This window comes from Pinus tabuliformis, chromosome 2_2 (genome assembly GCF_031772625.1).
Source record: "Pinus tabuliformis cultivar Carrire ecotype Pingquan chromosome 2_2, CPIR1, whole genome shotgun sequence".
NCBI lineage: Eukaryota > Viridiplantae > Streptophyta > Pinopsida > Pinales > Pinaceae > Pinus > Pinus tabuliformis.
Window position 1 is genome coordinate 476865187 of NC_142300.1, and position 72089 is coordinate 476937275.

General features: G+C 37.8%; 1 pseudogene; it reads left to right on the plus strand.

Annotated features, from left to right (window-relative positions):
- The first annotated feature begins 1780 nt into the window (after positions 1–1780).
- On the plus strand, positions 1781–56219 carry LOC149193409 (uncharacterized; annotated as a pseudogene).
- Positions 56220–72089: the final 15870 nt, after the last annotated feature.

Genomic DNA, 72089 nt, shown 5'->3' on the forward strand with positions numbered 1-72089 from the left:
AAACATTATTAACCCCGTTCTAGAATTAACCATTTGGAATATTTTATTATATTTGGTTAGAGGGAAAAATTATTTAAACTTTTATTTAGAAATAATAAATAAATAAATAAATTATTTATCATCTCGAGAAATGTGGTTAAGGAATAATAAACAAATAATGATTTATTTAATTATTACTAAGGGATTAGTGATTAATTAATTATTCCTAGATAAAAATAAGATAATTAATGATTTATCTATTTATTTCTCATAATTGGGTCAAATGTGACAAGGAATATTAATTAAACAATGGGTTAATTAATTATTCCTAGAAGATAATTAAATAAATAGTGATTTATTTAATTATTCTTCATCGGCTTAATAATAAATGACTTAACAAATGTGGTTTATAAAGTAATTTCTCACGGTGAAAGAAAATTTACTATGGTAAAATTGGCCTTACATGGTGTACTTCGATCCATCTAGTAAATTATGGCTAGATGATCAATTTTTTTTATAACACTCCTACTATTGCAAATTTTATCGGCTAACTATCCCTTTAACAACTTACTGCTACAGAGTAACTAGCGGGAAAATGGGTGGCCAAGCCATTAGACATGAACCGAAAAGCATAGAGAAGGTTAGGCATCAACTAGAAGTATGGAAGACCTTCCAGAATGCAGGGTGGAAGATTTACTTCAAAAGGTTACAAGGGTTTGATGAATGGGTGACAATTGAGTTTGCGTTGAATCTGGAAGGGAATCGCTCCAGAGTCCGTGGACTGGAAATTTAGGTAACCGAGGAGGTTATTTCAACTATTAGTGGATTGTTGTAAGATGGACAGAAATGGTTTACTAGAAGAGCGCCCATACCAAAATTTCGAGAGTTATTCCTATAGGCAGGGAAGAATGTGATACAGAAAGGGAAGGGTTATGACTAGAAATTGCTACCACAACCTTAGGTAGAGGTTGCATACTTCTTAATGAGGTATATCACCTGTGAAGGCTAGTTCTCTACCCTCTTTAAATATCACTTGAAACTCTTAGTCTGTCTCCGATTTCATCAGGTACATTCCATAAATGTTATGTTCTTCCTTTTGAATAACCTGCAATTGATGGCTTGGTATGTGTGCCGCTCACATTAGGCATTGGTCAACCTTACAAATCATGGGCTCGTCAGGTTATTGGTAATTCAAACCTTGTTACAGACTCCTATGACTTGGCAGAAATTGGTTGAGTGATCATAAGAAGAAGTTGCAACCATAATGCCTATAAGGCTGTAAGAAGAATTGCGCTAAGAGGAAGTAATGGAGCAAATTCTAAAGGAAGTAGAGGAAAAAGGAGATGAATAAATGGTGGACCAACATGATGATCTAGGGGATAATGGAGGAAGTGAGGAAATTGAAATAGAGGATGTTAGTAGCATGGAAACTGAAGTTGTTACTCCTCATTCTCCACTTATGGCCTCCCTGCTTAGAGGAGAAAGGAAATTTCGTTCTCATACCAGCGTGGTGATAGAAAGAATATTTGCTCGAAAATTGAAATTTTTAGTAGTGATTGTAGAAGGAGAGGGAGATGTTATTAACACTGAATCACAGGAACCTGTATCAATGTGATAACAAGTGGAAGAAGGGGTTGTTATCGATGTTGTTCCAAAAGGACCAGTATCGACGCTAGAACAATTGGAGAAAGAAGTCGTGGCTGACACTGCCCCACAAGAACTAATGTCAACCCTTAAACAAAGGGAAGAAGAAATTGTTGTTGATGTTGTTCCATAAGTACCAATATCAATGCCAGAGACAATGGAGGAAGGATTTGCGATTGATAATGCCCCACATGAACCAGTGTCAGCCTCTAAACAAATGGAAGAAAGGGTTATTGCTAATACTGCTCTACGAGGACCAGTATCAACTTTGGAACAAATGGAAGAAGTTTCCATTGATACTTCTCCACAAGAACTAGTATCAACTCCTGATCAGATGGAAGAGGAGGTCGCCATTGATACTGCTCAACAAGAACCAGTATCAACTCCTGATCAGATGGAAGAGGAATTTTCCATTGATACTTCTCCACAAGAACCAGTATCAACTACTGATCAGATGGAAGAGGAGGTCACCATTGATATTGCTCCAAAAAAACCAATATCAACTCCTAATGAGATGGAAGAGGAATTTTCCATTGCTACTGATCCAAAAGAACTAGTATCAGCCTCAGAGAAGATGGAAGGAGAGGTGGCCATTGATACTGGTCCTTGTATACTGGTCCACAAGGACCAGTATCAATTCCTGAGCAAATAGGAGAAGAGGTTGTGGTTGACATGCTTCACAAGAAATAATGTCAAATTCAAAACAAGTGGAGGAGGAAATTACTACTGATGCTACTCCACAAGAACTGGTATCAGCCTCAGAATGATTTGAGAAAGAAAGTATTGTCAGTAGTGCTCCACAAGAACCATTACCAGCTTATGAGAAAATAGAAGGAAATTTGGAAACACCAGAGTCTGTAGAAGGATGTGTCGATGTTGCTCTGTGAGTACCGACATCCAAAAAAATGGAGGAATTCATGGTAAAATAGGAATCGTTTGATGATTTTGTTGATGCTACTCCACAAGGACGAATGCCAGCCTTGAGATAGATGGAGGAATTTGTTGTGAAACAGGAATTTGCCAAGGAACTCGTAAAAATGAAAGCCCCTATTCAGAGCTGGTATCGAATGTTGTTCAAATAAAACATTCAATTAAATATGGAAATTACTAAACTAAGGAAATGGGTGATGCAATTACAAAAACGAGAAAGGAAAAGGCGAAAAATTAATCATGACCGAGAACCCGCAACCCCTAGACCCGACAGGGCAGTTTTGGTGGAAGTTTAGACAAAGGATAAGGAGATGACCTCAACATCTACACAAATCGAGATGATCCTCCATCTTGAAGAAGTTAGGGAGCTTCTTTTGGAAGAAGATATGCCAGAATTGGAAGGCCACCACTTTCAGTTTCCATCGTGGATCAATTCCCACGAAGGCCCATTAAAAGGAAATAAAGGAGATTCGAGAGAATTCAGCAAGGGTGGTTGCCGATTATACTACTCAAATTGAAAAGGCTAAATGGAAATAGGAAAAGCTGCAGAAAGAGGTCAAATAGTTGCAGGGAGAAGTCCAGTTACCGAAAACTGATAAGGACAAGATGTTCACCTTAACACAACACATAATGGCATGTAGGCCCCCTATTAACTATTATGCCCTTTTCCTTCTTGAAAAATATTTATTTTTCTATTTGGAAAGTACTCACCAAGGGATAAGTCACAACATAGAAGATCCCATACAGTTGTTGAGGATTTTGAGAATTCACAATCATATTAACTAGCGTTTGCTATGTGAATTGTACTTCCATGATTATATCCAGGGAACAAATCAGTCATTCAATCCAATACCATTTGCAGGAGATATTCAATTGAGAGATTTTACATCTTTTGTGATTAATAAAGTCAAATGGAAAAAGGCCCTCAATACATTTAAAGAAAACTAGGAAAATTGTCCCTATGATGGTCAGAATGGAGCATTTCCAATCTGGGGATATTTTTACTAAACATCATCGGTTTCTTAAACTAGAGGGATGAAAAGACCGGATGCTCAGGACACAACGATGGTGTGTTGACATGTGCACAAGGCAGATCTGCACTTTTCAAGAATACGCTAAGGACGCTTTTCAAAAGCATTGGAATCTTTCATCATCAATAGTACGGGTAAAATAACCCTTTGGGTCACCTAACTTTGTCAGAGCATTAGGGAGAATTCCACGCTACATTTCTTGTATACAACATTGTGGAGTTCGTTGGTTGGGGTTAAGGTTCCAATTTCCTATTATCTGGATGCCTTCTAATAAGTATGGACCAAATTATGCTGTGGATGAATAATGGTGGAAGGATATCGTTCACTTAGATGGGTTTAAGCTCCCTGGGATTGATATGGAAAAACAATACGATCTCACTCAGCTTCATGTCAGTCACAACGGATATAATCCTGATCTATGCAGGAAACGGTTTTCATGAGGACATGTAAACAAGTGAGTTGGGGGGAGATGTTGGTCGATAAAATTGCCCATTTTCACTCACCCTTACCTATCCATTTTTACCCATTTCATAGCTTTTACGAGGTTGATTTATGTCTCAAAACAATGAAGGTATATTATATGGTCATGTATTCTTGAAATGTTGATTAATGATGCGTATTCATAGGGGAAAGTTATTTAGATGGCATGTTGACTAAGTTTTCCTACAGAATCACAACGAATGATGCTCAGCGAGATACGGGTCAGTGTGATGTTGTTAACGAGCGAGCAACGCTATTCAATGGTATGATTGTTAAAATTGTTCAATTGCCGAAAAGCTGATGATCGAACTTGATTGATATCTTTACTTTTTGTTTCTTCCTGAACAATTATTGTATATTTTTGGACATGCACGATTTCCACCAGGTCAGAGTTTGTTAAATCCTATTCATGAATGATGAATTGTATAAGTAAGGCTCAGCACAACAGAATGATAGACTTTTTGATGGGAGATGTGTAACAACAAAATTCAATTGTAATTCCTTTTTTATTAGCAAATTCCATTATTCTGTAGTCTTGTATGATCTTTACTCTTTGCCACAACCCTGATCGTAGAGTTAAGTCCACTCTCTTGATCAGGCATTGTTAGAGTTAGTCGTGTGAATTGGTATGTGTTGATTATGCTATTAATGTTTTGTTGCTTTTGCTTTACTATTTTATAATCTTGTTATAATTTCGAATTGTTGTTACTTTAGGTTGTCATTAATGTTCTTTTCTTTGTTGTTACTCTAGATTTTTGTTACTATCCTTTACTTTGTTGTTATTCGAGTTAAGCATTTGTTGGGCCTTATATTTTGTGAATGCTCAATCTTGGGTAGGGAACCTGTGGCCTGCATAGAATTTGCACGATACCTTGAAATAATTAATGACCTTGGATTGACAATTAAATGTGGTAAGGATTGGATATATAACTCATATATTAACACCAACAATAGAAACCATGCATTTATTGATATATTCATGCAAACTGCTCATGAAACCATGTATTTGTATTGTACTTATCATTGGGTCATTTAGTCATGAGTCATGACATCATGTTATGGTCATATGATTTATGTATGAGGTATTATGTCATTGCTACAACCATGTATTTATCATGTGTATTTCATTAAGTCATGGTCATGTGGGGTCTATGTCCATATGATGCTTCTATTTGTGGAAAAGAAGCATCATTTGCAGTGGAAGGAATTCATTGTAGGTTGGAGTTGATTTTGGAGATGGAATGTGTTCAGGGGAGCATATTATTTTCTCTTGTTTACTTCAACCATCCGTTGTTGGCATTATGGTCCACTTGGAGGTGTTCATGATGTGCCTCATGTTATACTTTGACTATTGGGGTTCTTGACCTCATTATATGAGCAAAGAGGTTGATTATGGCCATTGAATTTGTCGCTATGTGGTTTCTATATGGACCTAGAGTGTTGGTTGGTGCCTCATGTGCATATTGTTGCATATACTTGATGTCACCCATAGTTGTTATTATGATGATGTTCATAGATTCTTGTGTGTTTCCTCATGTGCATATTGTTGCATACTCCTATAGGTTGTTTGTTGGGTATGTTGCTCTGAATGATGATTAGTTATTTGTGTTGATGGATGATTTTTGATGTGCATTATTTTTCAGCCATGTAGAGATTAGTTTCTCTAGTGTTTGTGTTTCAGTTCTTGTTATCTTATCACATGGAGTTGATCCTTTCCCATTGATACCAAAGGAGGAGTGATAGGGGATGATGGTCTAGGGTTCATATGGTTTCCATCAATGCGAAAGGGGGAGATTGTTGGCATTATGGTGTGCATGGTTCTAGCTAGCTGATGTTGGCATTGGTTCATGATGGAAGATAGCTCATGTTGGCATTGATGTCAACCCTATGTAATCTAGCTGATGTTTGGATGTCATTCTTATAGCATGGTTGCAGCTGATTGAGTTGACATTGAGCTGATTGTATTGGCATTGATGTCAACCTTATTATGTCAACCTATGATGGAAGTGATGTGGTATGATGGCTTGATGCTTTCTCTTGTGCTCGATGTTCATGACCTAGTGCAAGAATTGGAGGTGAGTTGTTGGCCTCATGATGATTCTACTGAGGTGCTACAGTGTTGCAGAGGTGTTACAGGTTCGTTTAATGGTGTTGAAGCTTGTGTACATGTTAGAGGAGAGTAGAGGACTTGTTGGCGCTCATGCCAACCCTTTTTTGTTGGCATTTTAGGTCAACTTGGCACTGGAACTTGGGAGATGTTTTTGATCCACTTAGAGATGTGTTATTGAGCTTAATAGTGGTTTGGAGGCATGTTCATATCTAATGAAGGTGATCGAACAAGTGGCATAGGTTTTGGGATGAGTTTTCATGATTTTCCATATGTTTTTCCCCAAATACACTCACACAGGCTTGTGCATGTGGTTGAAAGGATCCAAATGCATGGAGACAAGCCTGTGCATATGGTTGCAACCAGGATCAGCTAGATTTTTCCATGTGGTTGAGGTTTTTCATGAAAAATCCTCCATATTCCTTGCGCATATCAAGTGTAATTTGACTTGGAAATTACTAAAGGCTTCCAAATTAATTGGTAAATGTTGGGAAAGGTTTGAAAAAGTCCTCCAATGATGTGAACACCTTTAGTGCACAAGTAGCGGTGATAGTGGTTTGATTTTGTCAAATTTGTACACCTTTGATCCCAGTCCAAAAGTGCAATTTTCCCCACATGTTTTATATTCTTCATTTTGGGGTTGGTTGATGGTTGATGGAGTGATATTGTGAGTGAGAGAAGGTTGCATAGAGTGAGTATGATTAATACCTATTGGTGAGCATGATTGCTTTAGTGTATGAGTTCTAATGGGAACAAAATGAGAAAATCTATTTACTGAAGCATAGTATTGATTCCGAGTTTTAGATTGTAGATAAGAGATGCATAGAGTTGTAGCAGAGTGTGTTGGTAGAGTTGGAGAGATTGCTATAAGTCCATATTTGTGACTCTCACTATTGTTTTGTAGGTGATGCTAGTGAATTTGGAACATAGGAATTATGTTGTGTTTTGCTAATTATATTAAGCATAAATTACAGTTTGGAGTGAGGGTTTAATGGATGGATAAGTGTGAGTTTGTTTTAGTTTCTAGTGATTATGCTATTCAGATTTGATGAGTACATTATGGCGACTCTTTTTCTTGAGTGGAGAGCATATGATTGTGGTAATTTTCCATGATTTGTTGATGGCGTCTTATTGTTGGAGATTGTATTGCAGAGTTGAATCGAGTTGAGTAGAAAGTCTTAGGATCCACTACTAAAATAGATGAAATGAGGTATGCATAGAGTAGAGAATAAAGGACTTCATGGTGTGGAGCAGTGATTACGAAGTTTTAGTGAAAGGAACAATTTCTCCATCAAATGGTAGTTGGATAGTTCAATCAGAGTTGGGTGAGGATCATTGATCATGGTGGATTTCAACAATTGGTAGTCCGTAGATCCATGTGAGAATAAAGTTTTCCTAAGATGATTAGTAAAATTGAGTCTCTTGGCTGATTGGTGTTGGCCTATTGTATATGAGTTCGAGTCTTAGTTGATGGGAGTAAAAAAATCTATGTAAAATACATATTTTGCTTAATAGAAGATCCAGAGAAGTGCAATAGAAGCAAGGGTGGTTTTTTCCCCAGTGAAGGGTTTTCCACCATATATCTTGTGTCTCTTGTGTGGATGTGTTTTTCATGTGTTGTTTATTGTTTCTCTCATGTTTATTTTGATTTAGCTGCTTACATTGATCCATACCTATGCATGAACACAATATAATACAAATATAAACATAAACACAAAGATGTAGCAGAAATAAATATTCATTTCATTAATATCAAAGAACTAAAATATGTTTGCATACAAAATGGAAATATACTAGCTCGAGTGATAGTAGCTTATCTCATTGGAAGAGATGTGATGACTACATGCCTCTAAACTATGTTACAATGAGGTTTGAGGGCCATTTTATTATTGAACAACAAAGGTAAATCCTAAACAACCAAAACCCTAACCCTAAGAGATGGAACGCCAAGAGTTTGTGGGCCTCGTTGAGGTTAGTTAGGCAGCTAACTTTTTGGGGTCGTAACTTTGTCATATGATATATATTTGGCGCATACAATACCTGATTAGAAAGGTATATTTAAGTACTACAAGATTTTCGATATACCATGCCTATGACCATGGGTATATTGCGGGCCTCAAAAAAATGTCGTTTAGGGGTCAAAATGGCTCTAAAAGTTCAAGATCTGAAAAACTGCTAAAAATAGTAAATGCTGCTATAATCAAGGAAACTAATAAAACTGACTGAAGGTCTAGGTGGAATAGGAAGGTGGCCACCAATATCCACCTGGATCATTCCTCCCCCCTCAAGAAGAAATGTTTCCCATTGCATGCAGAGTATTCATGAGGTGAGGAAATTTTTATTGACCTTGGTCCCTAGTGAGCCACTTTCCCTCGTGAAGGAGTTGGCATGTTTTGACAACTCAATATAGATTGATCCTTTGTTGGTGAGTGTTCTTGATATTTGTTTCCATGATCCTATCTGTTGTGGCATGTTCGATACAACTTGGGTTGAGCTCTGTTGGTGTAAGCTACTCAGCATTGTCAAATGTGTCCAACAATGGGGGAAAGTATGGTCGTAGCCAATCCACATTGAATACTCAGTGCAGGCCAAGGAACGGTGGAACGTTGAGCTTGAAATCATTTTCCCCTACATCTTTAGTGATGGTTTAAGGCCCATATCAGAGCAGGTGAATCTTGTGGTGGGCCCCAGCAAGGCACTCCTTATACAAATGTAAAAAAACCTTATCGCCCACCCAGTACTTGTGTGGCACCCAATGTTGATCATGACAATTTTTGTACTTAACATTTTATCTATCCAATATGTAATGGACCTATTGGAGGATGTGCTATATGCACTCAATGAAGTTATTAACCTGGTCATATTTGGACTAAACATGAGCTAAATCTACCTAAGTAACTGCAAATGGTATGGCAACATCGATGAGACATAGTGGCTGGAATCCCAATCCCACATGGAAGGGGTCATGGCAATTTAAGCTGTGGAGAGCCCTATTGTAGCTGTGTTCGAGATAAGGAAGGCTCTCATACCATGTGCATGGGTGCTTCGAGTTGTACATGTGCAAGATGTGCATGATCATCCTATTGATGACCTATATGTGGCCGTAAGTTTGTTGGTGGAAGGTTGTGGACTTAGTGAGCTTCGTATCCAACAACGACTAGAAGCTTGACCAGAATGCACTTAGGAATCGACTATCCTGATCTGAGATAATAGACTATGGGATACCAAAGTGTACCGATATTCATTCAAAGAACATTTTGGTATTGGATTCTGCTGTGATACTCTTCTTGCAGGTCGCCATAATGACCATCTTAGAGAATTTGTCAATGAACACAGTCATTGCCATGCTTGGTAGAAGGAAGGACTGACATGTAATCCATGGAGATGGATTCCTAGGCCTAGCTAGGAATTAGCAAAGGAGTATACATGCCTTTCTTCTTTATTGTAGGTTTGAAAATGGCACAATGAGTGAAGGATCTGATGTACTTCCCAACATCCTGTCCAAGGTTTGGCCATTAAAAATACTTTTTCTGCATTGCCACTGTATTTTCTACCCCAAAATGTCCAGCGACCCGACTATAGTGCGCATCCCAAATCATCTTGGCATGCTCGCTTGAAGGGAAAAAAAGGTGTCCCAGGTGGCATAATAATGTGTCTTAGAGGTGAAAATATGGGACTTTTTTATCTTCCAGGAGCATTTGGTATGTAGTACCAAATTCTAGATCACTGTTGTAAAGATGTAGCCATCCTAAAGTCTTGTGTCCACAAGAGTCGAGCACAGTGGTCAGTTGAGGCAATCTGCAACATTACTGGTGTTGCCCTTCTGTTATTTAATGTTCAAATGGAACTTCTGTAGATATGTGGACCATTATGATGGCAATCATTTTGCAACTTTCCTTGTGTTTGTATGAACTGTAAGGGTCGGTGATCTCTTTGGATGACGTTTCCTTCCCTACAATGTAATTCTTCCACTATCAGCATGCCTGCACAATGGAATATATCTCCTTGTCATAGGTGGGATGCTTTTGGATGATATCTGAAGGTGTCTCACTGTGATATGCTACCAAATGCCCCTGCTAGGTAAGAACTGCACCAACAACATAGTTAGAGGCAATTGTCTCAATTTCAAATGGTTGTTGCAGGTCTGGTAATGTGATCATTGGTGTAGAGAAAAGGCGATGCTTCAAATCGGAAAACAAATTCTATCCAAAAGAACTTTTCTTTCACTCCACCCTTGGTGACTTGACTCAAAGACCAAGTGATATGAGAATCCCAACATGAACCTACGATAGAAATTGGCAAGACCTAGAAAGATGTGAAGCTCTGTTAGAGTGGTTGGGGATGGAAAATCCTGAATAACTTGTATCTTGGATGGGTCCACATGCACAACCCACTCATCAATGATGTACCCTATATATTAAACCTGGGTCATATCGAAAGTGAATTTCTCCAAATTAGCACACAATTTTTGTTGTCACAGGGTTTGGAGGACCTATTAGATATGGTGTATGTTCTCTTTCCAACTTTGGTTGAAGATCAAGATGTCGTCCAGGTACACTACCACAAACAAGTTGGTGAAGGGCTGCAAGATGTTGTCTATCAACCACATGAAGGTTGTGGGGGCATTCATCAACCCGAAAGGCATGACCAATCATTTGAAAATGCCCACCTTGGATTTGAAGGTAGTATTCCACACATCGGATGGTTCAATCAGTACTTAGTGATAACTGGAATTCAAGTCAATCTTGCTGAAATATTACCCCCCCTTGAGCTAGTCCAGAAGGTCATCAATCCATGGGATTGGATACCTATTCCAAACAGTGATTTAATTCAGCGCCCAATAGTCAATACAGAGCCTCCAAGTTCCATCCTTCTTTCATACCAACATGATTGGGCTCCCACAAGGTGATGAAATTGGCCTGATGTTCCCTTTCTAAAATAAATCCTGAATCTTCCTCTTAATATCATCTTTCTCTAGAATAAAGTGTCGGTATTTTGGTCCATTGGGTAGCGGTGAACCCATGGTCAGATCGATGGAGTTATTGACTTAACAGTGTAGGGGTAACCATGTGGGTGAGGTGAAGATGTCCCTGTACTCCTCCATGACCTTGTCCATCTGTTGTTGATGTGTGGAGAAGCCCTGTCCGGAGGTTGTGGATGTGGCCACAATATTCCTCTTGTTCTGAGGGTGAATAAAAAATTCCTGGTCTGGGTAATGATCTTACTTCATTTTTTAGTAGAGATGAAAGAAAGGGCAGTATGCGATGTTACCTCTGGTATATTGTAAAATTTATGACCCAAAGTAATAATTATAGAACAAGGTCTAGATTCATAGATGACATAACGCTTTCATAGGTATAGCTGACCTAATAAAACATCACAGAATTCTAGAGGGGAAACATCGAGCAATACCTCATCTTCAAAGGGCTTGATGCTATAAGTCAGGTGACACTGCTGGCTGACATGGAGATCTTGCCCTTGGTGGAGCCACCCAATGGAGTACGACTATGGGTGTGGTGTTGTTGGAAGCTTCTATCTCTTAATGACCTCAGCTGATATCAAGTTCTTCTGGCTCTTGCTGCCAATGATGAACTACAACGACAAACCCTTTACCCACATCTATGAGTGGAAGAGGCACCCCCCCCCTAGATCCCTAGGTTATGCCTTTTGGAGCTTAGTGGTGGCTACAGTCATAGTGGTTTCAACATCAATGATTTGATCTCCCTTGTTAATTCCCTTATTAGGTTTCAGCTTAGAGTTAGAGCATGCATCAATCTCTGAGTCTTTCAGCTCAGCGACCAACACCTACTTCATGTGACATTTGTTCATGTTGGAGTGGGAGTTTTATGTAACTCACTCCACTTGCCGATGTCTTTCTTCGCCTTCCCATTATTCTTGGCTTACCACTTCAAGGAGTTTTCCTGGTGGGTTGTGGCCTGACTCTGCCTTTTTCTCTGTGGCTTGGGGCACCTTTGTTATTCTTTGGGTTCACAAATTCAAAGTTTCACTTCTTTGGCTTGAATTTATACTCAATCCTGGCAGCATATCGGTATGTTGCACGAAGCAAGAAGATGTCCAAGAACTCCATTTCCTCTTGAATGTATTTGTGAAAAAAACTATGGTACTTGAGCACCAGATGTTTCTCAGAACCTTTGATATCCAACTTTGTGCATAGGGTATTGAAAATATTTGTCATATCATGCACATATTGATCCCTTTGTTTCTGCAATGTAGTCCACTATACATACTTTTCCTCATATCTTCCTATGCGTTAATATTGTTCCTTGCTTATGTCTCGAAAGTAATCCCAAGTGGGTGCAGAGGAAAATAGTGAGGGTTCTCTCTCATCCCTCTGTTCACAATAGGTTTGTCACTAGTCTCTTACATGGGGGGTGATTTTGGGAGTGCAAAAGTAATCTTTTCCCTATTGGAAAAATCGTGCATAAAAAATTATCCTTACAACAGATTTAACCATCTATCTACGACGTATGCATCTATCTAGTATTCAAATATGGGAATGTCAAAATTGACTTGTACCTTGAAGGGAATGGCACCTCAAGAGTGGTTGTTGGATGACGATGTGTTGCCTGTAGGCATCTGTCGAAGGATCTGGGAAAAATTATCCATTAATGCGTTCCTTTTTCACTTGAGGGCTTCTTTGAGAAATATTTTGAAGGGATCTCCTATTCCCTTGCCTTTCTTTTCTTCCACCATGGGAGGTCATCAGAGTTTGCGAGGTTGGTCTTGCAAACATTCAACTAGTTCGAGCCTAACTCCTTATACCTCGACCTTGTTGGGGACATGCAAAGAAACACAGAGAAAGAGAAAATCACTATGATACCACTGATTCGGACTTATGCAAGAACGCAACATAATACAAATATAAACATAAACACAGAGATGCAGTACAAATAAATCTTCATTTCATTAATATCAAAGTCTAAATGAAATATGCTTACATATAGAATGGAAATAAACTAGCTCGGGTGATGGCAGATTATCTCTGAGAAGAGATGTGATGGATACATGTATTTGAATTGTATTACAATGAGGCTCAAGGGCGTTTTTATTATTGAATGACAAAGGGAAACACTAAAAAACCAAAACCCTAACCTTAGAGATGGAACTCCAAAAGTTTGTGGACCCCATTGGGGTTAGTTGGGCAGCCAACTTCCCCACATCATAACTTGGTCATATGATCTTCATTTGGCGCATATGATACCTTACTAGAAAGGTATATCCAAGTACTACATGATTTACATGGGCACACATATGTTGTGGACCTAAAAAACACCATTTAGGGGGTCAAAATGGCTCTAGAAGTTCAGGACTTGAAAAACTGCTAAAAATAGTAAATGTTACTATAATCAAGGAAACTAATAAAACCGACTGGAGGTCTAGGTGGAATAGGCTGGTGGCCACCAATATCAACTTGGATCATACATGGTTTATGTTCATGTTATGGTTTATATGATATGTTGTTGGTTAATGGTGTGTGATTCAATTGAGAAGTTTAAAGTGGTAAAAAAATTTAAGAAGTCACACAGTTGATTCAACCCCCCTCTCAATAGTGATCAAAGGTTTCCAACGGATAGATAGAATAAGATACATAGATTTAGGTATTGTATTCAACGTTTTGGAACCTCCATCGGGGTCCATATTTGAGACTTGATGAAGTGTGAAGAGCATGAAGAGTAATAAATATAGAGTTATTTTTGAGTTTATGATTAATTCTATTATATTTTGGAATAATGTGTTTATCCAGTAGGTTTTCAATAAATCAAGATCAACTAATATTAATTTTATATTAATGTGCAAATATTCAAGAAACCAAACTTCCTCACGAATGTCCCTTCCATACCGGACAATGATTATTGTGTTAAGATTTTGTGGTTGGGATTGTTGATAGATAGAGGAAGATCCACAAATTTAGGTATTGTAGTCGACGTTTTAGAACCTCCAGTCGGGTCAATTAGAGTCAGTATTTGCATACTACCATTAGTGATAAAAAAGGCCTCTTTTATATCATATTAGGGTCCCATTCTGAAATTTTTGTCATTCCACCTAGGGCCTCATTTAAAAATTTACTCACTGATGGTAGCCCTATGTCAAAATCCCTACTCTCTCTCAAAAAAATAATATTTTCTGGCCAACCTTCATGTGTCTTACTGAGCATACATTGACCATAAAGGCTCATTTCACGATGTTTTGTTTCAGTCAAGTCCACTTGGAGTCTGCTCATTCAAGGTCCCATTAGGTCACTAGGTTTCATTCTTTCAAGGTCCAATAATAATCCATTTCATTGCAAAAAGCCAACAAAAAAGCATGAGAGTGAGAAAAATAATATCCTTTTTTCATTTAAAAAGGATTGGTAAACATGTGACTATGTTTTCCCAAGTTCTAACTTTTATTCCAAGTATCAGTTCTATTTCAGAGTGTAATTTTATTTCAAAAAACAGACGTAATATTTTTTTCTAATTCATGTCATTTTATGTAATAATTTACTATTCCTAAAGCTGTCAACTCAAATAGCTATGTGCCAACTTCATTCAAGCCAATTCAAATGTGAATAATGCCAAAACTCCATGCATCATCAACCTGCAAAAAGAAAATCAGAGAGTAAAGGGAAATTAGCAGGCATTTCAAAAAAGGAGAAATGAAACATTAGAAAGTGGGTTTTAAAGCTAAAATATCAAATTAATTTGAGTATAAAGGCTTTCCTAGCATCTAACTCAACTCTATTTACCTCTCATTTCTTGAGAAAACACCAAGAGACCATTTTTCACAATTCTGGGCAAAAATCAGAAAAACAGAGCAAGCGCTGCACGTTCGCTTCTAGTGCTGCGTGTTCTCTTTAGGCGCTGCACACTTACCCAGTGCTGCTCACTTGCTACGGGCACTGTGTGTTCCCTTTAGGAATTGCACGCTCGCCAGAGGCACTATGCACTTTCCACAGGCACTCTGTGTTTGTCCAGGAGAACTAAAATCGCCTCCTCAGCTCCACTAAAGTTGCATTCAACCTCCCACAAGTAATTAAACACTGAAGACTACATGTTTCTTCCTCCTAAAATCATTCTCATGGTGTTTTGAAAGTTTGTTGAAGACTTGGTGTTATTTTCACATCTAAACCCTAGTATCTCCCTAAAAACTATCCTTGCACTCTCAAATCCTAAATTTTAACTCCCCTACACTTTCATACACCCCTTACACCTTCATTCGCTTTCCCTAAACCCTTTTATCCCAATACTCTATAAACCTTTGTACCTAAACCCTAAGTCCTAGGTGCTACAACTACCTAGGTTCCCAAACCCCCTACATTGCAAACAATTTCCCCATCCCTAAATTCTATCATATTAATACCCCATATCCTCCTCCATTACATACATCCCTTCACCCATCTCCTTCATATTTCCCTTCCCCATTCCCTATTCCCAAAAAACCACATTCCGACAACCTTATACCTCCCTAGGGTTTGATATTAAAACACTATGGCATAAGAGGAATATAAACCATATAGTGAGGAAGAAGAAACAGAGGTCAAGAAAACACACAAAGGAGGCAGGATACTTAGATTTGAGCCAATAGATCTCAGGGAACTCTTGGCATCTCCTATGGCTGTGAGATCCTTCAAAAATCTAGGCTGTTATTATTTCTGTGAGTGAGTTCAGGCAGTCCAACACCATCCTATGTTGACTAGACTCTTCATATCCAAACTCCAAGACAACCAAGTCACTTTAGCAGGTGTCACTTTTACTTTATCCACTGCCATTATATTAGCTGCCACCAGAATCCTAGATGTTGGGGAGAAATGGTTTAAACAAGGTGAGTTAGAGAGACATTATTATGAGCCTTTCATAAAACCAAGGTATCAAAATGAAATAAAGGGCTATTTTCCTTTTTCTCACCTACTAGACAGATATGATCCCATGATGAAAATTATCATGAAATACTTTTCATGTGAAGGTAGATTTTCTAGGATTTATTCCTATCACATCCGGCTTTTAATGCATTTCACTAGGGTAAAAATGCTTAATATACCCTACTATCTATTCCAGAGCATTGATAAGATGGCCTACATTGTCCAGAAAATGGAGTATGAACATCAAATGAATAGTCTCTTTCATCATTCCCTCATTAAAATCATAGTCCTTTATCATCTCAAAGAGATCAACATTGCATGGAGTACCTTCATAGCCAACTCCATATTCACTGATTCATCTACTCAGAATGATCAAACTACCCTTCATCATCTCACCCTTAGACCTCCATTCCTCCATCTCAGCCCATAGATCATTCATCCTCATCTGATCAGTCGCCCTCACCATCACCTCCATCATCACCATTTCATGAGCATATCCATTCACCTAAAAGAGATGAAATCAGAGAGCAGGAGTAGATTGGACAGGTTGAGGTCAGCAAGCCTAAAGGGGCTGATTTGGGCACTTTGACACACATTTATCATAGAGGCCATAGGCAAGTGTATACCCCACAAATTGTGGGAGGGGCCTTGCCTTCGTCATCAGCAAAGTAGGTACAAAAGGGAAAGGAAAATATTACAGAGACAGAGATTCAACATGAGGAGGTGGAACTCCATGAGACAGAGAAGGATTTTGACTTGGTTGACCTAGGTGAGCATGATGACAGTGAGAGCACAAGCATTGTCAACAAAGAAAAAGATGCACTCATCAGGGAGCTCCAGATCAACCTAGAGAGAGAAAAATACATTATATCATATTATGAACAGGAGAATCAACAGCTTTAAGCCAAACATGATGTCATGGAGATTAAGCTCATCAAGGCAAAGAGGGAAGAAATGAAATCCAAGGCATTGCTAGATGAGGCCTATGACAGGTATGGTGAACTTGAAGAAGAGAAAGAACCTAGAAAAAGACCTAGAACTAGAGGGCTGAAAAGAGCTCTAGAATTAGAGAAACAAAAGGAGGCTGAGCTTGCTAATGAGCTCACATGGAATGAGAAATTTTCCATCTTGATCAATGAAAACTGGGAGCATTGGCTTGATAAATTCAATCAAAATTTAGAGAAGCTCCTAGAAAAACTAACCAGCAAAATGAAATTCACAAGAAGATGGCAAAACACTATGCCAACAGAGAAAGGATTGTCAGGGCAAATCAAAGCGGCAAAGGAAAAAATTGAAGCCCTAACTCACCAAAAGGAGAAGGAGAAGGTTGAAATACTTGCAAAGGCTTCACTCCAAGCCTAGCTACACTAAACATCAACTCCTTGACCAATTTTGAAGTCTCTTAGCATATTTTGGCAAAGATATGTTTTCTGTGTTTTTTAGGCAAATTAAATATCGGTTTCATGGTCAGGGACACTTTTTGGAGGAATGGAAGACACCAATGGATGTAAAAGGACCAATACATCTAAGAAAACCATGTTTCCAGCCATGGATTGGAAAATTGGCAGGTGAAAAGGGCAATAAACTATCAAAAAATCATGTTTCTACCCTCTTTTTCAGCTAGGCATTGTGCACTTGACCAGTCTTGGGAGAATGAAGTTTTGGAGGGTCAAATCAAGCCCATTTTGAAAAATAAAGGAATATTTGGAAACTATATAGGATAAGATTTCCAATGAGATATCCTGAGCTCAATTTTGACACCAGGAAGGAAGGAAAAAGTGAGTTTGAAGATGGCGCTGTGCGCTTGCCACAGGCGCTGCACACTTGACAGTTGGCCTAGTTTTTCACTGTTCTTCTCCAGATTTGATTTTTACCTATGGGAAATTAACATTTTACTAATTTAATTGAGATGATATATGTAATTATGGTCTTTTAATATTACTGATGAGTGCTAGTATTACAACAAGGATGTTGCAACTCCTGGGCTACCAACTTTACTTATCAACTCGGGGTTCGTACAATCTTGGAGGTGACAGTGTTGTATGCACAAGTAAAAGTCATGGTTCTACCTGTTGTCACTTTTTAGCTGGCGAGAAACCACTGGGGTTCTAATCCAAACTTCTATAGAGTTATAAGAAGCTTGATTCTTAGATGGAAGAAAAGAAAATCTACTCTAAAAGAGTTACTCTACTATAGTAATGGAAAAAAAAAGCCAACATGTAATGCTAAACCACACCATACCCTAATTAACCATTTAATTAGCTATGCTAATTAGAGATGCTAAATCAACAATAAAAAATGTTACTATCTAAGCTGCAGAAGTAAAAAGCATCAAACAATATTAATGTGCAAGTAACGAAACTAAACTAACTATGTTTTCACTTTTTTGGTCTGTTTAGGCAAAATCAAGCATGCAAACTAATTGTTATTGTGGATGTGACAAGTGGATTGAAGGTGTTTGAGGATGGCTAGAAGGTTTATTGAGTGGCTGGATGGTGTGGAGGGGTCCTAGGAGGTTTTTTTTGACTTCCTAGAGGTTTCCCATCAATTTGGCCTCAAAACAGGTCATTTCAGGAAAACCTACAGGATGTATTAGAAAGCTATAGAATGATCCTGTAGGAATTACAGGATACCTACAGGATATAGCCGAGAGCTAGTGTTGGAGGTGTTGGGAAGCTTAGGAAAGGTGTGTGATGGGTGGAATGGAGTGTTAGAAGGTCTAAGAGCACTCAGGAGTCAATATCCAAGATAAGAGATGGCTAGATTCGCTCAATGTGTTTAGGAGGATTTCAATGAAAAATGATGAAAAACTAGTGAGGGTGATGGTGAAACAAGGGATGGCTATGGTGGATGAAGTGGAAGGTGGTTGCTAGTTATGAAGTCTTGGTCTCCTCCTGAAGCAACTGCTCTACTTAAAACATGTGTGTCTTCCAAAAACTATGCAACAAGATACATTTTCATAAACTAGAAAAGCATGAATCAATTGCCTATATTATCCATGAAGAAATTTACTGAAGGGAATGAAAGCATGAGTGAGACCTTATTACAGAAATGAAGATGGAAATAGATGACAATGAAATCTACCTTGCAACATTAACCAAATACTGAATTAAAGACAACAAACTCCAAAGCTCATAAAAGAACTAGAAATCTGTGTTTTTGGGGCTGCTGAAGGGTCCCTTCCTCAAGTCATGGTCCTAGAGGGAGAAAGTGAGGCTGAGACACCTGCTAAAAACCTTGTGGTGATCCTTTTTCTCCTTACTAACCTGCTACTAAAAGAAGGCACAAATGGAAGCAAACTATCACACAACCAATCTAATCTACACTACTTGTAATGGAGAAGCATCTAATAAGCAAAATAACAACTAAGCTATGAATCTACACTAAGCATACATGTACAATAAATAGGAGCCTTGGATGCTAGGGTTGGGCCCTAACCCAAGAGCTTCAACCCTCTGAGTTAACTCAGTGCTAGCTCAAAACAAAACTCATTCTTATTACCAAAACAATAGATTACATCAAAAGAACTATCACAAGTCTTGCAACTCGAAAATAGAGTATATTTTTACAATAAAAATCCGAATCCTACTGAGGTCCTAGGCCTCTCTACTTATACATCTGAAGTCTCCAACAACTTCCTTAAAATTAGGGAGGCTCGGCTCCCAAACTCGAGATAAACTGGTGCTTTGTCTTTCACTTGCTCGGCTGCCTTCTAGTCCTCATGATTTGGTTGTTTGCACTCCAAGATGATGGAGGAATATTTGAATGGAGGGGTAGTAAATGAGGAGGATTTACCTCCTATAATCCCTCTCCCTTGTCCCATTCGATTTTTGACCTTGGTCTTTGTCAAAATTCCTTGCTTTTCTCCTTTAATCCTACATTAAATGCACATTAGACCACAAAGCAAAATATCCAACTCTAACTCATCTCATAAACAAAATATAATCAAAAGTATGCAATAAGTTATGAGAGTAGTTGGTTTAACTAACCTACGAGGTGAATTAAGTCCCATATAATTACCCAATGATGAGGCTCATCATCACCCCCTACTGAAAGTGTTGCTCGTCCTCTGAGCAACTTAGTCAATATCCATATCCTTCATGGCTCTGGTAGCCTCTTTGACATCCCATGCCTTTGTTGTGGTTTCCTCTTCTTATTCATAGAATCCTGCTTTCTTTTCTACCTCTTCCCATTACCTCTTTTCTTCTTCTTTTCTCCCTTCTAGCATCCCTAAGAGCAGCGGTGGACTGAGTTTTAGGCCTATCCAATTGACCTTCAACCTTTGCATAGATTTCTTATATATAGGTGTCATGTTAAGTGCCTCTCTCAACCTTTTAGGGGAGTGATATTCTGTTATCTTGAAGTTGTATGGTAGTGTGTTCCATCGGCTCAGGCAAGCATGTATACTCTCATCTCCTAGCAGCCTGAACATGTCCTCAAAATGTGAAATTGCTTTCTCTTGGGCAGTAAGATATCTAGGTTCCAGCTGAGGATCATTTGCAATCAAATTATGGGTACTGATGAGGGCCATGGGATTTGATTGTTCAACTTTGATCAAAAGAGGTTCAGTTTGCTCTCTTGCCAATATCCTTTTCATCTCTACAGCCCTTGACTCCTCATGGTTCATCCATGATGCTAGATACATTAATTGTAGATCTGCTAGCTTGGCATTAGGGTCCCATACATTCATGTCTGTGAGGGCCATGTTGTGCAAATAAAACTCAACCATTTTGGCCCTATCCTCTAGTGTACTTTGATCACAAAGATCAATAAACTTCCTGTAGTCCTGAAATGGCATGGTTCCCCTCTGTGCTAGTGTCTTAATCTGAAAATGCAACCATTTTTCTTTGAGGTAGAGAGCATAGGATTTAGCTAGCATCCTACACTGGATTTCCTCCAAGGAGAGGTTGGCTATACATGCTAATTGGTTCTCTCTTTCCTGCAACTGTCCCCTCAGCCATGCATTTTCTGTCTCTAGTTGATTTCTCATTATAGCTTCTCTGTCCCTTAAGCCACTTAGCTCTCTGCCCATTTCTTTGAGTTTCTCCTCCATGTACCCAATGTCTTCCACCCCCTTTGATTTGGTGATCTGCATCCATCGGTGAGTTCTAGCTCTCTCCTTCTCAAGCTCGAAGAACAATGGGATGGCAAATTTTTGAGGTATTGTTACGCAGTAATTTGTCACCGTTGGTCACCATCCCTATCGCCCTGTTTCCATACATTGGAGGACGCATTCCGGGACCTGTGAGCAGTGACATAACCCAAAAACACTTGCATTATGTTCCCCTGAGTATGTACTTCATGTTCCTTGAAGACACCTTATGCAAATTATCCCTGGAAAGTACTCTTTTTCCATTGGCGCAGGTCCATAGTATCTTACCCGCGCCAATCACTGAGATCCTCAAAATATGGCGCGACCATTGGCGCTCTGTCACAGAACAACACCCGCGCCAGCCCAGTTTGGTAATGATTTTTGCCAAAAGCACGCCCTTCTGCTTTTTCCCTTCAGATCACGAAGCCTTTTGAGGGAAAAATCCAGTTGATAGAGGTCGAGAGTCATCATTTATCCTTGACATCTATCCACAGTGGCTTTTTCAGAGATAATGCCAATCCACAATGGGTGTCCTGGTTCATCGAATCTTTCTACCTTCTCCATCTATAAATATTTGTCCTCATGCATTAGACAAGCTAGTGCTAGTTGTTGAGTTGTTGAGTTCTTGGAGGAATGCTAGTTGTGGTTATGCTGCCGGAGAGGAGGTACATTGCAAGACACATATAGTTGCTCGCCCAGCCGGAGGAGAGGTTCAACGTCAGAACCTTGGTTGTAACTTTTCCTGTCTATTATTAATTAATGAACGACTGTTATTATAGTTCCAATCTCATCGTCTATTATAATGATGTTTGATTTATTTCCTTTCTGACTGAAATATAGTTGTGCCTTGGTGGATTTTATGCTTGTATCTGTTTCTTCCTTTGCGTGTGCAGGTGTCCGTTTATGATCTGCTGGAGCGAGGGAGCGGGAATATCAACTCTGCTTCGACTATAGCGTTGGATTCCAGGTTGGTCTCCTTAATTCACCTTTGATGTACAACTAGGAACTTGCGTGACAGCGTGGTTTGATTGTGGCTAGTTCTGTTTTAGGCTAGTGGGATCGCCTCTGTCTGCAGAGGGGATTTACCTATCCAACAATTTGGCGACTCCACTGGGGATAAGCTATTTGGAGTTTGTCTTGCATGTTAATTTTCTCTTGCTTGCTTGAGTGAATGAGCTTTCTGGGTCAGTTTTGAGATTATTCTTTACTGTTTGATCCATCTGAGCACTGTCAGCCCGACCTAGGGTCGTGTTATTTATTTTTTAGCTGGCGAGCTTAGTTGGCGTGGTTTTTACTCTGACAGTCGCGCCAGTTGGCGCATGTTGCTCAACAGCAACTCGCGCCAATCCTCTGGTAGCGCGAGTTGCAGGCTGACAGTCGTGCCAGCCCTGTCAATTTTGCCTGTGTGTTGGTTTGAAGCTCTTTCAACTCAGATTTTTATCTTTTTATACCTCTTATAGCCTCTGGAAGCGTGTTGAACCCTTTATCCTTCAGTTGTTTGCTTATTTCTATTGATTTTCGTCTCAGCCCTAGAACATCTAGTGGCTTTGCATGTCTAGCCTTCTGTGGGAAGTTTTGGTCTTTTGATTTTCCAGTCAACTTGTTGGTTGTGCTCCGCACCTATCCAGTGGTTTGTTAAAGCTTGGTCTTCTATGCTCTGGGTGATTCACTTCTAGCCTCTTTGGATTTTACTCGACTTCATTTGAACTTAGATTACATGGTTCATTGAAAGTCTTTGTGTTTTTCCTTGCTTGCATAGTTCATTTTGGTGTTTCAGAATTGGTTCTATTTCATTGAGTGAACTTGGATTGTGTATACTTCTGCATATCTCTTAAGATTTGTTTAAGTGCATCATGCCATCTTAAAGGAAAGAAAAACAAAATATCTTTTGCATCATATTAGTTAGCGTTTATTGTTATTTGTTGCTATTAAAAAGAAAAAGACAAAATTTCATTTCTTGTTATTAGCTGCATTAGGATCTTTGTTGTTTGCTGAGTGATCATTTCGTTTGTGTAAAGATCTCAACCCTCCTGTAGATAGAATTCATCGAATGAAATGGTATAGTTTTGGCATATAGTTTGCATTTAAGAAGTTTTTGAGATATCACATACGGTAGGACCAAAAAACTGAAACATAATTGAAGATAAACTTTAAAATAAACTCAATGAACATAACAACGCATTGGAACATAACGCAAATACTCTAGAGGTCTAGGTTAGAGACGTGTTCCGGCGTCTTTAAACCTGGTAGCTTACCGTTGAGTGGTTGGGTGATTCCTCCACTGTGAAACGATAGGTGCCAATACGGACTGAGCTCCCACGTACCGTCGCGTATATACGGGAGACCCCACTAGGCTATTATCCTTTATCCATAGGAAGCCGAGTCTGCCGCCTTACAAGCCGTAATTCACTGAACATAGCATTCGGGAAGATTGACTGCAGTACGGGAAGTCCTTGGTTTTCATCTGATTGCCGAGGTGTATAAGCAGTTTTACGGATTGTTTGGTAAACCTTTTACCTAGAGTCTCCAGAGTAGTCACTTTTGATCCTTTTCGGACTCCCTAAAAGAAAAGGTGCCTGTGAGCGTCTTGTCACTTCGTGCTCATTAAATATTCGAAGGAGACTAGAGTCATCTTTTATCCTTTTCTCGACTCTTAAAATATGAAAAGGTCAAGTTCAGTGTCTTAAAATTTATTGGCCACGATAACATCTACCCAATTAGATTTTGTTTGCGTTAGCTTGAGTAAGATTATTTCTCGTTCAATGGCAGCCTTCCCGGCGCCCACCGGCCAAGGTGTTCCTCCTGATGGAAACCCTCACCCATTTCCTTCTGTTGGAAATGTCGGTGTTCAGTATGTCGCAACATTGTCTTTGCTTGGGTTGACCATTGGTTTACCCGTATGGTTGTTTTCAAACTCGGTGGTCTCGAGTGTGATAACTCCTGTTCCGCCACCACCTCCTCCACCCGAACAACACCATGTTGATTCTAAGGTGGACCCCTCCCCTTCTTCGCCTATTGTTGCGTCCTTATCTTCTACTTCGCCTGGTGAAACTCTGGATTTCAGTAACCAGGTGGCTAAGAAGAAGAAGAAGAAGACCAAAAAGAAGAAGTCTCCTAAGGGAAAGGTCGCATCTACCACAAAAATATCTGAAGTAGAACCACCTTCTGCTCCTCCGCGGAAGGCTAAGTCTCCTTGTCGATTATGCAAGGAGGACCATTTTCTTTCTGATTGTCTTGGTATTCCCAGGATCCTAGATATATGGTCCCGTGACCCAACTCGCCCCTTGTCGTCGCAGATTGACGATACCTTATTAGTTGGTAAGAGAAAAGGGAAGGTTCGTTTCCCTTGTCGACTTTGTGAAGGTAATCATCTCCTTCGCCTTTGTCCACTTATGGATGAAGCCTCCCATCTTTTGGAAAGTCTGTCAGCTCCCTTACCCCAACTACCCGCTGGATATCAGCGTCTTTTTGCAACCGCAAATCATCTCTCCGCTAACCAAGTGATCAAGCATGATTCCTCTTTGATCCAGCCTTCTCTTCCCGAACCTAGCTGTGCTCAGCCTGTTCCAGACCAGTCCCTGGTCGGAACGAGTGTTGATTTACATTCATCATCTATGCACCACTTTATCATCAAGGATGAACCATCTGAATCCAAACCAAACGAAAGTCCAAAGGTCCAGATTACAGTTGACCCGGTCTTTCAAAAGGTCCAGATGACAGTTGACCCAGTTTTCCTTTCGGAAGTTCCATCCTCAGATGATATTACATCTGAATCCAAACCAGACGAAAGTCCAAAGGTCCAGATGACAGTTGACCCGGTCTTTCAAAAGGTCCAGATTACAAGTGACCCGGTTTTGCCTTCAGAAGTTCCATCCTCAGATGCTATTATCACTGCAAAGAATGAAGACCCCACCGTCCAAATTCTATTTATCAACATAGACTCTAATGATCAAGTGAGCATCCCTCTCATTCCTTCGCAACAGGAAGAAAGTCCATCAGAATCATATCCGGCCGTTTATCCGGTCCCACCTCCAAGCAACCTAGTTGTTTCCTTCAATTGGGATCAACTAGGCAATCCTCGGTTACCAGCCTCCATACCATTTCGAATTATAGTCCAAGTCTACCGAATGGTTATGGCCGGTACAATTATTGATGAGGGATCTCCTGTGAGTATCGTTTCTTCAATAGCTTGGGAAGCACTTGGTTCGCCACTGCTTCTGCCTGAGATGAGAAACCTTACAGGTTTCCATCGAGAAACCACTCGACCTTTAGGAGTTCTTCCCAATGTACCCATCACATTAGAAGGGAAGACTGTTCAAATGGGCGTCATGGTAGTCCAAGGTCCGTTAGATTACAATTTACTCCTTGGACGAGACTATATTTATCGAATACGTGCAATTGTGTCCTCACTCTTCAGAGTGATGTGTTTTCCGCACGAAGGAAGGACGATCAAGATCGTAGACCAACTTTCGTTCCCCGGTTCACACTTCACATATAGTCATCTACCATTCCTAAATGGTCTTATTTCCATAGGAAATGCCTCAACATCCACTCCGTCATTCTGATGACGGCACCTGACCCGGGCGCGTGACTGAAGCCCGGGGGGCATGCATCCTCCTTCAAAATCGAGTCTTTCCAAGTGAACCTTCATTCCATCCACTCCGTGAATGCCATGAAGCTTGGGGGGCATGTACCTCGATTTGCATTATCATGCTGGGGGCATGCAAATTTATAGCAAGCATAGTTTTTCGTTTCAAGCTTGTGTAAACATGAAACCGAATCCAAGCAAAGTTCTCCATGGTTCAAGCTTGTGTAAAAATGAACCCATACCTGATTTACATCCCGTGATTGCCTTTTATCTGCTAAATTCTGCTAGATGAGCCTTGGTTGTTTTATTCCATCGCCACCATCTCTTCGGCCGACCATATGCTTTCACCTGGTTGTTTATCCTTTCCTGAGGAACCGCAGCGATGAGTGGTCTTATTAGCCAGCCTCTTGACCATTACATGTTTCGAGCAAGTTCCACCATTACCGGAACCAGTTGCTACCCTTTATACCACTCGTTCCTTCAGGACGAGTCGCCTTTACGCTCTTTTCTGACTCGTAAAATATGAAAAGATTGCCGAGTATTTTTCTTTTTTGACTCGTTAAAGAGAATAAAATGGAGGTCTGCTTTCAGCTCCTTTTCTGACCATTTAAAAACGAAAAGATTGCCGAGTTTTCCCTCTTGACTTGTTAAACGTTAATAAAGGGCGGTCGTTTTAAGTTCTTTTTGTCGACCGTTAAAACATAAAAAGATTACCGGGTTTTTGTCGTTTCAAACTCGTTAATGGTTACGAAACGACGTGGTTTTGACCGCTTTTTTACTTTTTCAGGTCGAAATCACTATTTATGAAAAGTACTCCTTGATCGTAATGGTCGGGTGGTTCTTTTGGGCATTATTTTATACTTTTTCGGGCCCGAGAGACACAACTTTACGAAAAAGGACACCCCTGGAGTTTCCTTTTCTGCTATCTTTTCAAACTCTCTAAACATGAAAAGACGCCGAGTTCTTCCTTTGTCAGACTCGTTAAAACCTGATGACATCGGATTTTGTCGAAATGACACACCACAAGCATATGCTATCCCCATCAAGCTTGTTAAAAATAACTGGGGTACTCGCCAGAAATGGTGGGGGAAAAGAAAATTTTGGAACCATAATTATTATCGTGTCGGCAGTATGTCGCTCTTGAACATGGCACTTTTCTGCTTTTGTGTCCAGGGTGGGGATATCTCATCTCGTATTTTTTCACTTGCTTCCATAGACTTGGGTACCTTGTTTGACCTCTCATCCGCTCATAGCCTCGTCATCATGACCTTTGATACATTGACGTCAAATACTGCCAATTCCATTAATGTGCCGCCGATATGTTCAAGAGAAGTTGACCTCTGCAAAGAAACAACCTCCCTCTGATAGTTCGTACAATCTTGATTCACAACATTATCTCTCTGTCTCGTGTCGATGATGTGGGAAACATTATGGCCCACCTTCGATCAAGGTCACTTCCTGTCGACTTCAGCTCATTATCCAGGAAGCTGATCTAGAGACTCCTTTCCGGTGCCCTGGAGCCTGCATGCCTCAATGGCAGGTTCTTCGTGTTCGACGTAAGGTTTTCATCATTGGCCTCCGATCGAATGATTCTACGGGTGTTCGACTTCAGATCATTAATTCGCACGCCGTAGATTGTACCTATGGTACCTTGAGGGCCATTGTCATTATTGGTGGTACCTCTCGCGTCTGTTAACAGTTTTCACTATTGACTGGTAATCAGACGATGTTCATGCATGTTCGACTTCAGCTCATATATTCACATGCTTGAACTTGTACTCTTGTTCGGGTTGAGATGGAGCGCAAGACCCTGGATTGTGTCTGTTGTAATCCAAGCGTGATTCTTGATACATGACTCATTCACTGGATGGCTGCGACCATACCTGAGTCAATTCATTAATCCTAACCAGATGGTTGCATCCATACTATGGATCTAGATTATTTATGTACTCTCTTATGGATGGCTGCGACCATACCACGTACATCATGTAATTGAACTATCAGTCGTGTCTCTTAATGCAGATCCTCGGCGACAGCTATATATGTGTTCTTGTGTGTTCTTGTAAAGCATTTCACCCCTCTCTCTACCTCTCGGACTTCATGCTTTAGGGGGCATCTGTTACGCAGTAATTTGTCACCGTTGGTCACCATCCCTATCGCCCTGCTTCCATACATTGGAGGACGCATTCCGGGACCTGTGAGCAGTGACATAACCCAAAAACACTTGCATTATGTTCCCCTGAGTATGTACTTCATGTTCCCTGAAGACACCTTCTGCAAATTATCCCTGGAAAGTACTCTTTTTCCATTGGCGCAGGTCCATAGTATCTTACCCGCGCCAATCACTGAGATCCTCAAAATATGGCGCGACCATTGGCGCTCTGTCATAGAACAACACCCGCGCCAGCCCAGTTTGGTAATGATTTTTGCCAAAAGCACGCCCTTCTGCTTTTTCCCTTCAGATCACGAAGCCTTTTGAGGGAAAAATCCAGTTGATAGAGGTCGAGAGTCATCATTTATCCTTGACATCCATCCACAGTGGCTTTTTCAGAGATAATGCCAATCCACAATGGGTGTCCTGGTTCATCGAATCTTTCTACCTTCTCCATCTATAAATATTTGTCCTCATGCATTAGACAAGCTAGTGCTAGTTGTTGAGTTGTTGAGTTCTTGGAGGAATGCTAGTTGTGGTTATGCTGCCGGAGAGGAGGTACATTGCAAGACACATATAGTTGCTCGCCCAGCCGGAGGAGAGATTCAACGTCAGAACCTTGGTTGTAACTTTTCCTGTCTATTATTAATTAATGAACAACTGTTATTATAGTTCCAATCTCATCATCTATTATAATGATGTTTGATTTATTTCCTTTCTGACTGAAATATAGTTGTGCCTTGGTGGATTTTATGCTTGTATCTGTTTCTTCCTTTGCGTGTGCAGGTGTCCGTTTATGATCTGCTGGAGCGAGGGAGCGGGAATGTCAACTCTGCTTCGACTATAGCGTTGGATTCCAGGTTGGTCTCCTTAATTCACCTTTGATGTACAACTAGGAACTTGCGTGACAGCATGGTTTGATTGTGGCTAGTTCTGTTTTAGGCTAGTGGGATTGCCTCTGTCCGCAGAGGGGATTTACCTATCCAACAGGTATGACCCTGCCTCCTTCAAAAAACCGATAATAGGAGTCCAGGTTAGGTTGGGACCTGGGTTCTTTTGTCTCTGGGTCCTCCTCTTTAGCTTCTTGCTTCTCTCCTACATTTCTTTCCAATTTTTGTGCCTCCTGTAGATTCAGTAGAGTATCCTGTAGGATTGTTTTTGCTTCATGTAGATTTTGTTGTGGATCCTGTAGCATTGCCTTAGCCTTTGAGGAAGTTGATCCATGAGTAAGCCTCCTTACATAGGTGATAGGGGACTTAGGGGAAGGAATTTTGTCCTTTTTTGTAGGGGAATCTTCAATCTCAATAGGAATTTTGGTTGATGTTTGTGGCTTCCCTTGTCTTATTCTTGTGCTCTTTCTTGTCCTGAAATATAGTGGGGTCTACATCTACCTTTTTCTTTTTTGTTTGATTGGGGTGCTGAGAGAAGTGAGGGCAACTGCTGCCTGTCTCTTAGTGGCCTCTGGAGACACCCTAGGTGACTCCTCCTTGCATTCTGTCCCCTCTGTTCTATTTCCTTCTTCCTCTCTGTCTTTCCTGTCCCCTTTGTCTTGTAGATCTTCATCATCTCTATCAGTTTCCTCCTCTGTTTCTTCATCATCCTCCTTCTCTTCTCCCTCTTCTTCTTCATCTTCATCATGTTCCTCTGTGTTAGATCCTTCTTCATCCATCTCATCCTCATCTCCTTCTGTATCTTCCTCTTCCTATTTTACTTCCTCTTGACTGACAGTAGGACTAACATCATAAGTGCGAGCTTTGATGTCATCCTCTGCTAGCATGTCTCTGAAAACTAACCATGTTATAGGGGTTCTGAGGTTTTGGAGGGCATCTTCAATGAGGATCCTAATCAACCCATGGTGAGATAATTGTTTGGAATTCTCCTCCTTCACTTGGATGCTTGAGTCTATGAGTGATTGAAGCAAGAAATATGATATGTTGAGCCTTTGGTGAGGGGGTGTTTCTGTTCCAAATCCTAATTCTTCAAGGATCCTAAAATTATAGCCATAGAAAACACTATATCTACCCTCACATGAGATGTATTTGATTAGTTGGTAGCCTACCTCACTCCATGGATATGGAATACTTTCCCTCCTTACTCCATTTTTGTCCTTAGTGGGTTCCTCACCTTCTAAAAAGAATTTTCTTTTGGCAACTTGGCTATCTCCTTTGTCTTCTTTTCTCCATGGTATTCCTAGGGGAAGTGTGGTGACTCTGCTGATGAGCTCAGGGGTGAGATATATAGTGAGGCCCCTTATTACAATAGTGGCATGGATTCTGGTGTGTGGAGTGAGGGAGAGAGAAAATTCTTAAGCCGCCTCATCATCATACCCTCTGAATTTTTCGAAAAATCCCATCCAATTATGTCTTGTGAATATTTCAAGCACTTGGGGGTGTTGTTGGATTCTCACGGTGTTTGTGGGCTCTCTCCTATTAAAACCTCCTATCATCTTGCTGGTGAATCTTGAGGAGAAAATGAGAAGGTTGAAACAATTTTTCAAATGCAGGAGAAAAATAGAGTTGACTGTGTATTTAATTCCTTTCACACAGTTGCTAAATTCACTCAAATTTATAGTATCCTTGGTTCATTTACTTGCAAAGGGGAATGTAGTTTTAGAGCCTACCTCTTTATACTGGTTGCAATGGTTGATCTCTTTATACTGGTTGCAATGGCCACCTCCTGTGATATCCCTTCTGAACTCTTCTCTTCCAATCCTGTAGACAGTCTCTGTGTATCCTATAGACAGTTCTTTGTATCCTGTAGGAATTCCTGTGCAGTGAACGATGGATCTTTGCTTCCGGTGGGTTTCCTGGGTTATGAGAGCGACTTGAGTGCGGAAGTTTCAAGGAGGTGAAATGCATGAATGCATGGGAATGATGTTTTATTTCCTCCTATGGTGATTCGGGGTGAGGTGGTGTGCTGGAAACAATGGTATGTTGCCATTTTTGGACCGTTTGTCCCCACTACCACCTCATTATTTTCCACTCCTCGTAATCATCTCCCACCTTGTAGATCTGTAGTTTAACCACTTTTTGTCCTACTCCTTCTCTGTCTTTGAGTTGACTGCAACCACGTGTGAGAGGACACCCGGTTGTGCATGTGCTGACTGAACGAAGGTGGCCAAGTTAATTGGCCACCTTTCCACTTATAAACCAACTATCTCGTAACCCTTACAATTTTTGACTACATGATGCAGATGAGAGAGCGAGTGGGATACTTACCTGTGGTTTCAATGCTATGCTGCAGTTGTCAAAGACCAAAGGTGTTGCTGTGTATATTTGTTGCATGCCATTCTTCTTCCTCCTCTTACTATTTACTAATGGCTTCTCTGTTTTTGCAGGTATCTGTGGTTGAAGATCTGATGTTGCTGCTTTGGATCTCCTGGATCATCATGGTGAAGACTTGTTGCTGGTGTGATTGGTATTCTGTGGGATAGGTTGCTACAGGATTTCCTACAGGATGTCTTGTAGCTACTTCTCCCTCAAAATTATTTAATCATTTTGCTTTCTGGGGCTGTGAGGATGGTGACATGGATGGAAAGAAGGAGTGGGAGTGTGGAGAGAAAAGGATACTCAGATGATGCTCTTTACTCCTCTCTGTTTCCTTTTTTTATTTCTTTGAAGAATAGAAAAAAACTGTTGAAACTGATCTTTTTTGAATGGTGAGTGCAGGGATGATGATGGTGGATGAGGTGAGGTGCTAGATCATGAAGAGGGTGAATTTTAGGGACCTAACAAGTCCATCATTTGCCTTCGGATTGCTTCCTGTAGGATTTCTGGGTCACTATAATTCCTACAGGATCATCCTGTAGGTTTTCAGGGGATACTATAGGAATATAGGGGCTCCTGTATAAAACACAGTCTTTGTATAAATCGAAGCAATGGAGTGTAAAAATGACAAAATGATGGAGGGATGCATGGTAAGGAGTGAAAAAATGAATATGTGAGTGGCAAGGGTGTCCTTGGGATCCTCTTTCGCTCCTTAACTATCCTTCTCACCCACTTGTAAATGGAAATTTCATGAAAAAACTTTTTTTTTTTTTTTTTTTAAACAACTAGGCTTCCTCAGAGAGGTTTTCACCCTAGCTATTTTCCCTGGGCCCCTAATGAAAGGTTTTCACTCAAGGATCTTCTTATTATATTTTTCTTTTTTATTTTTTTGTCATCACTGGGCCACCTCAAGAGGTTTTCAACCCAAATATGGGACTCAGGCGCCTCATGGAGGTTTTCACCTGAGTCCTTATTCTTTTTTCTTTTTCCTCAGTGATTTGATGAGGGAGGAGCTGGAACTTGCTCCACTAACATTACTGTTTTATTAATATCATCAACAGACTCTTGTTTTGATAAAGGTCTCTTGCACATTTTCAATCGGTGTCCATTAACAAGAAAAGGAATGGCTTCTTCATCTATGGTTTTGATTTGCATTGAACCATTATCATGGCATCTTTCCACAACATAAGGTCTGAGCCATCTTGTCCTTAACTTTCCCTTGAAGTCTTTATACCTAGAATCATATAACAATGCCCAATCGCCTTCTTGAAATTGCTTCTCCTTGATATTTTTATCATGCCAGATATTCCTCTGAAGTTGAACTACCTCTGTATGTAGGAGGGCCTGCATTCTGAATTCATCCAAACCATTCAATTGGAACAATCTCTCTTTCTGTGCACTACTGAGATCCAAATATAGTTGGGATGCCATCCTTAATGTGTTATATTCACATTCAATGGACAACAAGGCCTTTTTCCCATAGACCATCTCATAGGGTGTGAATCCATTGGTGGTCTTCCATGTGGTATTATAGGCCCAGGTGGCCTCAACTAGCCTTTTTGCCCAATCCTTCCTGCTGTTGCTCACTACCTTGGTTAAGTTGCCCTCCAATGCTCTGTTGGTCACCTCCACTTGTCCATTAGCTTGTGGATGATAGGGAGTGGAGGTCCTATGCTTGATCTTGTGATGGCTGAGCAAGTCTTCGATCATGTTGGAGGTAAAATGGCTACCTTGGTCTGTGACCATCTCTCTAGGGTACCCAAATTTGTAGAATACATTCTCCCTTAGGAACTCAACCACCTTCTCTTCTGTTGCTACCTTAATTGCCTTGGTTTCGACCCACTTAGTCAAATAATCAGTGCACACAATAATGTACTATTTTTTCTTTGAAGGAGGGTCAATAGTCCCAATGAAGTCCATGCCCCACTTTTCAAATGGGTTGAAAGTCACTTCAGGCTACAAAGGCATTTCATCTCTTGGAGTAGGCCTTCCCATCCTCTGGCACTGATCACATTGACTAGTGTATTTTTTCACATCCTCATGAAGAGTGGGCCAATAATAACCTGTTTGTAACACTTTGAATGTTTTCCTCTTTGCTATAAAGTGACCTCCACAAGGCCCATCATGACAGGTCAAAAGGAAGTCAAAGACTTCTTCTTCCCTGACACACCTTATCAAGATTTGATCTGGGCCAAGTTTGAAAAGATTTCCCCCAATCCAAGTGAAGGGGGTGCTTTTCCTGACTATCTTGCTCTTTTCTTTGGAGGACAAGTTTGGTGGGAACTGTGCTAATACCAAATAGTTTTCTATATTACCAAACCATGGAGAGAGAACTGAAATAGAAAATAAGAGCTCGTTCGGTAACTGGTCATCCACCATTCCTTCTTCACCTGCAGGAAAATTTATCCTAGATAAAAAGTCAGCAACAAAATTTTCCTTACCAGGATTATCAACAATGGTTAGATCAAACTGCTGTAATAAAAGTAACCATATTATAATTTGAGCATTCACATCTGGTTTGTTCATTAAATATTTGATTGCAGCATGGTCAGTATGCACAAATGTTTGATAGCCTGTAATGTAATGCCTGAATTTGTTTAATGAATGCACAACAGCTAGGAGTTCCTTTTCGGTCACTGTATAATTTAGTTTAGCTTTTGATAATTTCTTACTGATAAAATAGATAGCATAAGGCATATTTTCATCTATCTGACCTAGGGATGCTCCTATGGCTTTGTGTGAGGCATCAACATGAATATGAAAGGGGAGGGCCCAGTTTGGGCCTCAGAGAATTGGTGCAGTGGTTAACTTATCCTTTAGAATGTCTAAGGCCTCTTGACAACTTTTTGACCATATAAACTCAGAATCTTTGGCCAACAAACCAAATAAAGGAGAGGCCAACTTGCTGAAGTCCTTTATGAACCTTCGGTAGTATCCAGCTAACCCTAGGAAACTTCTGACATCTCTCTGCTTTTGAGGAGGTGGGACCCTTTGGATGATGACTATTTTGTTTGGGTCCACCTGTAGTCCTTGCTGAGATATTGAATGACCTAGCACAGTCCCTGCAGTCATTAAGAATTCACATTTTTCAGGACTGAGAGACAGGTTCATTTCAATGCACTTGTGCAGTACTTTGCCTAGGTTAGATAGGGCTTCTTGAAAATCACAGCCATAAGGTGTAAAATCATCCATATAAATATCCACCGCATCATGGACTAATTCGAAGAAAATAGTCAATACTTCTCTCTGGAAAGTGGCATGACCATTGCATAGGCCAAAAGGAAGGACCCTATAGGCAAAAGTACCCCAAGGACAGGTGAATGTGGTCTTATACTAGTCTTCTGGACAGATTTGGATTTGGTTGTACCCACTGAATCCATCTAGGAAAGAGAAAAACCTTTTCCCTGCTAGGCCATCTAGTACTTGGTTAATGAAGGGTATAGGAAAATGATCCTTTTTTGTGGCTTTGTTCAACTCCTTGTAATCGACACAAATCCTCAGCTTACCATTTTTCTTGGGAACTAACACCAAAGGAGAGACCCACTCACTGTCAAAGATAGGGTAAATGAATCTTGCATCTAGCAGTTTTTGCGGTTCTTCTTTGACTATATCTTTAAGAGCTATATTCATCCTCCCTTGTGGTTGCTGGACCAGATTGCAACCTTCTTTGATGTATATGTGGTGAGTACACACTGAGGGGTGTACTCCCTTCATTTCCTTGTAACTCCAAGCGAAGGCTTCTAGATTTTCCTTTAACATGTTGCATAGCTTCTCCTCTTTGAGAGCAGAAAGAGATGGATTGATTTTCAAGGTTCTCTTTGGGACAAATTCTATGGTTTTGACACGCAGTGGGTTGGAATCAACCAAGCATGATTCAATTGGATGATTGTTCTAGGTTTCCTTTACTACTTCTTCTAAAGGTAATGAACCGGGAGTTGGACTTTGGAGTAGGTGTTCAATCAAGTCATCCTCATCTTTTTGTCCTCCTCCCATGGTTGCTTCTAAAGCATAAAGTTGGGTGGAATAAACTTCATCTTCTTCCTCCTGCTCCAACCATAAAGGTAAATCATGCTCAAGAGAAGGTTGAGTAGGAGGGTATAGGACTAACTGCTTGGACATATGCCCATTATTGATGGTCATATTCCCAGCTCTGCAACTGATGTAAGCATCGGTTGTGGCCAACCATGGCCTCCCAAGGATGAGAGGATAACCAGTAAGCTTAGCCTTAGGTTGGAGAACTAGGAAATCTGCAAGGTACTCCTAGGAGTGAATGGAGACCATCACATCCTCCACAATTCCCTTAGGGGTTACTGTGGAATGGTCTGCATGTTGCAGAACTGTTGTGGTCTTCCTCAATGACCCTTGGAGGTTGAGCTTGACTATGGTGTCCTTGGTCATCACATTAATGGCAGCCCCAAGATCAATTAGAATGTGTGGGACAATGGTGCCATTGATGTGCACATCTACTACAAGGCTTCTAGGGTCCAAATATTTTGGACATATTACCTACCCCAACATTAAGTCGGACAGCTGCCCAATGACATTAATGGTAGGGGCATCCCTTTTTCGCCTCCCTAGATGCTTGAATCATTTCTCCTTAATCAAATTATTGTAAATGGGAACATCTTTTATTGCCTGGAGAAGGGGGATCTTTACACATAGATTTTTCAATTCTCCCAGAAGTTTAGTCTCTTCTGGGGTAGGCTGGAGTGGTTGGGCTAATCTCTCAGGAAAGGGTGGATTTACTTTAAGGTTGCTTTCCTCTCTTTCTTCCTCAAACTCCCTAGGTGGAGGGGGAGGTTTGTTATCCGAGAGAAATCTCCCAAATCTCAGGTTAATCTCCTAGATTTCCACAACATAAGCTGGATATGATGTTTCTCCACTGTATACTTGCTAAGCCTGCCTATTGTTTGGGTTCGGATTTGGTTAGGTAGACATCTGGGGTTGCTTGGGTGGAGCAGAGTGTAGGAGTTGTGGTTGGGAAGGTGGTGGAGGCAATAGAGCCAGAGCATTGTTGTATTGGGGCCTCCACCCCTGGAGTGGTGTATTCCACTAAGGTTGTGATGGAGCATAAAGTTGAAATGACTGGTTGGTTGACTAGGAATGATACTGAGATGCATAGGACTAAGGAGGGGGTGTATACCAGGAAGGATGAGCAGGGGGTCCCCAAGAAGGTATAGTTGTGGTTTGGTTGGGGTTGTAATATGCATGGGATGACCCTTGCATGCCTTGCTAGTATGGTCTAGGCCCAGGAGGTCTCCTTTGGTTAATGTAGCAAAGCTACTCAGTGACCCCTTCAGCTCCTTGATATACAACAGTGACTGTGGGTAAAGAAAGGAACTTGTCTATGGAGTGGTTTTCCTCACAGACCAAGAAAATTTCAATAGAGTCCAATGGAAATTCATTCCTAGGATGCTTCCTAGTGCATCTAGGACAAAATATGGCCAAGTCTCTCTCTACTTCCTCCTGCTTCCTTTCAATGTTCATGGTGTCTATTGGTCAGTAAACAGGGTCTTTTTCACCTCTATTTACCCTACATTAATTATCAATCTAGGCACGATTTGTTATCTCAAAGAGTGTACTCGGTTTGAAGCAGCCAATTGTCAAGAGTAATGATAATAGTATAGTGCTTTTGCAAAAGTAAATAAATGCTGGAAACAAACTCTAAATGTAATGGCAAGAACTTGAAATGCTTGTAACTAAATCATTCATTTCAGAAACTACAACACTTCATCAGTCAAGGGTGCAGTAATGATAACTCTTCCCTTTGTAAATTGATGTAATTAAAAAGAAATCAAATAAAAGATCATCAATCTGGGAACTGGATAACAATAGTCAATGTTCACTATAGTTTCAGATCGTTCTATTCACACCAAAACAATTACTTGAAATGATACTTCAAATGACAAGAAAGGGAACAACAACTAATCTATTTAAAAAAGATTTAACAGCAAAGCTTTAACCTATAGGAATGAATGAAGCAGTAGTCGTAATCTATAGGAATTAGGCAACAATATTTACCTCAGAAATGATTTGAATAGCAAACTGGAAATGGAACAACAAACTAAAGTGAGTTATGAAATATTGAACAACAACCTGAATCAAATGTAAACGCACAACAAACTAAATCGAATGTTACACATAGCACATCTATACTGAGGGAAGCAGTAATTTGAGTTTCAGCATAACAATTATTGATTACGGTTATGAAGAAACAACAATTAAGGTTACCATGGAACAACAATCCCAATGAACAACAATTACTCTTAGAGGTAAACCGTAGATAAATAGGCAATAGCACCGATCTATAAATACACAACACTGTTACTCTGCCAATGAACAGTAATGGTAATATTTAAGGAACATCAATGTTATACAATAATATCAATTTGTAAAGGGACGATAATGCGATATAAATTCAGAATGAACAACATAACATTCCACTTGCAGAGGATAACCTTACTATTCAAATATAACAGAGCCAATACATGAAATAATAAGGAACAACTGATTACTGAACAAAGCAAATAAACAAAATCAAATCGCACATGACTTGGAATAAGAAAATAATGGTACAAGAAGCAAGTTATCCACCAGGGCCAGGTCCTTAGCCTCCAGGGATGCAATGCTATAATTACTCCAGAATCAAAGACAGAACAACAACAAAGTTTATATATTAATCATCAAAATAGAGTTACAGTAATCACTCTTTAAAGAGAGTCGATGATCAAAGTTTAAGTTACAATAGTGAATTTCATAAAACAACAATAATAATCTGCCCCTTGGGCTAGCAATGCTGTCCATTTTTATAGCTGTCAGGGGGAAATATCAAAGATAGAGATATTCTTTAGGGTAGCGATCCCTCAGGATCAAAGGATCCCGAGGGATTCGCCATATCGTTATTTCCCAGTTATCTCTTCGTTCTCTTGCGCTGATTTGGTATCTCCTCTTCCTTTTCCTGGCCTACGCGCTCTGACTTGGATTGCCTCGTTTGGATGTGGTTCCTTGTCAAAGAGACAATAGTTGATTTCGTCTTGTCTTTTTCTTTGGAATGACGATCTTCCAATTTCTTCCTTTTCTACATAGGAAAAGGTAATAATTAGTCACTTTATGTTACTCACAAATCTTCTAAACTTTATCATAATCTTTCACCATATGCCCATTTCATAATGTAAAGAAGTTATGAATTAAAGGAAAAGATAATGAAATAAGTGGCAATTACATACCTTTTCTACTGCTCAACACACCCCCTGCTTACCCTTTTTCATGCCCTCATGAAAACATTGTAATTGACATGCAAGGCAGTTAGGGAATAGGCTGGAGAAGGGTTCTCAGTAGGTGGTCTACACCCATGATTCCTAGCTAAGAATTCAAAAATATGCCCTGTTTGACCTTCAAGCAATTCATATAGGGTTCTATATCCTGGTGCAGGATACCAAATGATTGGACTTCGGAACCTACAGCCTAACCAATACGGGCCTTCTCTCAGAATGAGGTCACCATAGATACCCAAGCGGTCAACAGCTAGCTTAAAATTCTCATTATTGAAAGGTTCTCTGTTTTGGATATTCCGATTAGAATTCTGATATCGGAATTTGGCTGCTGCTATGGCAAGGTCTTTAATGGTAAAGAAGTATTATACCCCTTGCCGAATGACTGCTGTGTGAATAGGTCCCAATGCCTTGATCACACACTGAGTTCTCATTAGGCTCCTATGTTTATTCCATAATTGCAATGGGTATCTAGGTTCACCCCTCACCCATAAATCTAATCCATTCTCCTGTCTTTGAAAGACATTTTAGGCTTTAAGCCGTTTTATTTGATTAACACCAAAAGAAATAAATTCCTGCAGTTGGACATCACCCACGAAAGGGCTAGGGTTTTGCTCTATTTCTCCATCTAATACAAGATTGTGCAAATAAAATTCACATAACAATCACTAAACTTTCACCCCGTAATGCTTACAACAGTTTATGAAGTCATCAATGGTTTTTATCTCTATAGGCACTCCTGCCTTGACAGCTTTAATTTTCAATTGTAAATACCTTTCCATTAAAAACAAAGCATAGTTTCTGGCAGGTGCCCTACATGCTAGAACGTCAGTATACAGAGAACATAAGGTATCCATTTGTTTTATGACTATGTCTAGTCTATGGGTTACCTTTTTGACTCTTTCTTCTGCCTTTCGCCATCCTTCAAAGGCCTGGCTTTCTGATGCATTAATGTTTTTCAGTTGCTGTTGTAATTTCTGGTATTTTTCTTGAGGAACAGTCTGCTCTATGAGTTTCTCTATTGTTTGTTGGGCTTGTGCCAAATCTTTTCGCAGAGTTACTATCCTCGGGTCATTATCCAACATGATAATTTTGGGCTGGAGATCTACTTGGATCTCCTTATTACGACATCTCGTCTTTATGGTCTGAGTTTCCTTCTCGCTAGAGGACAGTGCTTCTGTCTGGATTTCCTTATCACAGGCCGGTGCGTCGTCTGTTTGTACTTCTACATTTGCAATAGCCAAATGTTGTTCCTTTTGATTCTGAACGACAGGTTGGACTTGAGTCCTCTTGGTCTTTTTCTTAAGGGGTTTTGCCTGGGTGGTTGCATGATTTTCCACAGAGGTTCTTGTTGATTTCTTCCCCATTTTCAAGACTCTTATCTGTTGTCGAAGTTGCTTGATCACATTAAGCAATCCCTACTGTTCCTTTCGTAATCTTTTAATTTCCTCTGTTTTCTTGAAGGAACAGTGGTTCGCTTACTTAGGCCTGGGCTTTTTACTTCAGGTATTGTACCTTCGCTTTGGCCAATTTCCTTATTTTCTTCTTGGTATACTTCTTCAATGTTCTGTTGATCAGGTTTTTCAGGGGTAGAAACCCTAGTTTTCTCTACTGTTTCCTGGGTATCTTCTTCTTCTACCTCTTCTTCATCGTGGAATTATTCGGGTGTATTATGACTAGGAACAAATTGTTCCTCTTCCTTATCCTCATAACTCTTCTCCCCAGATACACTCTCATCATGAGCAGAGTGATCCTCTTCTTCTTCCTCCTCATCATACAGTTCCTCAGATGCACTTTTATCATGAGCAAAGTGCTCCTGCGGTTCTTCTTTAGTATGGGGGTTAAGTAGGCTGTGAGGTTGGACATATTCACCCATATTGGCAAAAATTTGGGCCAATTCATCTTCTTGCAGAGGGTTTTACGGTGAACTTTCACTATGCTGCCATATTTCCTCCCCTTCTTTCTGACCGGATTGTTCAGTCTCCTCCTCTGGTTCTTCTTCCTCATTTTCTTCCAATTCTTCTTCATTCTCCCCACCTTCCAGTTGTGGGGGTTGCTCATGTCCTGAATCATGTATTTCCACCGATTGACTAATATTTCCCTGGGAATTTCCCAACATTCCTCTGATCCTTGCCAATCTAATAGATTTTCTTTGTTTCAGTAGTCTGCTCGATGTAGTGGCACTGTGTTTTCATTTCAGGGCTGGCAAAGCCAGTCCCCCGTCTATGGAGAAAATCAATTCTTCCCAAATACTCTACTGTTGGGCAAGACTGTAACTGACTATCAGTCGTATTAACCCATGGTGGCTTACTACTGACTCTACATGGCGAGATTTCTTCATGCTTTGGGCAACATCATGTAATAAACAATTTAAAAATGCAGGCAAATTCACAGTACATTTTTGCTTTAATACGGCTAAAAGTTTGATATGGTGTGGTCTTACCACATCTTTCCTGCCATCACAAGTGATGTAGCTCTGGATAATTCTCACCAATTCTGCCCATGGCTCTCCCAGGGCTGCCGATAGAACTCCTTTCCCTTTTACAATAAGGTTTTGCCCTTCATCCTGGAAGATGGTCATGGTGTCTCACAGTCTCACCTTTTTCAGATTCCACACAGGTCTAGTGGCTAGTAGTCCCGAAACTTCTGCAATTATGTCATCTGTGACTTCTATCTGTCTCCCTCTCACCATGGAGTAATTTTCTTGCAAGTTCTGCAAAATCTCGATTGCCATTGTCTCGTTCGATTGCTGTAGACGATTAAGATAAGCTATCCATCCTGCCCTTGCTAGGATTTCTTGTGTAGCGTCATAGGCCATCAATACCTATGGCTCACGACGAATTGATCTTCCTCCCATCTTATTCATGCTTAGCACACTGTAAAAAAACATAGAGACGACAATGGAACAGTTGGTTGTTCAACTTTTTAGCTCACTGTTAGGAAAGCACAGAGAAGGTGATGGAACAACAAGTTGTTCAAATTTCTAACTTACTGCTAATTTTTGCAGAGCAAAACATGGAAATGGCTTCGAACTAGCAAGCCATGCATATTGGGAAACAAAATACGGTTATGTCTTGCTATTCTCGAGTCATAATTCTTCCTAATGATGAGCTGACACGTATGCTAGCAAATTATGAGATCACCCACGCCCCTCTATAATGTGATAGGCCATCCTCGGCCATCAAATGAAGGAGCAGCATGCTGAACTGCCATAGTACAGAGTAATAAAGGAACAGCGTATAGAGATATGCCATGTTTACAAAAATGAGCGGATTACCGAAATCAAGGCGTATGATAGAATTGCTAATAAATATGGAAATGCCGTGATATGATGTGAGAAATGGAGGATAGGATAGTTGACATGAATAAAAGTTCTTATGCGGTCATTATCGACTTATACCGTCATAATTGATTTGTAAATGATTTTCATGTGTCAAAGGTTTGGAAGGGTTATATACATAATCTCATTTGAAAGCATTTATAAAGATATAAGAATAAGGGTTTTATGATGACTATTGGTGTATAAGAAATATGACTTCAATACAATCAACAGATCTCTGTTGCCCACAGGTGTCCATAACCTTGATAGAGTTGTTTAATTCACCCTTGGAACCATAATCCTTTGTGTATGCCTAAGAAAGTGTTGTTGCAATGTCAGAATGGAGGCCATTGTGCTGGCTTGGTAACCAAATGAATTACAATGCCATTCACCAGGAAGGAGTGAAAGGTGGGCAGGCCAGCTCGTGATGAGACCTCATGTTCCAAGGACTTTTTATTTTTCTAGTGTGCCTCTTGGATCATATCCCTGGTGTGGTGGCCATAGTGGGAATGCCACTTCACTTTCTTCCTTATGATCATGGTAGGCTGGCTCTTGATGAGACCCCCTATCCTTCATTTGACAAATCATGTTAGTAATCATATAGATAAACATTTTTTCTTTTTCTTTTATATAGCACTTTTCCTATTTATACACAGAGGGTGGCTCAACACTCCTTAAGAGTAGGGATGGTAGAAGAAGTCTGAACATCTCAATAGAGAAAAAAATATGCCCTTATTCTTATTCAATAATAATGATCAAAGAGAATTATGGGGATTTAGAAAGAACCATCATGATAAAAATAATCAATCATATTGGTATTAGTAAAATAATGACAGCATGGTGATAAATAGTTGTGTCCTTTCCTCTTTTCTTCTATCAATTCAAAGCAATTTATTCTAAAGATGACGATTTTTCTTTGATTTGCTGATCTCAGTATCCTCTAGTTTTTGTATTCTTGCATAAATGTATATTTGTGCCTTAAATGACCATTGCTCACAAAAATCCTCTAAATGGTAAAACACACATACAAAAAAGAAGAAAAATGCACTCAAAAAGTGTTGTTCTCAAGATGGAACAACTGCTATCTCTTTAAAGGGACGATAAAAGAATATTTGCACACAAAAAACGCAAACAAAAGGGAAAAAAAATATGCTCGAAGCTGTTGTTCCTTGAGAGGAACGACAGTTGTTCCTTAATCGGAACAACAAATAAAGCAAGCGCAAACAAAAGATGCGAAAATGCTATTCCTTCAGAAAGGAACAACATAAAAATAAAAGTGTTGTTCCTTCGGAAAGGAACAACATAAAAACAAAATTGTTGTTCCTTCGGAAGGGAACAATAGAAAACAAAAAAAAATTTCCTTCGGAAAGGAACAACAGAAAATGAAAGTGCTATTCCTTTGGAAAGGAACAACAGAAAATGAAAGTGTTGTTCCTTCGGAAAGGAACAGTAGAAAATGCAAGTGCTGTTCTTTTGGAAAGGAACAACAGAAAACGAAAGTGTTGTTCCTTTAGAAAGGAATAGTAGAAAAACGAAAGTCCCGTTCCTTCGTAAAGGAACAACAAAAATGCGGATGTGCTATTCCTTCAGAAAGGAACAACAAAAAGGCAGAAATGTTGTTCCTTCGGAAAGGAACAAAAAAATGCAAAAGTGTTGTTCCTTCGGAAAGGAACAACAAATGGCGAAAATGTTATTCTTTTGGAAAGGAACAACAAAATGAAAAAGTGTTGTTCCTTAAGGAACAACAAAATGAAAAAGTGTTGTTCCTTCAGAAAGGAACATCGAATGGCGAAAATGTTGTTCCTTCGGAAAGGAACAACAAAATGAAAAAGTGTTGTTCCTTCAAAAAGGAAAAACAAAACGAAGGAAATGTTGTTCCTTCGGAAAGGAATAGCATTCTCACCGCTTTGTTGTTCCTTTTCGAAGGAACAACACTTTCACCAAAATGTTGGTCAGTAAACATGGTCTTTTTCACCTCTATTTACCCTACATTGATTATCAATCCAGGCACAATTTGTTATCTCAAAGAGTGTACTTGGTTTGAGGTGGGAAATTGTCAAGAGTAATGCTAGTAGTATAGTGCTTTTGCAAAAGTAAATAAAAGCTGGAAACAAACTCTAAATGTAATGGCAAGAACTTGAAATGCTTGTAACTAAATCATTCATTTCAGAAACTACAACAATTCATCAGTCAAGGGTGCAGTAATGATAACTCTTCCCTTTGTAAACTGATGTAATTGAAAAGCAATCAAATAAAAGATCATCAATCTGGGAACTAGACAACAATAGTCAATGTTCACTATAGTTTCAGATCATTCTGTTCACACCAAAACAATTACTTGAAATGATACTTCAAATGACAAGAAAGGGAACGACAACTAATCTATTTAAAACAGATTGAACATCAAAGCTTTAACCTATAGGAATGAATGAAGCAGTAGTCGTAATCTACAGGAATTAAGCAACAATCTTTACCTCAGAAATGATTTGAACAACAAACCAGAAATGGAACAACAAACTAAAGTGAGTTATGAAATATTGAACAACAACCCGAATCAAATGTAAACGCACAACAAACTAAATCGAATGTTACAGACAACACATCTATGCTGAGGGAAGCAGTAATCTGAGTTTCAGCATAACAATCATTGATTACGGTTATGAAGAAATAGCAATTAAGGTTACCATGGAACAACAATCCCAATGAACAACAATTACTCTTAGAGGTAAACTGTAGATAAATAGGCAATAGTATCGATCTATAAATACACAACATTGTTACTCTGCCAACGAACAGTAATGGTAATCTGTAAGGAATAGCAATGTTATACAATAATATCAATCTGTAAAGGAATGACAATGCGATATAAATTCAGAATGAACAACATAACATTCCAGTTGCAGAGGATAACCTTACTATTCAAATATAATAGAGCCAATACATGAAATAATAAGGAACAACAGATTACTGAACAAAGAAAATAAATCAAATCAAATCACACACAACTTGGAATTGGAAAATAATGGTATAGGAAGCAAGTGATCCACTAGGGCCAAGCCCTTAGCCTCCAGGGATGCACTACTGTAATTACTCTAGAATCAAAGACAGAAAAACAACGAAGTTTATATATTAATCATCAAAACAGAGTTACAGTAATCGCTCTTTAAAGAGAGTCAATGATCAAATTTTAAGTTACAATAGTGAATTTCATAAAACAACAGTAATAATCCGCCCCTTGGGCTAGCAACGCTGTCCCTTTTTATAGTGGTAAGGTGGAAATATCAAAGATAGAGATATTCTTTAAGGTAGCGATCCCTCAGGATCAAAGGATCCCGAGGGATTTGCCATATTATTATTTCTCAGTTATCTCTTCGTTCTCTTGCGCCGATTTGGTATCTCCTCTTCCTTTTCCTAGCCTACGCACTCCGATTTGGATTGCCTCGTTTGGATGCGGTTCCTGTCAAAGGTACAACAGTTGATTTCATCTTGTCTTTTTATTTGGAATGGCGATCTTCCAATTTCTTCCTTTTCTGCATAGGAAAAGGTAATAATTAATCACTTTACGTTACTCACAAATCTTCTAAAATTGATCATAATCTTTCACCATATGCCCATTTCATAATGTAAAGAAGTTATCAACTAAAGGAAAAGATAATGAAATAAGTGGCAATTACATACCTTTTCTACTGCTCAACAGTGTCCATTTGCAAGGCAAGGGTTTGCAACATCTCACTTTTGAAATCTTCTAGCATGTTTCCAATTTCACCCTTGATGGATGAGTTGGAAGAAGATGTACTGGCCATAGGTTAACTACCCCTACCCTTTTTCCTGGCCACCCTAGAATGGTTTCTAAAGACAGTCTTGATATCCTCATAGGGCAATTGGTAGGTATCTCCTCTTTCCAACAAATGTAAGGTATCTAGAAGATATTCTCTTAGTCCCCTAAGCAAGACCAGCTTTAGTGACTAACTGAGCTGGAATCTTTCTTCGTAGTCTTCTAAGGATTCATCATGGCCTATGGTCATCCTGAAAATTTCTTCTTTAGTATCCTTTGACCGACAATAGTCCCGATATTTGTTGTTAAAGGCCTGTTGCATCCGAGCCTAAGTTGTGATGCTATCTCCAAGTAAACCCATGAACCAGTGCAATGCTACATCCTTGAGGGTAGATGGAAATAGTTTTAACTTTTTCTCATCATCTGTATAGTCATAGATTCGACATATAATAGAAAACTCAAATAGGAAGGTGTCGGGGTCCTCTGTGGTCAGGCCATGGAAATGAGGTAGGGAAGAGGGGCTTATATTATTCATCTTAGTGTCCCCATTGGTTTCCCTGATGGGGAAGGCACCCTCAACTCTCTCTCTATTCCCTCTGTCATTTCGGTTTTCATCCATTGGTTCAGTAGGAATGGGTTCCTCTTCTTCTTATTCCCCTGTAGGTTCTTAAAATATGTCAGGTTGCGCTCACCTAAGGGTTCCTCCAGTTCATAGCCACCAAAGAAGATAGAGGGTTGGTTGTTGGATATAGTGGGGGTATTTGGAAAAAATTTCCCTAAGTTGCCCCTATTCCTATGAGGCATGAAAGGAAATATTTTTGGGTTGGTTTTGTATTCTTTTTAAAACTTAGAAAGTACTTGTAGAATTGAAATTGTTGATTGAATGAAAATTACTGATAGAATGAAAAAGCTACTTGTTGAATTGAAATCCTACTTGTAGAATGGAAAGGAAAGAAGATAATGCAAAATGAAAGAAAGGAAACAACTAGATTACTTTTGCAGAAATAAACTAATGGCAGAATATTGAAGATAAGAAAAAAATAGAAGAAGAGAAAGTAGTAATCACATTATACTCAGACACCTCCCCGACAACAGCGCCAAAAAGTGATGAGCGCCAGTATTGCAGCAAAGATGTTGCAACTCTTGGGCTACCAAATTTACTTATCAACCCGGGGTTCATACAAACTTGGAGGTGACAGTGTTGTATGCACAAGTAAAAGTGATGGTTCTACCTGTTGTCACTATTCAGCTGGCGAGAGACCACTCAGGTTCCAAGCCAGACTTCTATAGAGTTAAAATAAGCTTGATTCTTTGATGGAAGAAAGACAAATCTACTCTAAAAGAGTTACTCTAATGTAGTAATGGAAAAAAAGCTAACATGTAATGCTAAACCACACAATACCCTAATTAACCATTTAAGAAGCTATGCTAAGCAGAGATGCTAAATCAACAATAAAAAAATGCTACTATCTAATCTATAGAAGTAAAAAGCATCAAACAATACTAATGTGCAAGTAACGAAACCAAACTAACTCTGTTTTCACTTTTTTGGTCCTTTTAGGCAAAATCAAGCATGCAAACTAATTGTTCTTGTGGATGTGATAGGTGGATTGAAGGTATTTGAGGATGGCTAGAAGGTTTATGGAGTGGTTGGATGGTGTGGAGGGGTCCTAGGAGGCTTTTTGTGACTTCCTAGAGGTTTCCCATCAATTCAGCCTCAAAACAGACTGTTTTGGGAAAACCTATAGGATGATCCTGTAGGAATTACAAGAAATCTACAGGATATAGCTGAGAGCTAATTGTGAAGTGTTGGAGGTGTTGGGAAGATTAGGAAAGGTGTGTGATGGGTGGAATGAGTTTTTTAAGGTCTAAGAGCACTCAGGAGTCAATATCCAAGATAAGAGATGGTTAGATTCGCTCAATGTGTTTAGGAGGATTTCAATGAAAAATGATGAAAAACTAGTGAGGGTGATGGTGAAACAAGGGATGGCTAAGGTGGATGAAGTGGAAGGTGGTTGCTGGTTATGAAGTCTTGGTCTTCTCCTAAAGCACTTTCTATGTTTAAAACATGTGTGTCTTCCAAAACTATGCAACAAGCTACATTTTCATAAACTATAAAAGTATGAATCAATTGCCTATATTATGCATGAAGAAAGTTGTTGAAGGCAATGAAAGCATGAGTGAGATCTTATTGCAAAAATGGAGATGGAAATAGATGACAATGAAATCTACCTTACAACATTAACCAAATACTAAATTAAATACAACAAACTCCAAATCTCATAAAAGAACTAGAAATCTGTGTTTTTGGGGCTGCTGAAGGGTCCCTTCCTCAAGTCATGGTCCCAGAGGGAGGAAGTGAGGCCAAGACACCTACTGACAACCTTGTGGTGATCCTTTTTCTCTTTGCTAACCTTCTATCGAAAGAAGGCACAAATGGAATCAAACTATCACACAACCAATCTAATCTACACTACTTGTAATGGAGAAGCATCAAATAAGCAAACTAACAACTAAGCTATGAATCTACACTAAGAATACATGTACAATAAAGAGGAGCCTTGGCTACTAGGGTTGGGTCCTAACCCAAGAGCTTCAGCTCTCTGATTTAACTCAGTGCTGGCTCAAAACAAAACTCATTCTTATTACCAAAACAACAAATTACATCAAAAGAACTGTCACAAGTCTTGCAACTCGAAAATAGAGTAGAGTTTTACAGTAAAAATCTGAATCCTACTGAGGTCCTAGGTCTCCCTACTTATACATCTGAAGTATCCAACGACTTCCTAAAAATTAGGGAGGCTCGGCTCCCAAACTTGAGATAAACTGGTGCTTTGTCTTTCACTTGCTTGGCTGCCTTCTAGTCCTCATGATTTGGTTGTTTGCACTCCGAGATGATGGAGGAATATTCGAATGGAGGGGTAGTAAATGAGGAGGATTTACCTCCTATAATCTCTCTCCCTTATCCCATTCGAGTTTTGACCTTGGTCTTTGGAAAAATTCCTTGCTTTTCTCCTTTAATCCTACATTAAATGCACATTAGACCACAAAGAAAAATATCCAACTCTAACTCATCTCATAAACAAAATATAATCAAAAGTATGCAATAAGTTATGAGAATAGTTGGTTTAACTGAGCTAGGAGGTTAATTAAGGCCCGTATAATTTCCCAATGATGAGGCTCATCAATTACCTAGGGGTAAATACATTAGGTAAATAGACTTCATCAAGTCAAATGAATTAGTTGTGATGTAATTAGGGATGAGTCACTTTGACCACCCTACACTCTAGCTATCAATTTAGATTTTTTTGTGGAATTGCTCCTCTTCTCATGGATTTGACCCCTAAGGTTGGGAGGAGTTTGTTTTGAGCTCTATATCTTCCCTTTCTTCACTTTTTTCAGTGGTTGGACTCCATTTAGATGTTGTACTAGTGTTTCAGACTTTGGCATGGAATATATTGGATGAGTTGCAACTATTTTGGTGGGATTCCTGTGGCATGGTATTTTGATATTGTTTCTTCTTTAGTTACATGTGTGTGAATGTTTTGTATCTTCCATGATCCATTTCACTTCTAAATATGTTTGAATTTCAAAGTGTGATAAGAAAAATTCATCTTCTGTGCTCTATTTTGGGAAAATCATCATAATTTGTTTCATTTCTTCAGTTTAAAAAAAATTTATGATTTCCATGCTCTTTTTAGCACCTCATTAGTCTAAACCATTCCATCAATATAATACAAAGTGTTAAATTAATTTCCTACCTTACCCCATCAAATGTCTGCAATTATAATTTTCTTTTGCCCTGACCTAGTTCACTCTCTAACCTAATTCACTCATCCAATGACTACCCCAATCAAATCAAATCAAAACCCTGAGCTACTATATCTAGACTAAAAACATAATCCATCTAGCCCTCTTGTCTATGATCCTTTGGATAGAGCCCTCTTCGAATTGGTAGGGCTAGCTACCAAGTCAAAATATTGGTCTGTGGTTACCTCAACTGGACTCTTCCTCAGCCTTGGAGATTCGGAGGAGTGATAACAGGGTCCATCTTCAAGACTTGATGAAGTGTGAAGAGCATGAAGAGTAATAAATATAGAGTTAGTTTTTATTTTATGATTAATTCTAATATATTTTGGAATAATGTGTTTATCCCTACAGATTTTCAATAAATCAAGATCAACAACTCTTAGTTTTATCTTACTGCACAAATTTTCAAGAAACATAACTTCCTTACCAATGCCCCTTCCATATTGGGTTGTGATTATTATATCAAGATTTTTGTGGTTAGGATTGTTGATAAATATAGGAATATCCAAAGATTTAGGTATTGTAGTCGACGTTTCAGAACCTCCAGTTGGGTCCATATTCAATACTTGATGAAGCATAAAAAGAACGAAGAGTAATAAATATAGATTTATTTTTGAATTTATGATTAATTATAATATGTTTTGGAATAATATGTTTATCCTTGCAAGTTTTTAAGAAATCAAGATCAACAACCCTTCATTTTATCTTAACGCACAATTTTCAAGAAACCGAACTTCCTCATGAATGCCCCTTCCATAATGGGACGTGATAATTGTATTAAGATTTATGTGGTTGGGATTATTAATAGATAGAGTAAGATCCACGAATTTAGGTATTGTAGTCGATGTTTCGGTACCTCCAGCTGAGTCCATCTTCAAGACTTGATGAAGTGTGAAGATCTTGGAGAGTAATAAATATAGAGTTATTTTTGAGTTTATGATTAATTCTAATATATTTTGGAATAATGTGTTTATCCCTACAAATTTTCAAGAAATCAAGATCAACGACTCTTCATTTTATCTTAATGCACAAATTTTCAAGAAACCAAACTTCCTCACGAATGGCCCTTCCATAATGAGATGTGATTATTGTATTAATATTTTTGTGGTTGGGATTCTTGATAGATATAGGAATATCCATATATTTAGGTATTTAGTCAAAGTTTTGGAACCTCCAGCCGAGTCCATCTTCAAGACTTCATGAATTGTGAAGAGCATGAAGAGTAATAAATATAGAGTTATTTTTAAGTTTATGAAATAATGTGTTTATCCTTGCAGGTTTTCAAGAATTCAACAACACAACTCTTTGTTTTATCTTAATGTGAAAATTTTCATGAAACCAAACTTCCTCACAAATGCCCCTTCCATACCGGGCTGTGATTATTGTATAATTAAGATTCATGCAGTTGGGGTTTTTGTATAGATTTTTGTAGAGTACTTTTCATTTTCTTGAGCTTTGAATAATTCAGTACTTATTAATTATTATTGCAACAGATCATCAATTTTTATTTTATTTTATTTATTTATTTTCTGTCGGGCGCCAAAGACAACACAACAATGAAGCATTGGCAATATCCCTTCCCAAGTCTCGAAGGTTATCATGGATTTTTTATTTCCATTATTCACCCCGACAAGACATTTGTTTTGTATATTTCAAAATCTAGAAAAACCATTCCAACATGATCCATCCATATTTTTAATTCCATATCTCTATCTTCCCCGTTGAAAAAAACAAGAAATATCTATTTTTCCTCCCTATTCACTATGTCATAACTAATTTTAGGTTTTTGTTTCATCTCTTGAGGAAGTATGCTTCCAAGTTTAATCAATTGGTATTCCTAGTAAGATGTGTTTTTTCCATTAAGAAGTGCCCCAATCACCTTTAAAGATAAAGAAAATCTTGCATAGGCTTCTACGAATTTCCTCACTAAATGTTCATATTATAGGGGTGAATGTGGCTAGTTGAAAGAATGAAAATAGAAGAGCTCAAGAGAATGTTGTTTAGTAAGGCTAGCGAGGTTACATATTGATGAATCTTCAATTCATGAGCTTACGAGAACACCTTTGTTCCTACATGTAATTAGTATTAAGCTATCAAAAATAGAAGCATATACTTCCTTCGATGCATGGGCATGTGTATGATCTATTGCTATGAATTTTGCCAATGTAGCTTTGGACTTGTCTTCATTGTCCTTATTTTCTTCTTCCTTCTGCTTAGCATGAATTCTAGAGGCCTTATCTATAGACTTCCCCATTGCATCGTTCAACCATGCCATGCCTTAGGTCATGAAAATATGGAACCTTTCACGCAGGAACCTCTACTTTGTGCAATGACATCGATATCATTGCAGATTCAAGGTGAATGCCTTCTTTATATTGTAAGGCCTTGCCACAATGGGAAGATATCAGTGAAAGGTTGGCCAAATTAGAAGACACATGGCCAATTGTGAGTGGCCTTTGACAGATAATGAAGGCTAGTGAGGATATGTCCCCTAAAAAATAGTTGTTGTTTTTAATAAAATAAAATAAAATAAATAATAATTAAATCGTAATAAGTTATTATTTTTTAAAAGGATGGAAAATTATACCCTATTAATGATTATATGCTTGGTTATTTTTAACAATATTAAACCCTCTTACTGATTATCTTAATTCAACCTGAAATTTTGAATAAAATTCTTCCATGCAATACAACAAATGAAATAATCATACAATGACTGGCCCATCATGTCTCGCGAAAATGAATTATGCTTCATGACGCAAAGTAGTGACACAACTATTAAGCCACGTCATCACACCAAAATTCTTCACTAAGTGATGCCCATCCATTGAATTTAGTAGTTTGTACCCACATACGTGTCCATTTTCCATCTGTCAAACACATCAACTCGTGTGATTTGTACCCACAAACGTGTCCACTTGTTAGACACATCAACCCATGTAATTTGTACATGCATACGTGTCCACTATCCACCTGTCATACACATCAACTCATGTAGCTACGAAATCCACATGGTGTAGCTGCTAGATTCCTCCACTTCAAGGGTATGCTAGAATTCTGTTTTTTTGGGAACACCTTGTTTGAATGTTTCGACACATAAGTGGTGCATTGAAAAGTTTATACACCATTTTAAGTTGTTGGAGGCAAGGTATGTTCTTTGAACAAGTATCATGAAAGGATTAATGAAAAGAGAGTGACATACAAATTGAGAATTTAGATAGGGTTAGAGTGAGATTGATGTTTAGGGGTTACACTTAAATATAGAACAAAATTTCTTGCTTGAGACACAACTAGAATTTGGACACGATCATATGTGGTAGTGATGGTGGGAAAATTTGACGGTTTCTCAATTTCTAATAGGTACCACTAATTTCCATTTTCAAATATACTACTATGTGGAAGTGGAAGACGAAGCTAGATGTTGGTGTGCAAGCAAGAGTTATATTTAAAATCTCAGGACTTCTAATCAATTTTGACTCATTTTCCATTATTATAAAAGGGAACAATACTATCCATCCTTCATCAAACCCCTTATATCGTCGAATCAAAGAATAGTAGTCAGTGAGTTACAACAGTTAGATGTAGTCATGAAATACATTCCAACATTCTTGCTTGTAGTATTAGTAGTGTGTAGTATTATTGTTCTACTCACTGATGATGGAGATGGAAGGTGTTGTCTTGAAGACTAATCATATTAATCATACATTCATCTAGTCATGAGTCATCACTCATCACATCTTAATAACTAAAGCCGCGTTGTTTTGTTTTATTACCTCTCTATATTGTTGTGCCTAACATAATAAGAGTAGCTAAGTCACTGTATATGGTCGTCTATATCCAAATGAACAAAAGAGAGCTCCATATTGTGAATATGAGACTGCATTTTATCCACCAACGAGAAGAATCGAGAAGAGGTGGTGTTTATTTCGGATTGTCAAAATTTCCATGCTAATTAATTTTTAAGGATACACAATTGCTGAGGAATAAAATTTTAACTGTAGACACAAAGAAGAGAATCATTATCCACCTTAGAAAAATATACAAAACTTTAGGGAAAAGAACATAGATATATACTAACTCGGTCAAACGTTTTGGTGCTCGATAAGTTGGATTAATCACGTGAATCAATTTTCAGTTATAGGCACAAAGAACAACAATATCACCATCAACTTATAGGCATTGATATTATACAAAATAAAAAATCAATATTCTAGATTATTACAGATTTTGCATGCTATAATGTATGCACTGCAAAACAATGACAAAATGAATGTCACAGAACAAAATATATGGAAGAAACAATGGTGGAAGGGCAGGGAATCTTGAATTCATCAAGTAGATGACAGAGTTGAGTCAAGAGCGCTTTGATTTTCATTATGTAGGTATCCCCTCAGGGAACCTCTATGTGTCTGCATAATATTTTAGATCATATAGTTATTTCACACCCATTGGATATTTTTCTCTTGATTGGAGTTGAAATCCTAGTCTCCAGCGAAGTTTACAGAAGAAATAGCAGCACTTAAGCTATTGAAGGATGTAACAAAGGGGACTTTACTCTAGTATGCTTCGATGAGGCCACCTTTGGTTTCCTAATCATTTACATTCCAAAGGCTGGAGTACATCCTCATTGCTTGTCTCTTAGGATAATGATAATTGTTATCCACTCCATTCAACTCTTTTTCTCTTTTTTTAAGCACACGAACAAGAATCCCATCTAGAGAAAATATGAATAACAAACATATATATGAGTTTAGGCTTTTGTGATGTGAGCCACACTTGTTGGCCTGAAATGGAGACAAAAAATCATAATGTGATGAATCCAAAAGTACTAAATTAGAGAAAACATGTATTTTTGTTATTTTGAGAGATTTTATTGTATTATATTGAATATTTGAATGAGTAATTAGAATAAATACATAATTTAATTTGGTTCCCAAAACACAGAGTAAGAATCGAAATCCAAGGTTAGGTCGAACCAAAAGTTGAATTATTGCTCAAGATTCCTGATTGCCTAGAAATGCATAGTCTATTTTGTTGTGATGGGACCTTGAGAGGATAGTTGTAATGGGGCCATAAAAACAACAAATTATTATCATAGCATAGCACAAGATATAGTTATATATTTGTGTATATTCGGAATAGGACAAGGGATGATAAGGTAGAGTAACATATTACATACATAATAGGCAATAATTGTGCACGTAGAGTTCCTAGGTACCAACTTGATTTCCATATCAACTTTAGTAAACAAATACTCATTTTTGGATCGAAACCCACAACCTTTTTGGAATTCAAACCAACAACCCATCATCAAGGAAAGGAACAAGGAAGGATTAAGACCTCTACATGTAGTATAGTAAGTGTAGATGAAAAACATAACATCATACCATGGAAACCAAATTTATGCAATATTACCTAAAGTCCGTTCCAGAGTAAGCTGTAACTATTGGTGATTGTCAATGATTTTAGCACTATCATTGCATGTTATGTCAACATCTTTGTAGAAATTTGCAAAAATAGTTACAACAACACTCAATGAGAATAATAACAAAAGAAAGAGGAAGGGCGTGCCCATGTCCATAGTTATGGATTAATAGATATAAAGGAGCGAACTAATAGAAATAGAGGACCTTGAATTTGGGATCCAAGTGTAGATTAATGTAGGGGAGGGATGAAAGGAATGGAAAAGAAGATGGATGTGTGAAAAGAAATACTATTACAGCCATGAATGAGTGAAATCGCTCAACATATAGTAGGCTGAAATAGGTGTGGAAAATATATGGTTTGGGAGTGATAGTTTGATGCAAGCGTGCTGAAGGAGAGAGTAAACCAATCCATTCAGATTCGACGAAGAAGAAAAAATAGAGAGGTTGCAGTTTGTTCATTAATCATTGTGCAAGATGGCTTCTTACTCATTTTTTATCCTGACGCTAACAATTTAACAAGGTTTGGATTTGACCCTGTTATCCATCTCCCAAATCTACCATTTCTTCACTCAATACATGAACCAGGCACTTGACATAACCACTGGTTTTCTGTGGCTTGGAGGTGCTAGAAAACGAGAAGCAACATAGAGAATATGTGGGCAATACTAGTCCTATTTTGAAAATTCAAAAGATAATGCAGGCTGTAGTAGGCCACGATTTCTCTTCGAAGGAAATTTTCAGGCCCAATCCCCAATATACCATCAAGTTCTTCAATGCTCTCATCAATTTCTTCTGCTACAGGGAGGATAAATTATTAGCGATAAGCCAATCAATAATGGCTTGCGACGACGAGCTTGAAAAGTGTGGAATATCAAGGAGAAGATTAACGAGTATAATAATAAGATTTCAAATGTAGATTTATTGCTTCCTCAAAATACCTAAGAAGGTTCTCAACTGTGTTCTTAAGTCATCCAATCTCCAGGCATGCTTCAAAAAAATCTAGAAGATAAGAGGTCACACAGACCAGAACTGAAAATCAATGTTGAGTCTGCCATGAGGTCTTTCCAAAAGTGGAATGATTTTGTTGAAGCTTACTCAAAGGTACATAGGAAGGTGACAAATAATTTGACCCTAGTCCAAGCTCTGTAAGAGCAGTTTAATTCATGCAAAATAATTGAGAAAGATGTCAAGGAACTCGAGGAAAAATTCAAAGATGCAGAGAAAGAAAATTGGTCTTTTGAAGAAAAAGGGGTTGAATTCCAAGTAGAAGTCGAGCAATTGGAGAAGTCAAAAAAAAATTAGAGGCAAAGAAAGAGGTAAAATGCACAAAATTAGAAAAGGAGTTAGATGCCTTGAATACACATAATGCTCCTAAACTGCAGGAACTAGAACGTGCATAGAAAATATTGTCAAGAAAAATTTGACAGGTAGAATATATCCAAAAGAGAAGGATTCATATAAGGGTTAAATTTGATGCCCCTTACCTATAAGTGAATTGTTTAATGATGGTTTATTTTTAAATTACTCTTCACATGAATTTTAATATTTACTTTTATTTTATGTAATATTTTGCATATAAAAATATAATTAATAAAAATTTATCATTTTTTATTTTAGAAAGGCATTTATAAAGAATTGACTAACTATTAGACTTTTTGGCTTTGCATTTTATTACTCGAAGTCAGTGAGTAAAAATTGTCAAAATCTCAATTTTGTGTTATATGAAATGCATTTTTCAATATATAAATGGATTCAACATAATCAAGAACCCCCAAGCACTCATATTTTGAAAATTTGTTAGCTCAACATTGGGATTTCATAAAGTTTGGCCATATTTTAATTAGATTTGATTGGAAAATATCACTGGAAAATAAGTTAAAAGTCTAATATTTAGCCTATTGCCAGTCATAATAATCAAAATAATGTTAGTTCAAACATTTCATCTAACTTCTGCAAATTATTCATAATTGCTCTACATGAAAACAATGAATATATATATTGTTGCAACTAAATTAGATAATAAAATTCAACTTATTAGAAATTGAAATACACATACCATGTTTTCCATTTAAGTCACTTCAATGCAATCCCATTAAAACAACAATATTTGTGAAATACGTTTCAAACAAAAAACATAATGTGCATGAGCTATGTAAATGTTCAAAAATTGCATTCAATATCATCATGTAAATGAACTAAATTTTGGATAGTTTCACTAAAAGAGGTAATTGTCAAAACAAAACACCATTATAAACATAAACATAAAAGAAAAAGCGTTAAATATTTGAGATTCTTCTTTCTTTAGCATCTTTCCAGATGTCATATACCCTATCCCATTCCACCATCAATGAATCAAGCCCAGTTAGGGACACTCGCAACAAGGCATCCAATGTAGCTAATGACAATTTCGTTCTTTGACCATCCTTTATTATGCTTTGTCTTGAAAATCCTCTCTCACATGTGACTGCACTTGCAGGAATAGTAAGTATTGTTTTCCATAACTTTGACATGTTAGGAAAAATTGTATGCAACCCTGTAACATAAAAAAATCCTCCAAGAATCTTTCATGGATGATCCCTCATAGTTAGCATGAAGAGTTTCAACAAATGGATACAACTCTTTCAAACGAACTTCAAAATCAAATGTTGTTTTGTTTTCTTCACTTTCACAATAAGGATGTTGTAAGTGTTGATTTTTTTTTCGAGTCAGTTCTTTGAATTTCTTTCTCTTCCATGAACATCCTCAAAATAATCGCAAGGGATAAACAACCTTACTAAGTTTAAAAATGTAATATTAGGGAATCTTTCATTCAAACTATCTACATGAGTTTGAACATAATCTTTTGCAAGTTGTTTGTAACTCTCTACTGAATCTTCAATACAAGTTTTCCATGATTGTTTTTGTATATCAACACAATCACCATATGCATGTGCAATTTCTACAAATCGTAGTTCATGCCTATGAACAAGCCACTCCTTGTCACAAATTTCTAGAAAGACAAATCTAGAGGCATCTAAACATTTAGATAAATAACATGTGCCATTTGCAAATGTGTCACTTCTTAAAAACCACCTTTTGAAAGTGTTTATAGTGGCATCTATGGTTGCCCCTAAAGAGGTGACATCAACGTACTCTTCTTGGAATTTCTTTTTTAGCTTGTTTAATTCACACGTTATATCTACAAGCATATGTAAACAAAATTGTATTAAAAAGATCCCTATCTTATCATACCATGAGTATTTCCTTTCGTTTTTCCATAATGTTAATATGGAAGGCATAAGTATATCAAGTATTTCAATGAATTGTCCCCTTGAAAGCCATCTAATTCCATGAATTTGAAGATCTTGAAGAGTTTCAAGTTACATAAGTTCATGTAGAGTAATAATTTGAGTATTTATTTTCCTATAATTTTTCACCAAGAATATACCTTATTTGCTAATTTATAAAAAAAAATTCAGGTATTCTTTTTGAAGCATTTGATGCAGCTAAAGCTTCACCATGAGAAATGCAATGAACACCTACAATATTAGGTACATCTTTACTAAATAAAGTAATAAAACCATTTTCATTACCAACCATTGAAGAAGCACCATCTGTGGAAACTCCTATCAATATTTTATTTGAAAGACCCCTTGATTCAATTAAATGTTTGATTGCATCATAAGTTGCTTTCCCTCTTCCATCACAAACATTTATGAGCTTTAAAAGGTGTGAAATTGAAGGCCCCAATCCTTTTAAGTTTAAAAATGTGGCATAAACCACAAGAAACTATGATCTATACTTTCATCTGCTGTAGCAACCCCAGTGAAAATTCAATGCAATAAAATTTAATAAAGGAAAAATAATAACCATGATTATGGGACACGTATTCCAAGTTGAATGTTGGGAAAAAAACATCCTAGTGTGGTTGTTCATTTGGTTTATTACGGCTAAGGAAATTGGCAAAGGCTTTGGAAATGCATGAGGCATTAATTGGCATTTTATTTATGAAAATAATGGAAAATAGGAGAAAAGGGAGGTGAAAGGTCACAGGTTGCATGTGGGGAGAAAAATGAAGGAAAGTAATGAAAAAATGAATAAATTAGAGGCTTCATTGATAAAAAGGCTTATGAGGATTAGTTGGTAGATTTTGATTCAAACTTTTCTCAGTTCGGTTTTGGAGCTCTCTTTCACACACTCTTGGACACTTAGAGTTCTCTTGGAGCACTTCAGTATTGGATCAAGGAACATAAAGAAGACAAGGGGAAGCAAAGATGAAGCAAGGAAGAGCAGGTTCAAGAAGCTACAATGGGATTATTTGCAAGTATAGATTTTCATGTATGATTTCCTTGCTAGATTTAGCATGCATGGTTATGCATGTGTGTTCATGGTTCTCTTATCGTCATGGGAATGGGTTTTGCTAGGTGTGACAATATTTTTCGGCCTAGCCTTTCCATTTCCAGATAGCCATGGTGTGATGGGGTTCTCATGCTTTAGTTGAGCTAGATTGTTGGTGGATTTGAAACTGAGTGAGGTGGATCTCTAAAAGGAAGAACACATAGCCTAGTGATCCTTGAACCGAACTATGGATTGCGGTAAAGTCTTGGCCTAGTAACCCTTGAACTAGACTATGGGTTGCAGTAAAGCTAGATTTTGTGTTCTGTCCCTGATCCTAGGAATCCTTGACTGATGAATGGCAGGATATACGGTAAATCCTAAAGGTGGGCGCCCTTGATCAGGCCTACAAATCCTTGGTCAGTGAATGAAAGGATATACGGTAAAGTTTGGATGGCGGTGTGTTGATTATGACCTAGTGATCCTTGAATCAGACTATGGATTGCGATAAAGCCTAAGACTAGGAGACAGTAAAATTACTTACGGTGTAGGTGGAGAAATCCAGTGGCATCCATGCTTACTTGGTTTACTTTGGTTATGAGTCCCACATCCATGCTTGGAATATGGCGTGAGGGTGATTGCCTGAAAGAAAGATTTGGTTAAGCTAATCTATAGTCGGGTGGTTCATGGAAGTCCTAAAGTCAGTTGGCTTTTACATTCCTTAATAAGATTTCCTTATCCTTGGTATTTCATGTGTAAATGTACTGGTTTATAAGTGGATTCTATGGTTGTTGTATCCTTATTATTTCTGTTATTTATATGTTGGTTATGAGTATGATTTAAGATAGTGATGATGTATGGATCTCATCATGTTTTGATTTGTAAAAGAATGGAAAATGAATATATGACGTAATATATGATAATGAAGCTAATGTGATAAGGCATCAATGTTTCTTAGCGATTTTCAAATAAGTTTGAGACCCCTATGCTCAGATCAGATGTTATGACCTACAGAATGCATATTTTTGACATGTTTGATGAAATGTTTTCCATGGCTAGTAGGGGTTCAATCAAGCCTTTGTTCAAGTATTTGCATTTGTATCATTTTTTCAATGTTATTTTTCATTTCTAGAAGTTTCATGAAGTTTTTGGTAGTGGCCTGAGACCTGTCCCTATAAAGGTGGCACATAATCTAGGGTTGTTGGCTCTGAACTAGCTAAAAAATACCCCAGTCGATGGCATCCCTTGCTGTGAGGGTGAATTGAGGGCCCCAGTCACATGCATGCCCATTTCATGGGAGGAAAAGAGGCTCCATGTCAATAATATGTTGATTTGCCTTAGGGGTTGGTTTTCTAGGAAGGTTGGTTGCCTCTTGGAGGTTCTGAAGCATGTGTAGAAGGTTAGGTTGGTTATGTTTTGTTGTTTCCACTTCCTTAATTGTACATGGGGCGTTGAATAAGATCATAGTATCATATTGTCACATGTTTACCCTAGCAAAAATATTAACTTGGGTAAATGTAGGAGGAGGGTGTTACAGAGTGGTGTCAGAACATGGCTCAACCCTTGGGCTGGATGGGAGTGTGTTGGTCATGCATACATGTTGGTTGTATATGTGTCCCTTATTCTTGTGCTCTATGTTCTTGTTGTGTATTTATGGTGTTGGTCATGGTTACAGTTGTGTTGCCATGTGAAAATTGATGGTGTTGTTACTAGATGTGGTCATCATGAGTATATGTCAGTTGCATATGCATTTGTTATACATGTTAGTGGTATATGTGACTATTATGCATGCATTTTCATGGTTATGGTTGTCATGAATGAGGTCATTGTAGGAACTTTAGGTCATCATGATGTTGTTGGTATGTTATGATGTTGATGTCTTGGTTGAGATAGAGCATGAGATGCAAATCATCAAAGTGAAGTTGTTGAACTAGAATTCGGAGTGAGAGTAGATTTTCATGTAGGTATTGTATGTTTGGCATGTAGGTATGTTAGCTAATGGATTGTTACATGCATTAGGGTTATATGTTGGGAAAAATACAAAGGAAGGGGGGGGGGGGGGGGGGAACCAATATTTTCAAATCAATAAATTTTTACATTTCATATTGAGATTACTATATGTGACTTTACTGAAAGGAACCCGCATGTGTTCGCGACTATTCTTAAAGAAACTAGTGTATATCCAGTGAACTTATGATTCAATTAATTCATCATATGTTGGTCTTCATCCACCGCATCAGTACTTTATTAAACATTGGATAAACAGTAACCATGTGTTGTAATAACAAAATAAATTATGAGCAACACACATGAACACTGAGATTTAGGGTGGAAACCTAATGCGGGAGAAAACCACCTGTTGATGTCGTCTCTGTCTTCTTTTTAATATAAATAAAAAGTTGTTTACAATCTTGTACTAGCGTAGAATCATGCTATTATGCAGGCACCCACCTGTAGAAGGCTACAACCTCTGTTCTTTCTCCACCTCCTACTGGAAGGGAGCTCCTACCCCATAGTTCTTGTATTGGTATAAACTTGTACCAGAACGGAGGAAACAACCTACAGAAGGCTATAACCTTCACTCATTCTCTAGATGTTACTAGAAGGAAGTTTTGACTTCCTCACTTAAGGCTCCAAACCTCAACAACATCCATGGACCACGTTTCATCAAATTTTCAGATTGGATACACCTGCTTCAACACATCATAACTTGTAAGCCACTTTTCATCAAATTTTCAGACTGGACCCATTATCAACACTTAAGCTCAATATCAAAAATCAAATTGTTACTCATCACTGTAACACAATCATCCATCTTTGACACATCTGAATCAATAAATCATTGAAACCCAATCATCAATCTCTAACATAACTAAAACCCAATCATCAGTTTTTGAATCAACCAACCACAAGAGCTTTTGACACAATTGAATAAACGAATCATTGAAACCTCTCACACAACTAAATCACCCAATCATCAATTTATGATACACTGAATCAACCATTCACTCAAAACCCAATCAATCGACACTTAATCAAAATTCAACCAATCAACTGAAATAGCTAGATCTTTGTAACCAGTACATAGAGTTGAACCCAGAATATTGCATCAACACATAGAATCAACTGTAGTCCTGATCATTTAAATGCCAAAATACATATGCTAGTTCACTTAAGGTAACCTGCATGCATATATTATTTTCTGCAGAGAAACCCACGCACAGATATTAAAATACAGAAAACTGAAAACTTGACTACTACAATTCTAAAAAGAATACTGAGTCATACTCATATCTATTGCAACACTCTGAAACAATCACATAAATGAACCTAATCTTCAATCACAATCAACAAGTAATCTTAACACTATTGATAACCAAATTCAAATTCATCATTTAATCAGATCTACTTCATACATTATCATTTAACCCAGATCAATCATGAGGAAATCATTGGTAGACAATAGAGAAGTAGCAACACTGATCAGATTAATCAATCATTTATGAACATAAACCCTTACTTTGAATACATTACTTTGTACAGGCCAACCCACATGCATATGTGCTTTTCCTGAGACCAACCAGTGTATAGATCTGGAAATTTGGACCTAAAATTGTGCAGCTCTTCAGAACTTCAGAAAGACATAGATCATAATATTTAGAGATAAGAACATGTGTCATCACATAGATCTAGTAAATCCATGAGCATATCATACATTTAAAAGTCATTTCAGGTCTCATGATCCTGATCCATCATTGTATTTGTTCGTGCATAATTATTTCATATCTATTGGATTTCATCCATCATCAAACTCTTAGATGTATACTTAGTTTGGATCAAGCAAAGCATAGAAAACCCATAACATGCATATTTTCTTTTGATCTAACTTTTCATAAGATTTCCATCACTTACACGCTACACACACTTTGATCTTCACCTCCTTACATATTTTTAGCCTTTTTCAATACCATGGGTCAAAACCATAACTATGTCAATGGTATTCTTTGACAGGATCAATATTCTTTGTCACACTCATTATTATGGGCCAATACCATGGTAAGAACCCATGGTATTTAAAATACCATGGTGCAAAAGCCATACACTACTTTTCTTCATTAAACTCACGTGCATATGTGACTTGGCTTAAAATAACCTGCGTATAGTTCTTGAACTTCCAACTTTATCATTCCTATGAACTGGCATTCATTTGATCACATTCGTAAACACAACTGCCATGAATTCTATCACATCTATAAACACAACTGCCATGCATTTTGTCACATCTGTAAACACAATTGCCATTCATTCTATCACATCTGTAAACACATCCTGTTTGTACCTTTAACAAGGAGATCAAGAGACAAATTATCAAGTAAGATTCCATTTCATCAAATAGGTTGTCATCAAGGACAACACCTAATTCATAATGCCAATAATTGATGACAACACCTAATTCATAATGCCAATAATCTCCCCGAATCAAACTTTTGATTCTGATATGTAAACCTTTGACCCATCATTCTGGTATTTTGTTCCATTATTTTGTCTCCTCTGAAATAACCTGTGGATTAATCTAGTTACAATATACTTTTTCTGTTACAAGTGAGTTTCCATCAAGGACAACACATGCATCATAATGCCAACAATCTCCCCCTTTGGACTTGATGGAAACCACTTTGGTTTTTGGTCACCACAACTTATAAATAAAATCAAGCCAAGCACCAAGCGATTCAAAACATCAAGCTACTCTCAAAACACCAAGCTACTCTCTCCCCCTTTGACATCAAGGGAAAAGGGCTGACAAATTTTAAATGAAGACTTCCATATCTGAACTGTTGAATATGAACACTGATCATGCTCCCCCTGAGCACATGCCATTAGGGGAATTTTGAGGTCTAAAATGGGCCTCCTAAGAAAAATGTACAACAAAAATAAACTTTATAAGAACCAATATGATTCAAGATGATGATGTCAACCATGGGGGATGATTCACCATTTTTGGAGTAAAAAAGTAAAAATATTAAAAAATAATAAAATAACAAAACTATTTTTTCAACTAATCTCCCTAAGGTTTTACTCAAATTTCGAGCAGGAGTACTTTTGGATGCAAAATTTAATTCCTCATCTAAGGAGTACCCATATTGCATACTTTCGATGGACCCTGCTACACGAAACATGAGAAATACATGAAAAAACGTGATTGCAATCACGTTTTTTTCATGTATTTCTCATGTTTCATGTAGCAGGGTCCATTGAAAGTATGAAACATGGGTACTCCTTGGAAAATGAATCAAATTATACATCCAACGAGTGTTTCCGTTTCGAAATTTGAGTAAACCCATAGGGAGCTAAGTTGAAAATACAAGTTGAAAAAATAGTTTTTCTTTTTTCCCTCTAAAATTTGATGATGTAATCTAATCTTATTTTATTGTTTCCACTATTATTTAGGCCATCTCAAAAGTCCATACATGATTGATTATAACAATTATTACATCATAGGCCTTTACATGACCTTTACATCAAATTATATACATGAAATTTATAAAAAATACCAAGGACCTAAACAAGATCATGATAGTTCTCAACAACTATCATACACCATATAGTATGTGCACCATAAGCATCTATCAGCAACATCAAGAATAACAACATGTATATGTCCATCATCAATTCACAATATAAGACAATGTAACTTTAATATCATCAACCTGTGACTAAGTATGCCACATATAGATATCAACTCATCCTCTTGACCTTATCAAGATCAACTTGCTCCCTTTCCTTAGTAGAAAAAGCCTTATGTTTATCAAAAACATAGCCTTCCATGAATCAACTAAGCATATGCCATTTTTCAAACAGTGATACAAAATCATCCACATCATATCATATATATGTGAAAACACCATAGTCATCATCCATGACTATAACATCATCATTGTAGCAAGAACTGCATGATATTTCCACAATAAACGTCAATATATCAACCATGCATCATCACTTGGGAGTTTTCTAACATCCCACATTTGATAAGCATCAACCATGATAATCAACATATGTGAATGCCAAGCCTATCATCATAAAGTAAGATAGGAAGAAGTATTCATCATTCCTTATCATCCTCATTATGAGGCTAGGTAATCCATGTCTTTAGATAGCCATATCTTCATGAAATCAGCAATAACACTATTTTCTTGGCCAATTTTCTTCATACAATAGGATCTTTTATACCAACATCATTAACCCATATGAAACTTAAGTAATCATCCATGTATCTAGCATAGAGATAACAATATGTATCTAGCTTCTCATCAATGTGAAAAGCAAACCATGAGCTCACAATCACTTGACAAGTTTTCTTGATACTATCAAAAGAAACAATCCTCAACCATGTGAGAGCTAAGAACTATAGGAATCCTCATCCATAACTGCACCATATGAACATTATGCATCTTTGAAGGCATGATGACAACAACATAAAAGAAATGAGTGACACTTATCATCATCAAATAATGAATTTGTGTACTCAAGCTTTATTTTTCTCCTTGAACTTATGAAGATCACCATGAAAGAAACATAACTGTAAGAGTCATCCACAAATCTGATAAGAGGCATCAAAACAACTATGTGGCTCAAGTAATATAAGTATCATCTATGATTTCATCATAGGCAACCCATGACTGCATCATAGTATGATGCATCCTTTAAAAACTTTAGCAACATAAGCATCATCACCATTGATAAGCATCATTATGTACCAAGGAATTCTAAAGAAAACATAAATCCAACAATGCATTATTAGAAACATAACAAATTCTCCCCCTGAACTTGTGCCAACTGTTCAATGTCTGATTTGATCATTTCATACATCGTAAGAATCATCAAGGCATCATCATCAACCAGTTATACATCAAGTCACCAAAACTTATCAGGGTCAAAATCACTTCTAAATAACATCCACAGATTGTAATCATCAACCATCAAAATAGAAAAGACAATTAATAATTGATTGAACCATATCAGATCCTTTGATAATTGATATAACATATATGTGATTGTATAGTTTCTAACTTGCATATATACACGAATATACTTCGTAAGATCTGTGTATGGAAGTTGGAGTACTGAAATTTCACACTTTGTGCTCCCCCTGAGTCTATTCTGACTGTACCTGGTCCTACAACTTTTTTTGAAACATCATTTCCAAGAATACCATTATCATGATGGTTCTTCATCAGAGACTCAATTTTACTCTTGTCTCTAGTCATGTGATGAGAGCATTCATCTTCGTCTTCGAATGAGTAGAGAGAAAGACCACACCTTATCAGATCTTCCTTTTCTTACTTTTTGGTGGATTCATGTTTTCATATTTTCTGATATCAATTTTCTTATTTGGTTGCTTACCATATTGTCTACGATGATCCATAGATTTGTTCCTACATTATTTTTTTATATTCCAAAACTTTTTACAAGCATAATATATTATATGTTTCATATTCCTTCTATACCAATCAATGGCTTTGTGACCAAACATATTGCAAGAAAAACAATATCCCTTAAAATACCTGGAAGATGATGATCTTTCTGTGAGATGGTTATCAACTTAAAACATTCTACTTCTTCACCTGGCTACAACATGTCCAAAATTATGACATATAGAACATTCAACATTATTTATCAAAGGAAAGAATCGATTAACACTTCTATAGTTAGGAGTAAATGATTTTCTTTGAAGACTTTCTTTCCTTGGTTGTTGATGGGGTTGACTTCTTATCTCCTTGTTGAGCATTTTAGATTTTGCATTAGAATTCCTTGCCTCAGTTTGTGAGCTAGATTCACCTTTAACAGTTTCATGAAAACCAAGACCAAATTTGATGGTAGGAGACCTTTGACTACTAAGAATATTATCCAAAATCTTAGTACTATCTTGAAATTGTAAAAGTTTATCCTTTTCTTCTAATTTATCTTTTAGGATATTTACCTAAACCTAATATTGCTTTTCCTTTTCTAGATATTGCTTCTTCATGATTAGTTCAGCTTTTCTTGCTTCTTCCACTTGTTGTTTTAATTTGAGAATATCATTTTCTTGTTCTTAAAATGCTTGAAGTAGTTCTTCATTCTGGTTATTTGATTTTTCAAGATCTTCTTTTAGAGAGACGACCTCAACTTCAAGACCTTCACAGTAATCGGTTCTTTCTTTATGTTCCTTGGTTGTTGTATTTTTTTCATTCACTTGATTTCTCAATGATGTTTCCTCATCCTGCAACCTTGAAATTGATCCTCCTTTCCCTTGTACTGCTTCCTTATTTTGTTTCCTTCCTCCAACTGAGTTTTTAACCTGGTAACCTCTTCTTTGTAGGAGCATTTCCTTTTATCAAATAGATCTTGTTGATCTCTAATTTTATCTGTGAGACTTTTAACTTCTACCTCTATAATATTTCTTTCACTTTCACCCATAAGAGCAAATTCAATTGTTTCACTATCACATTCTTTATCTTCAATATTGCATGAACATAGAAAGGTATCACCAAAGGACCAAAAATCAGTACCTGATAATTCTTTTGTTTGTTCATATTCATTTTGAGGTGATTATAAATCTGAATATTTGCTTCCATCTAATAGCTAATCATATCTAACACTGTCACTATTTCTCTGATATGTCTTATTCTTTGAGTTTCTTTATTCTTTTTCTTCTTTCCCATTGTCTCGATGGACCTGCTTCAAGCAATCAAGCTTCTTCCAAAGGAACTGCTCTGATACCAATTGTTGGGAAAAATATTGAGACTGGGGGTGGGGGGGTGAATCAATATTTTCAAATCAATAAATTTTTACATTTCATATTCAGATTTATATACGGGACTTTACTGAAAGGGACCCGTGTGTGTTCACAAATGTTCTTAATACAACTAGCATATATCCAGTGAACTTATGATTCAATTAATTTATCATATGTTGGTCTTCAACTAGTGCACCAATACTTTATTAAACATTAGATAAATAGTAACCGTGTGCTATAATAACAAAATAAACCATAAGAAACACACGTGAACACCAGGATTTAAGGTGGAAACCCAATGCGAGAGAAAACCACCCGTTTTTGTCATCTCTATCTTCTTTTCAGTACAAAGAGAAATCTATTTACAATCTTGTACTGGAACAGACTCATACCAGTACGCAGGCACCCACCTGCAGAATGCTACAACCTTCATTCTTTCTCCTTCTCCTAATGGAAGGGAGCTCCTACCCCCTGGTTCTTGTACTAGCATAAACATGTACCATTACGCAGGAACCAACTGGCAGAAGGCTACAACCTTCACTCGTTCTCTAGCTACTATTGGAAGGAATATTCGACTTCCTCATTGAAGGCTCCAAACCTCAGCAACATCCATGGACCACGTTTCATCAAAATTTCAGACTGTATCCACCTGCTTCAACACAGCATAACTTGTAGGCCACTTTTCATCAAATTTTCAGACTGGACCCATTATCAACACTTAAGCTCGATATCAAAAATCAAATTGTAACTCATCACTATAACAAAATCATCCATATATGACACATATGAATCAATCAATCACTGAAACCCAATCATCAATATTTGACATAACTGAAACCTAACCATCAATTTCTGAATCAACCAATCACTGGAACTTCTAACACAACTGAATCAATGAATCATTGAAACCTCTGACACAACTGAATCACCTAATCATCAATTTATGATACACCTGAACCAACAATTCACTCGAAACCAAATCAACCGACACTTAATCAAAATTCAACCAATTGATCATTCAAATGAAAAAATACATACGCTACTTCACTTAAGGCAACCCGCGTGCATACATGCTTTTTAGTATAGATACCCACATACAGATCTTAAAATACATAAACTGAAAACTTGATGACTACAATTCTGAAAAGAATATTGAGTCATATGCAAATCTATTGCAACACTCTAAACCAATCACAGAAATGAACCTGACCTTCAATCACAATCAACAATTAATCTTAACACTAATCATAACCAAATTCAAATACATCATTTAATCATATCTACATTAGACATTATTATTTAACCCAAATCAATCATGAGGACATCATTGACAGACAACAGAGAAGTAGTAGCACTGATCAGATTGATCATTCATTGATGAACATAAACCCTTACTTTGTATATGTTACTTTGTAGAGGCCAACCCACATCTATATGCACTTTTCTCAAGACCAAACAACGTATATATCTGCAAATTTTGACCTAAAATTGTGTAGCTCTTCAGAACTTCAGAAAGACCCAAATCATAATATCCAGAGATAAGAACATGCATCAGTACATAGATCTAGTCAATCCATGAGCAGATCATACATTGAAAAGTAATTTCAGGTCTCATGACCCTGATCCATCATTTTATTCATCCGTGCATAATTATTTCATATCTATTGGATTTCATCCATCATCAAACTCTCAGGTGCATAGTTAATTTAGATCAAGCAAAGCATGAAAAACCCATAACATGCATATTTTCTTTTGATATTACTTTTCATAAGATTTTCATCACTTGCATGCTACACACACTTTGATATTCACCTCCTTATATAGTTTTATCCTTTTTCAATACCACGGGTCAAAACCATAGTTATGCCAATGGTATTCTTTGACATGATCAATATTCTTTGTTGTGCTCATTACTATGGGCTAATACCATGGTAAGAACCCCTAGTATTTAGAATACCATGGTGCAAAATCCATACACTACTTTGCATTACTAAAATCATGTGCATACACGACTTGGCTTAACAAAACCCGCATATGTTTCTTGAACTTCCAACTTTATCATTCCTCTGAACTTCCATGCATTCTGTCACATCTATAAACACATATTATTCATACCTTTAACAAGGAGATCAAGAGACTACTTATCAAGTAGGATTCAATTTCCTCAAATAGGTTGTCGTCAAGGACAACACCTAATTCATAATGCCAATAATCTCCTTGTATCAAACTTATGATTTTGATCTGTAAAAATTAGACCCATCATTTTGGTACTTTGTTCCATCATTTTGTCTCCTATGAACTGACGTGTGGATTCATCTAGTTACCATATGCTTGTTCTGTTACAAATGAGTTTCCATCAAGGAAAACACATGCAACATAATTCCAACATTATATACATGTTTTTCATTTTATTGTTTTTGTGGTTACATGCATGGTAGATGCTAGTGAATCAGTGTGGTCATATGCACATGTGTCGAATAGTCATGAATGATAGTAACTTGTTGTTGTATGCATTGTGATCATATGCATGATGGTTATGGTCACTGCGTTTAAGATCTTGATGTGATATGTATCATGCTCATCTAGATTGGCCAATGCATATGGTTAGGGTTATGACATTCAAGTATGAGTTGACCTATTTGTGATAGTGTGTTGTACTAATCGAGACTGACCGTGCATATGTGATTGTTATGCATGAATGGAAATTGTTTATGAGTTTATGATGTGAACATGTTAGACAATTATTGTTATGGACATCATGACCTTATTTACGTTTGAGTTGAAATATTGTGAAGTTATTTTGTGATAATCTAGATTGATTGTGTAGACAAGATAGCCTCCCCTAAGATACATTAAGGCACGAGTTTTCTTATGTCGTGTACTTGGTGTTTAAATGTTTGATAATGTCATGTATTTGGTGTTTGAATGTTTTGTGTCTATTATGTTGTCTAAATGTTTGATTACTTACATGATATAAGTATGTGTCTATAATATTGCATGAAGTAATGATATTGTTTTGAAATGGTTGCACTAACACATATGTGCTGAGATAGCTGATACGTACTTGAGTGTAAGTATGTGTTATTTGTAGTATTATGATTTTGACTATTAGTTGATTATGACATGGTTGTTATTCTTGCAAAAGGTTGATTTTAATTAATAGACATGATTTTTTAACCCTTGGAACATGTGGTTTCCATGTGTAAACAGTTCCAGGGAAACATGCTTGGTATTAGCGTCACAAGGTAATTGTTGATTTGTTTATATAGCTAACAGTTGGGTGATGCAACAGTATATAGTAAGACTCGATTGCAGCAAGGTAAAGGTAAAAGAAAGGATTTGGGTGAGAATTCCTTTGGTTATGTTTGGAAACCGTAATTCCAAATGAATGAATGCTTTGAATAAAAGTCTTCTTAATCCTAATATTGTCTGAAATTATGTGAATATGTACTATATTCATGGACATGTATTTAATAGGTATAACAATTGGCTTCCAATTATAGTTGGATTCGGCAAGGAATTGTGGTTCCTCGAGAAGTGCATGTGTTCAGTTACAAGGCAACGTGCTTGGCACAACAAAGTAAGGTAACTAGTGTATTGTTATGTTTATGCATGCACTGATAGTTATGGGTTTATGGAAGTATGATGCAAGGGATTGCATGGCAAAGATGCTGCCATGAAATCTCAAAGAAGGCTCAGGTTGAGATTTCCCTTGGAAGCATTGGGAACCGTGGGATTGAGTCATAGTGTTTGTTGTTAGTCTTGTGCTTTTGGTGTTTTGTGGTTTTCTTGCGCTTGATTTGCAGTTTTGTTAGTGACTTGTGCATGGCCATGCCACTTTGTTTGTGGTGTCATATTTCTATTGGTCTTTCATGGTTTTGTTCTTGGTTGTTTCTTTTTATTTCCTTTAATGTTTTGAGGGTCTTGGGAATTGGTTTGGAAAGAGGAAGTTCATGGAGATTGGGAAGAGATGGATGAAACCTGACGCGTAATGTAAGACCTAGATGAATCTCAATTAAGGGTAGTTGAATGCAAGAGTATGACATCTATTTGGATTGGATGGGTCCATTGGTGTAAATGGATGGAGGAAGTAAGTCATGAGAAAGGTAACAAGTAAGGCAGATTAAATGGATTTGAGGCGGTAGATGCCTTGACTATGTTGGGAACTTTTGTTCTCAATGTTGTGCATGTGTTGCATAGATAAAGGGAGTTGTCTTAAGCTTGACCTTATGTTATTTGGCAATTATGTTGTGATTATGATTATGCTAATGTC